At 48.9% G+C, this 70,063-nt stretch overlaps 2 protein-coding genes and 1 long non-coding RNA gene across 4 annotated transcripts; 1 reads left to right on the top strand and 2 right to left on the bottom strand.

Moving 5' to 3' along the window:
- Positions 1-24,827: 24,827 nt before the first annotated feature.
- On the bottom strand, positions 24,828-26,396 carry SST (somatostatin). Its single transcript, XM_058812552.1, has 2 exons — positions 26,179-26,396; positions 24,828-25,321 (listed from the first exon to the last, which is right to left on the bottom strand). Exons 1-2 carry the CDS (start codon positions 26,314-26,316, stop codon positions 25,109-25,111), a joined length of 351 nt encoding a protein of 116 aa, XP_058668535.1. The 5' UTR covers positions 26,317-26,396; the 3' UTR covers positions 24,828-25,108.
- An 8,810-nt stretch (positions 26,397-35,206) lies between these two features.
- On the bottom strand, positions 35,207-53,547 carry BCL6 (BCL6 transcription repressor). Of its 2 annotated transcripts, XM_058811834.1 has the most exons (10): positions 53,314-53,547; positions 44,647-44,685; positions 43,469-43,636; positions 42,183-42,404; positions 41,048-42,031; positions 40,260-40,441; positions 39,125-39,292; positions 37,927-38,057; positions 37,354-37,491; positions 35,207-36,487 (listed from the first exon to the last, which is right to left on the bottom strand). In XM_058811834.1, the coding sequence occupies exons 3-10, from the start codon at positions 43,627-43,629 to the stop codon at positions 36,344-36,346; spliced, it is 2,130 nt and encodes a 709-aa protein (XP_058667817.1). In that variant the 5' UTR covers positions 43,630-43,636; positions 44,647-44,685; positions 53,314-53,547; the 3' UTR covers positions 35,207-36,343. The 2 variants fall into 2 exon arrangements, with proteins under 2 accessions (XP_058667817.1, XP_058667818.1); XM_058811835.1 differs by lacking the exon at positions 53,314-53,547 and having other exon boundaries at positions 44,647-44,845.
- A 37-nt stretch (positions 53,548-53,584) lies between these two features.
- LOC131562245 (uncharacterized) lies at positions 53,585-60,611 on the top strand. The gene is made up of 3 exons (XR_009275146.1): positions 53,585-53,842; positions 54,415-54,473; positions 54,979-60,611. It is a non-coding gene; the product is annotated as an uncharacterized LOC131562245 (long non-coding RNA).
- The last annotated feature ends 9,452 nt before the right edge of the window (positions 60,612-70,063 follow it).

Genomic DNA, 70,063 nt, shown 5'->3' with positions numbered 1-70,063 from the left:
AGCTCTCCCTTCATTTTGGAGATTTCTATCTTACAGACCTATATAAGAGCAGATTAGTAGAGATAAATTGGATAGCAGCTCTGCCTAATGTGTCAGCAAGGCTAGATTACAGCTCTCAGATGCTTTGTAATGCTTGGTGGTGCTGTCAGAGGGGTCTCCTAGGTCCTGAAGGAGGCTTTTGTGAGACTTTGCCCAGAGCACGGGGGCCAGAGGGGAGCAGCCAGTTCCAGTGCTGAGTTTCATGGTGCTGGTTTCAGGCTGTTCTGTACCCAGATGCTGCCTTGTCCTTGTCTGCCTGTACAAGCTGTCTGTTCCCCTAATTACTCCATGGCCACTGGAAAGAGAAAGGGGTCTGTCAGAGCACGAGGACGACTTCAGGCATGGTGCCATCTCCAGATTGCTCCCTGGAGACGTTGTTCCTCCTCCTCTGCTGCCTGCAAAGCAAAGGAAGGACCCCCTGTGAATTTCTCCTGTTTGAAGTCCTGAGAGGCAGCGAGCTGCCTCCAGTGTGGGCGAGCCTGCTGTGGTGCTTCTGCAATTCCCTGTGATCCTCACCCTACCCTCTGATCTTGTCCAGATGCCATCACCACTTGGTAACTACAGCATCTTTGCATCCAGCTGCTCAGCATCACCCGGCTCTGATATGCAGAGATTCACAGCAGAGGGTAGCTGTGAGCACGTTCCTTTCTGCCCATAAATACTGATATTTTTCCTTTTAAATCGTGACTATCTGAACTCCATTCTATTTACTCCATTACCCACAGGCAAATTGTAAAATGATAGCCCTGTACTTCAGCTGGAAGGCTGTGCTTTGAGCAGCTTCTGCAGCTTGGAAACTCTTATTAATGCTGTGCTGTGAAGGGAAGGGCTGGGGACCAGGGAACATGTGATTATTCAAGATAAAAATAATGGGAAACACTCCAAGAGGAATGTACTAAAAAGGCCCCCTAGTCTATCAACCACTGAGACTGGAGGGTGTACTGAAGCTGCTCAGTTTAAACCTTATTTGCCACTCCAGGGGATTTTGCTCACTTTCCTGATTTAATCCACTTACTTTTACAGGCAGACAGGCAGATGGACAGGGACTGACCCCTCTCTTACTCCTCACCCCATTATCTGCTGACTTTCGTCTGTCTGACACCATCATTTTGTGGCTTCTGCCTGCATTTTTTAAAGGTGTTTAAAGTTATTCTTTGAGAGATAAATCCTCCTGCAGTTCAACTGAAAAATCTGAAATAGTCCTGGCTGGAGCAAGGATTAAGCAGCAAACCCTCATTTATTTTCTCCTCAATGCTCAAATCAGACTTTTCCTGCTGTTCCTGTGAGGTGTAGCTCATCCTGCCCCTGCAGACCCATCCTCTGCTGAAGGGCTCTTCTGGCATCAGCCTGCCCTGGGAATTGAGGAGAATCCCCTGACTGAGCAGGGGATGCTCTGGGGGATGTCTGGGGACCACAGGGGACCCAGGAAGCAAAACAGCCCCATCTGCCCACAGAATTTCCCATCATTATGCATTTCATCTGCTTGTCCTAAAAGCACTCACATATCTGGAAGGAAACATCCTTGTGCACATTTACTTTGTTAATATGCTTGTTTTTATCAAAATGCACTAACTCTGAACATTAAATTGTGTTTACTGCCCCTCTGGAGACGTTTTGGAAACTGCCTAGCAGTAATCTGGACTCTAGCTGTAATCAAAATGGGAATCCCCAGAAAAATCTATGAAAGATGATATCTGGGGTCTGAACCGACAGGTAATGGAGCCTTCAGAGCTAATAACTTCATGCCCTTTTGTTGACTGGCAGCTTCAAAATTGAATGTCTCTGGTTGTTGCTCTTGGGAGCAGAGCTTCCTGTGGCTGTTCCTCGGCAAACAGTGATTAAACTGCTTTATGCTGCCAGGAAAAAAAAGAAAAAAGATGGAGAAAAGTAGCTTTGTAAACAAGCTCTGAGGACAAGCCCTCCAGCATGCCCTGATCACCTTGTACTTTCTCAAAGTGAACATAATCTTCCATCTTCAAAGTTCTGGGGTTTACTTAAAAATTGCTAGACTAATTAAAAAAAAATTATTGTTTTTATTACAGTCAATATTGGGAAACTAATTTGTCTTTTTTGTTTTGCCATTGTTCAGGTTCTTGTTTTTTCAGCTTGACTCTAAGCTGCATGGGCAGAGGAGAGCAAGACAGGGACCTTGAGCCCTGGCTGCACAGAATGAAGATGTGGGGATCACTCCTTGTCCAGGCAAAGCTCAGTCCTGCTCTCTTGGCTGCTCAGACACTCTGTACCCCAAATGGGAGCTGCCTTGGACAGGCCTAATAAGGGGCTAAGGAATAGCAGGGCTGTGTGGTTATCCTTCCTGGCACATGGAATTACAGCCTGGACACAGCCAATCCCTGTATTCACCTGCTGAGCAAATTTCTGACAGAACATTTGAAAATTAGACACTCCTAAATGTCATAAATGAGCAATCACTTTTTTTCCCCCCTGTCCTTTGGCTGGTTTTTCCTCTTCATTTTCACTTGTTGGTACTTGGGGTCAGACATGACTGCAGTGGGAGCAGCACAGGAGCCACCTCCCACTGCCCCTTTGCTGTGCCAGGGCTCTGGAGCAGACACTGGCTGTGAGACTCAAGCAGATGCTGATAACAAAAAATACTGAGATTAAACCCAGAAAAATCCATCATTTTCCTTATGCCCTTCAAATAAAACTCTCCTCCTGTTGAACAGGGACTTATTATTGCAGCATCTTGAGAGGAGGGATGTTGCCATATAGCTAATGTGATGATTTCAGGTACAGTTGCTGCTGCCTGATTAAACATCTCTGGGATCAAGCAGACTGCTTGGATTGAACAGGCCATTATTCTATCCTGCTAACAGCAGACTTACAGAAGCAAGTTATAATTAAAATCAGGATAAATGTCATCACTAAATTTTGATGAAAAGAGCTTCTGGGTTTGTGCACATCCAGGCATATTGGGTGAAATGCAGAGGACAGATTCTGCAGCTTCTTCCAATTCCTTTCCCTTCAGCACAAGGGAGCACGTTGAAGTGGTGTATTAGGGATTTTAAGGTATAAAACACAAGATAATTCAGAACTTGAAGGACTAGACTAGATCTGTACCTATTGCCAGCACCAATAACACCTGCTGTGCCCCAGGTTCAAAGGAGCTGTCTCATGAGTTGGGGGCTGAGACCCTGAGTCCAAGCCCTGCTGTGGGTTTGGGGATGCCCTTGAGCACTGTGGACAGCCTTGGTCTTGGGGCTGATGTGGAATATTTAGAGGAGCTAGAGAAAAGACTGAAGTAGTAGAGGAGAGGAGAGACTGCCACGGGAAGAGACAACAACAAAGCTGGGATTCTTAGCAGGGAGAGGAGTAGGCTTGAGAATGATGTAATCATGAAGGTTTTAGGCAAGGTGACTTTTTAACTGCACCCCCCAGCATCCTCACTGAAACTAGCAGGACACCAATCCAGAGCAGGTAGAAGGTGGCAAGGACTTGCACAGAGGCAGAACATGTCCTGAACATGCTGCCTGGAGATTGTGGGCTCTGGCAGCGCCAGCAGGGCTGGTGCAGTTGAGGTGTTATTGAGGCTGTCCTTCAATCCACAGCGTGGGGCAGGAGCAGCAAGGAGCACAGCACCATCCCACTGCTCAGAGCTCAGCAAACTCTCTTGTTTCCCAGTGTAAGATATTGGAGTGAAGGCTGTACAATTCCTGAGGCTGCTTTGCACGTGGGATGTTTGTCATGATCAGCGTGGGGTGTCACTTAAAACCTGATTCATCCAGATCCCCCTGGAATGACATGTTTAATACGAATTATCTTTTTTCCTCCAGCAATTTTCTGACTGCTCCTCTCTATAGATCTGTGAGATATAGAGAATGCCATATAGCTCCTTTCAGGCAGCCAGTGTGGAAATTAAACATCTTACCTCCTCAAGGGACAGATTTTCCCCGAGCAGGAGCCCAGGTAGCAGAGCTGGCAGGCTGCTTTGGTTGCAGAGACACAGCCTTGGTCACAGCCCCTTGGGGACACACGCTGTTTGTGCCCCACAGCCCAGGGAGCACCCCTGCACCAGTGCAACTGGCTTCCACCTCTCTTTCCTGCCAGGAAAAGACAGGAAAGAGACAAAAGCCTGCCAGGAAAGCTCCAGTGCAGTTCTCGCATCATGAGATGCTTTTTGTAAATGTGAATGTTAGAGAAACATTAGAAAGTCTCTTTTCCCAGCCTGGCACTCGAAGAAGGAGTCAGAGCTCTTCAGTTCTCAGTCTCAAGGTTGTTTATTTTATCTTATCTATAAAATTTTTTTCTCCTGTCCAGCTGAGGTCCGTTCAGCAAGACAGACAGAGACACTCTGGCTGTCCCTGGGGCGGTGTTATCTTTATATACTAAAAACTACGTGTTCAATATTTACAATTACTTTCCAATAGCTATCATCTATGTTAGACAGTGAGCTTCTACTCTAAACCAACCTGAAAGTGCCAACATCACCCAGAAGATGGAGGCTAAGAAGGAGAAGGAGAAAGGCTGGACATACCCAGATTCCTCCATCTTGCCTCCTGAACCCCTATTCTAAAAACCCAAAAAAATTCTATTTTTCACCCTGTGATAAATTCACTATCATTGTACTTAAACTTTTGTGGCTTGTAATTCTTCATCTAAAGGTTGGTAATTGTTTTTTCCAAGGGCTAAATCAAAGGCACAGGGATCTTGGGCTCTGTACCAAGGTCTCTGAGCCCCCTGGCCAGGGGCTCAAGTCCTCCAGGGCAGCCAGAGGAATTTCCTGGGTTCTGACAATGGGCCACTCCACTCCAGCAGTGACAGGAGTGTGTGGCAAGTGTCTGTGGGTCTCTGCACGCATCCACTCCTTGTCCTTGCCTCTGCAGGTACATGTGCCTGCGAGCACACGTGTCAGCCCGCATGTCCAGACTCCTAACCCCATTTCTCTGGGAAGGAGCCACTCAAGAGCTCTTTCCAAGTAACAATTCCAATGAGGAAACCTGCGCAAATGGTGCGTAAAGCTTTCATGAATCAAGGCCTTAATCAGGACGTCGGGTTTCCGAGCACATCCTTGAGGCCTTACAGCCCTTTAATGCATTCATCACATTAAGAGTTAATTTACGACACGCGGTTCGAGGCGAGCTCTCGGCCCTTCGCTGAGATCTGCCTCAAGTGTGAGCCCTGCATTAACAACCCAAATGTATTCCTCTCTCAGGGAAAAAAAAATTACCCCGGATATTTTTGCCCTTCAAGGGAGACTCTGGGCCGTGGAACAACATGGCAATGGTGCGACAGGACCACCACTGCGTTCATGAATTTTAGATGCCTGAGAGAAATTACCTATTTTTCTGGACCCTTGCTGGGCTCAATCAGTTCCTCCGTGGTTGGTGACAATTAAAGAACCAATATGATGCAAGAAGGATATTTTAGACACTGCTTGACACCAAGGGTCCCATCTCACAGGCTTTGGCCTCTTCCCTACCTCCCAGGACATGTCCCTTCTATCTCTTGCCCCAAAAAGGATCAGCACATTTAATGTGCTCCTAGGAAAGCTCCAGGAAATGGGCTTTCATCTCCAAAGGTTGTGTATCTCTAGGAAGAAATGACAATTATGTTAGAAGAGGAATTCATTGCCTGATGCCCTCTGCCCATGCAGGATGCTGTGAAGTCTTGGGGCTGAACTGTGGAGCATTGTGCTCCATGCAGTGTGGATATCAGAGAAGCACATCTTCCCCTCCTTCTCTCTTTTCTTCTTCTCTCTGTTTTGAAAGCAGATGACAAATTTCAGGCCATTTTTCTCATTTGAGACAGTGCTATTCTGGAACAAACCACAAATCTGCTGGTGAAATAAAAAGGCCATGCAGGGGCTTTGTTAAGCAGCATGTTTCCTGGGGAGATCTTGCAGAGCTTTGCAAAGCTCTGCAGTTCCAGAAGGTCACAGTTGTTAACAGTGTACCGTTACTGGTACATAGAAACTGGTCAAAAACTGAGACACAGGGGACATGAAAGGAGATTACAAAGCCACACTGCTGGCACTGGGACACTTTCCCCCCTCCTCAATCCCGCTGTCCCCCTCTGCTTTACACCTGCATTGCTGAAAGGCACAGCTCCCTGTCACATCCCAGCTGCAGGTGTGGGTTCCACTGTGTTCAGTAAAGTCATACCCAGAGAAGGGAGATGATAATCAGCTGTGCCCCTAATAGAAATGGCCAGAAAAGCTTTACAGTTTTGGATGAAAAAAAGTCTATTTTGATTTAAATTAAAATCTTTTTCAAAACATATCAATTTCAGCACAATATTGTCTAGGGAAAAGAGGCTCAAATTATCCTGTATTCATATGCTGGCATTGGATGATTTTCATTTTTCATCTGTTTTGAATCAAAAACAAATTCACAGTTTATAATGTGTATACTTCTCATATAGCTTCAAAGGTCAAACAAAAAGCAGCTTGAATTTAATAAAACTAGACACTACAATTAAAACAGTTTTTACAAGCTGATAACATTGGAAGAGTATAAAACTTCATGGTTTTCTACTTCAGAAGTGGGAAAAAAAGGAAGAACAAAGAGAACGATTTGTGGATTTCAATGAAAAAAATATGGGGTTCCCACACTGCTTTTCTACTGATGGACTGCCATGATGGAAGAAGGAAACCAGAGTTCACATCCCTCACATGTGTACTTTGGAGATCTGGATGCCTCTTATATAAAAAAAACCCAAACAAACACTTTATTTTACTGTCATGGGCTTCTGTCATTTTGTTCTATTCAAATTGTTTCACTTTTTTACAAGATAAATAGAACAGACCTGTTAGGCTTTGCCTGTACCCTGCTTGGACCAGCCTCCCTCCATCAGGGTGTTTTCCTCTTCCTTGGCCTGGCCAATTTTAAACAGCCAGAAGATGCCATAGCTTTCATTGGGTGAAATTTGCCCAATCATCCAATTAAAAACCCTCACATTTCCTGGCATGTCTCCAGCCCCTGCTCATTTCTCCTGCTGTGTTTCCCTCAGTGTTCTTTGCTCAGCAGAAAGACTCTGCCTGTGAGCACCTTCCCAACATTTCAAAGCCTGGCCACAGCTGAGGTTGTTTTTCTTTTCTGTTGCACGAGGACCTTGGTCAGGGTAATGCCACTGTGTTTATGATGGATGAGGAAAGTTGGGTGGTGTTACTGAGAAAGCTTCAATTTCCCAGCCCAGGCAAATACTCCACTGACTTTTCCAACAGAGCAGAAACAAGTTCTCTGCTGCACAACAGGCAGACAAATAATCCTCATGGAATTTATCTAAAATCTCTTGATCCAGTCTTTGAATCTAGGAGCTTAAATCATGTAAATACATATGAAAGCCTATTAGCTCCTTTGATCACATTAACCTGCTGCTGTTCACAATTAGTTTGAAGTCTTTGTCTGAAAAGCTCCACATTAGTGTAAGAAGAGACACAGGGGAGGAATTCAGGCTGTCAGAAGAAAATTACTTTTGAGAAGGCGAAAATTTCGTACAGTTATGTGATTCAAACACAATTCTTGCTAGTCTAACATGGAAACCAAATCCAACTGTAGCACAAAAAGCTCCAGGATGCCACTGAGCCCTCTGCAAGGCTTGTCTTGGGACAGGCTCTGGCTGTGGGTGGACCCAGCATATAAAGGGATGACAAGCATGGAGAAAAGGATAAGTTCAAGGTCAGGACATTAAAGAATTTATGATCTAAATAAACAAATATTTTGGGAAAAAAATTAAGGTCTTATCAGGAACTAGTCCAGATGAAATGCTGAGTTTTCAGCCCAGTATCTTGTCTTGTTCATGGGATGAGCCCTTCCTATCTGGAGGGACTTGATTGTGTGTTCTTTGAAAATGTGTTGATCAGGCAGTGGGAGAGAGGATTTTGTATAGTGCAATTTCACCTTGGCTGTAAATTATATCAATTTCATTGCCTGGAATACCCTTGTCTGGAAGGGATGGCCATCCTGTTTCCTCCAAAGACTGCCTGACATCAGTCTTGGGGTAAGCTATTGGAGAAGCTCACTATCCTTGTGAGATCTGAGCTTGGATCCATCTCTTCTGTCCCATTCACCTGACATTTGTTTTGTTTTAACCCCTCCAATTAGGTGAATGGATCAATGACAGCATCGTTCTGCCTATAGAAGGCATGAAAATTAGTGCTTCTGATCTTGGATTTCTGCCTTCATCTGCCACTGTTTGAGGTGGCTGGAGCTGCAGCCTCCCAGAGGAAATGTACAAAGCAGCCACATCTCCACTTGTGCAAGAGCAGCACTGTCTCTTGTCTGCAACGACAATGTAAGTGGTAAAACACTCCATCTGAGCCAGGCACAGCCAGGTTTCCAGTTTAATTAAATGTGAGGATCTGTTGTAGGGGGAAGGGAAGAAATCTAACCCTGTTCAATGAGGGTATTCCAGAGGGAGCTGGTTAAAATAATGCACGAGGCTAATTAGGCATGTTATTTTCTTGTTATTTCTGTGTACCCTGCATGGTATCAAATGTTTATAGCGGCTATACTCCAATCATCAGCAAAAGGAAACAAAGAGCACTCTCTAAACATGATGCTGGAAGAAAGTTCACTCTACCACATCTTAATCTGTGCAAGACTCTGGGAGATCAGCATCTCTACACAGCTCCTTGGTCTGTCAGTGCTAACCAAATACAGTAGCTCTCCCTGTTTCATGTGTCTGGCAGTGCTCACATGCTCTGATATTCCGGGATAAAGCCTACCCCACACTGATAAAAACTCTGCTAAGCTCCTTGCTCTGCAACTCACCCTGCTGCCATCCATGTAGCTGAGAGCCAGTCCACACAGACTTAAGTGCTTTGTTTTTCAAGAGGGAGATGGAGGCAGATGAGAGCTACACATGCCTTGTGTTTGTATTTGCACTCGCCCTGATTTAGCCCTTGCAGAGGTTGAAGTAGAGCAGCAAAGAAGCTCTTTGCTGCTGGTCCACTCTGAAGGACCCTGTTGGCAAAGGCACTTGTGGCCTCTGCTTCACTGAGCCATCAATGAATTGTGGCAGAAGTGCACCAAGGTGGTAAAGGAGAATTAATCCACTTGTAAACCAAAAAGAGTTCGGAAAGCCTTCACCTGAATGTGATAACCTGGTTTGTATCAGACAACAGGGTGTTGGCTTAAAAAACCCCAGCCAAATATTTTGGTAGATAGAGCAGTTCTTCAGCATTCAAAGGAGCTGTGCATACAGGACATCAGTCAGTGGTGCGTGGCACTTTCAGAGGATGTGGGACCTCATCATTGGCAGAAAAGGTGCACAAATTACAAATTAAACTCATTTTCAGACCTGTTCTTGCCCTTCTAGCCACAAACACACTGTCACACCAGACACAGAGCAGCAGCAGGGGATTACTCCTGTTCCTGCAGGCAGAGGAGATGGCTCCCAGTTGCACACACGTCCAGCACAAGCACTGCCACCTCAGGTGGGCTGTGGAAAAGCCACATTCCTTGGACAATTTGATAGGGCATGATACTGGGAATAATAACAACAGCTGAGCATTGCCATGCTTCTCTCCTCACTGAGCCAAGTGACACATGCTTTTCTGGCACTGTGAGGGACTGTTTGCTAAATGACACAGCAGCCAGGCATTTCCAGACTTGTGATAATTTGGGGAAATGTAAAGAAATAAATTGTTTGCCAGCTGGATAGAGAAAGGAGAGGAGCCAGGAATGCAAACACTTGAGGTATCTGTTCTCTGCTCCCCTGCTAGTGATGATACTCTGAGAAATGATAATTCAGGAGCAGCCCTTTACCTGGCAGAGATGATTTTCCAATTAGCCAAACAACCAGGTCACCTCACGTGAGCTCTGTGGAGAACTCACCTATGCATTATGCAGATCTGCTTGTCATTTCTACCCTTTCAATTCACCTTGATTTCTGCTCTTCAAAAACTAGGAGAGTCAGGAACAGGTTCATACCTGGATATGTTCCAAATCCAGGAAAATGCCAGAGATCTGCTTCACAACAGTTGTAGCCATGAGCCATGAAGAAGAAATGAAGGCAAAGGGAGCTCTGCTGCTCTCTCTGGGGTTTGTCCTGAGTGTTGGACTCCTGCAAATGCTACTGGATCAATGCCAGTCCCAGGGACCTCTGAGTAAAAGGGTTTGGCTCAGGGAGAGGATCTGAGCATCCACTGAACTCCATCAGCTCCTGCAGAGCTACAGAGAGACCTGGCTGTCCAGGTGAAATGAAACAAACCCACTGCCTCACAGCAGCAATAATTGCCACAGCCTCATGGGTGGATCTTGCTTTGAGCACACCTGGGCTGTGAGTACCAGCTTATTTAATGCATTTTCTTCTCTGAATCTGCATCTCAGAGGCTTTCATGTGGCCTTTCCAGTACAGCCTGCAGGACATTCTGTGTCTGCCAAAGTACCCTGGTTGAGGGGATTGAAGTCTCCATACAGGCTGTTATGAATTATAATTGAAATTGTAGCAGTGCCAGGACTTTTCAGGTTTGCAGGTGTTCAACAGCCTGGACACTGATGGGAAACCTTCCTGACAATATATGGTCCATTTAGTCAGGAGTGCTCATTGGACATCTGGGTGGAGTTTTCTGAACTGTGTAGTCCACAATGGCAAAATAAAGGGTCAAATTAATATGTCTAAACTTAAGATTTTACTAAAATCCACTGCCTCTCTGTTGTTTGGCTTTCTCTGAACAAAGACCAACATGCAACCAGACTTTCTACTCACTACCTTTAATCTTCCTGGGACTCAGGGAAATAGAATCCCAGGGAATGACTTTCACCTTTTCCTTTACTAAGGACTCAGGCCACCTTTTCCTTGGGATCTGTTGCTCACTCTGCTGACCTGCCTGGGCAGGACAGGAAAACAAATAACCATAACGAAGCAAATATGACCCAATGAAAATTACTGCTAACCTTTAACTTTCCAATGAAGCAGCCATTTCTTGTGCCTGGTGACAGGTGACCCCAGCCTGTGTGGTGGACTCAGGGCTCTGGAGAGGGGATATTCCTTAGATGTGTGATCACAGAGTCAGGACACCTTTCATGTGCCCAGTTTGCAGTTTGCTTTCATCACTGCTGAGTGCTGACAGAGTGGCAGCAGCACTGAGGGGAATGTCTGGGCATTCCTCAGTCATCAGCCCTTGACACAGTCATGCAGAGTGGACTCCCAGCATGAGGCATGTACCTCTAGCTGAAGCATTTTGAAGCAAGCTGAGGTTCTCATTATTTTCTGAGTCTGGCCACAGCTCTGTTACTTCCTCTGAGACTGATCCTTCTGCTTCTGAGGAGCTGGCAGGAGCCCATCCCCTCCCAGCTGGCAGAGAGAGTTTCTGAATGAGCTCCCTGAAGTTGTGTGCGGTGCTCAGGGCCCAGCCTTACAGACCACGACTGTGCTCTCACCACTGACAGGCAGCCAGGTAAGGAGAATCTGGAGAATATCCTGAATATCTGATCCTGGCTAGGTCTGTGCCAAAGACAAGCCCACAGCCCACAGCAGCATTTTTACCCCAGCCAGCCTTTTCTAAATGGATACTGGGAAGCAAATAAAGATGGCAGAGGGTGGTTGGAAGCATGGAGAGATCTCAGCTATAAGATCAGAACTGTCTTGGTAATTCCTTTAGGTATGGAAATGGTAACTTTCCTATTTGTCCCTTGGTGTGTTTTGGTTCAAGCCCTGCAGGTCACTTATGGGGACAGTGCATTATGGACACTGAGAGAGTAACAGACACACAGGCCTCAGAGAGTAAATGGTGTCTCTGATGGACTGTTTGCTGTGGTGGTGTTCAATCACATTTCCCTCACTGTCAAAGCCACAGGGAACCTGTTGTGAAGAACATCACCACACAAATACTGTAAATCCCATTGGCTCCAGCGATGGAGGTTGGAGGGATGAGTGTGTGCTATGGGAAGCCAGAGTTTGGGAAAGATACTGGGAGCCAGGCTGCTGGTGTGCCAAAAGTCCCAGTACTGAAAGTTTTGCCTGAGTTTCTTGGGTGTAATGGCACATTTCCCAGTCATGATCCCTTTTTCCCATGGGCTCCCAGAGTTTTGAGCCATGCCAGATATGTCAAATGCTCTTAGACCTGCACACTGAAGTTTCTCAGAGATGAATTACCACGTGTAATTGCTGTGATGGATAACACAGCAATGTATTGAACAGGGCCCTGGAGTCATTCAGGACCTACATTTGCCCCTTTTGTTCAGATGGAAAATTAAATGATTCTTAAAATAATAAATGTGCACCCTGGAGAGAAATACTCAGCTGCTCCCTCAAGAGGTGCTGTGCTGTTGTGTTGAGCAAGGCATAACGAAGGTAATTGAAAAGTTATTACTTTGGGGGCAAATTTGTCTTGGCTTGTACTGCCTTGCAAATAGATTTAGTTGTGAAGCAACCCATGTACTGCAATGGGGGAACAGATGTGCTTCAGGAAACCAGGCCACCAGATCTGGGGCCAGAGTCTGCTCCTCCTTCTTCTTTGTGCGATCTTGCTTCTTCTTGCTGGAACCAGCCTTTCTTCCTGTAATTTTGTCTTCCATGTAATTTTATCTTCTCTGTGGCTGTAGTCAAATGGTGACTGTGAGAATCTCTGTCTTTGGAGATATTAAAAACTCAGAATGACAAAACCAGCGCAACACAATCTTACTGTAAAGCAGGACCCTTTCTGCAGGGGGGAGGAGCAGAGACCTCCAGAGGTCCCATCCTGCCTCAGTTGTGCTGCTGCTCTGGTGCTGGTTTGAAAAGAAGAAGAGTTAAACCTTGCTAGTTCTGCAGAGGCAAGAAAGCTGTGGGAGATGCACTCTGCCTCACCAGAGAGTTGTGTCCCAGACTGAGGTACAGCTGATAAATACTTTGTTGGTTGTGCTAAACCTCTTGAAGGGTTTTTGTGTCCCTTAGATGAGGTAATGACAGTGACTTTGTCCCCTCCAGCTCAGAGAGGGGTGGGACAATGCACCTTCACCTACAAGAAGGTGCATTGATTCCTTGAGATGTTTTCAGTGATGGTGCAGGAGGGGTTGTGTGAGGACCCAGCGTGCAATTGGTCATCCCTGTCCTGCACACCCTGAAGAGACAAAAGCTAGAGAAAAACAACAGGGAAAATTTGCTCCTCAGTGTCATCCTAGGACTTGGCCTGGCTGCAGGGAATTGGAAAAAAACATTTTGAAAACAGGTTTTCTGTTTATTGATTTGTTTGGTTTTTCCAGCTTCTTTTAAAAAATTAATTCAAGTGAAATTACAGTTTTCACATGTCGATTTTCTGTTTTTAAAAAAGCTCTCAAATAATTAGAGTATTCAAAGTAAACGGTCTGTTATGCTTTATTACCTGATGTGTGCTATGACTCCATTAAAGCCCTGTTGCACTTCTGCCATTTTTCTGTATTTCAAAATGCTTTGAAGATGGAACTCAAATCATCAACATTAATTGCCAACCAAACAGAAATGAACCTTTTAAAAGGGAAACAATTTTATAGCTCTAATTTGATTAAGTAGCAAAGTGTGTTGTTTCCATTTTAAGTGGACAGTATAAACATAAGTAAAGTTAATATTTATTAATCTTAATGTGCATGCCAGGTAATTGCAGGCCCACCACAGCAGTGAGGGCTGTGTGACTCTTGCTCTCTCGATGTATGTTTGCACACCCTTTGGGTAAACAGGAAGGAGAGGAAGGTTTGGTGCTAATGAGATGAAATTCTCTTTCCAAAGGGCTCCTGATTTTAATCGTGTGCTGAGGACCAGGGATGTAGGTAGGTAATCGTGTTTGGTGACCATGGGCAGAATCCAGGAGTGGGTGAGCAGCTCTAGGAGAAGCTGTGAGTTACACACACAGAGGCACACATCTCCTCTCCTGCATGGTAGTCATTTCCCACACAGAAATCCTTCTGTACCTCCAACATTGTTTCTGTAATGTTGTTTTTATAATTGTCCCTTTTCTTGCAGTCTTGAAGCAGATCCAGCTGAGGTGTGGAGCATCCTAACACTGTGAGCAGGACCAGCACTGCGCTGTCACCAGCAGGAGTTGTGGGACATTGCTGGGAGCTGAGTCTTGAGCTCAGGAACTTTTGGGTTGGATTCTGGCCTGCTGTGACTCTCCCTGTGCTGAGGATGACACAGGGCCAGAGTGAAGGCAGGGTCAGGGCAGAGCTGCTCTTGCTGGCTGGCAGAGCAGGGCTTGCAGGGCAGCAGAGCTTCAGCAGACACTGGAGAATTGTCTCTCCTTGGCTGCAAGTTTGAATCCATTTCAGGACAGCCATGTCTGAAAGATTCTCCTCCAACAGTTTTACTTGCCACATGTCTGTAATTCTGCTCCCTCCCACCAGTGCAGTGAACTCCTCAGCACCTTGTCTGGTGGACACAGGGCTTTCTGTAGGAAAGGTGCATCAACAGGGGAGTGGAGATCCATGTGTGGGAGAAAGGCCATGGCAGCTGCCCAGGCAGATCAGACCCATTGTGTTCTTAACTCAGAACCATACCAGGGCAGAGAGCTTTCCTGTCTCTGACTTGCCTATGCCTGAGTTGAGCCCACTGTAACCACGTGGGCTTCACATGGCAAGCTGAGTGTTGCCTTCATCACACCATGGCTGTTTGAATCCCAAGCCTGGCTGGGACCTGCCAAGCCAGGCAAGATTGGCCGCACAGCCCTGCAGATGGGACCAGCTGGTACGAAACCTGTGGGCTCTGGGTCAGTACTGACTCAGATTAACACAAGCTATTTCCAAGACCATTTGTGCTGGGCAGAAGCAGATGTAGAAATTTTCTAACCTCCTCTCAAATTAGTTGGTTGAGGAGAAAAGAACCCCAGAGCATCACAGGTCTAACATTTGATTTCCCCATCAAGCCTGCTCAGCATCTTGCAGGATTTGCCCTCCTGCATCCTGCCTTTTAATTGCTGACTGATTGTAATATAGGATTTTATTTTCCCTATAATGACTCTTGGGGCCCCCAGATGTTCTCCTCAAGTGTGGTTGCGTCAGCACTAGAGATTGAATGACTGATACCAGCAATTTTTACAGCTTGAAAGAAGAGAAATATGTGAAGGGGATTTAATTTAGCTCCAATATTGTGTCTTCATCTTCAAGACTCTACAAGAAAATGACACCAAAAGGTTATTTTACAATGAGAGGAGGGAGAATTAGCCCGAGAGAGGGAGAGATCACCGGGCTGGCTTTCTAATATCAGTTCATTACAGAGAACACATTTGCGCAGCCACTTCACTGCTGCTGTTAATTTAAACTGGGATGATTAAAAGCTGTAATTGCACCATTTTAAATAAATGTCCACTATCTGGATTATTATATTTTTAATTACTGTGTCTCTGTTGAATGTTTTTATCCCTCTGATTGATTTGTTTATACTGTATTTATTTATAATTCCTTGATCTCCCTGACCCTGCTACCTCCCGAGAACACAGTTTGATTGTGATTCCAGCAAATGGAAGAGGACTGAACCAGGAAAGAGCAAAAGGTACAGGTCATCTTTCCCTTATGAGATCTTTGTAGCTCTCCTTCTTTGTCTCGTGACCCAGGTGCTCTTCTGCTCTTTTTTCTTCCCCAGGGCTGTGGGGGAAGATGAACAGCCTGGAGGACTGTCTGGCTGGGCGGCAGGAGGGGGAAATTGAATTGTTATCCAGCACAGCTCAGCCTGTGGAGCTGGCAAGAGCATCATGCTGTGTGTTAGGACCCATTCCTTAACCATTGCTTCACAGGCAGGAACCTGCTGCTGTGGTGTAAGTTCCTATGAGCACCTAGACCCATGGTACCCCATTGCATGTTGTTGTCTGCCAGGGGCAAGGAGCTGCAAGCAAGAATGACTTGCAGAGATCATGATCTGAGTGCTCAGGGCACTCCTGAGAGCTGCTCTGGGGCACCTGAGAGAGCACTGCTGCTGAGAATATTTGAGAGGCTGCTTGCTCCTGTCGGACTCCAGGCATCTCTGCTGATGTGTTTATCTCCCGTCACAGGCAGTATCTGCAGGACAGGGACTGTCACTTGCTCTTTGTTCTGCACCCACTACAGGAGGCTTCTGATGGCTGGCAAGGTCTCTGAGGCACTCTGATAGCATGAATGCACAGTTTGCCTGCCAGGCAAATATTGCAAAGCTTCCAAACACTTCACTTTCCCCTGTTTCCTACAGTCTCTGGAATCCTTAAGGAATGGATCAGGCCTTCCAGCATAATAGAAGAGGGGTCTGCACATGCCCCCTGGATACACATAGTGTGTGGCATCACCATATTAGTTCTGTCAGCTGTTCAATGGCCTTTCCTCGAGCAGTGAGCCAAATGCAGCACTGCAGCTGCTGTGTGGGGCAGGGAGAAGCCTGGTGAGAGCCCATGGCCAGGGAGACTTTTGCAAAGGGAACATTCTTACTGGGCAAATTTCAGTGTGGACTGAGTCAAAGGCAGTGGATGAACAGACTTATCAGGTAACTGTACTGGAATGATGTTTGGGCATCTGTAGAGAGCATTTCCAGGAATGAATGCTTATGGGGCACTTGCTACTAGGAAAAAGTGCCAGCACTGGAGGAAGCCTCCTGGAACAGCACATCCAGTTGCCTGACCTGAGAGTTCAACACGGATATGAATTTGTTCTTAGAGGGCCACATGCAGGGCAGCCAATTATGCTGCATGTAAGTGACACAGCTCCACTCCAGGTATGTCCTTTAGCACAAAAACAGGGGGTGTCACAAGGACAGCAGCAAGGAACAAAAGAACAGAACCTCTGCAGCCATCAGCCATGTCCTCATTGTGAATCCTCCAGCTACACAGCCAGAAAATTAGGCAGAAACCACATATGAGCACCAAAGCATGATTTCATGAGTACTTGAGCAGCCCCTGGGCAGGTACAGCATTGGATGAATGGGATAGGTGAGAGGGTGGCCATGATTTTGTAGCAGCATTAGAGAGAATTACAGTCTGCAGGAAACCAGTCATTTTGGTCATTCAGAAAGGGTAATTACACTTTGAGATCTCTGGGAGGTAATTTTCTTGTTGGCTGGTAATCAGCCTGCGTGTTCCTTTTTTCTTATTTTAATTAAAAATATTGGTTTGCCATGTTCACCAGGCACCTAGCTCGCTCTGCCCGAGCACAAATGCTTAATAGCATTTTGTAATTGACTGAATTGTCTATTAGTAAAAAAGCCATGTAATTTATTGAGCATCATTGAAGTGCTTACTGTTATACCTGACACAAAGGTAAGGACTCCCACCTAAAGAACTTAGAGACAAGAGGGGTGTTAAAGACAAATTAAGGCGATTTTACATGAGAATAGCAGTTTACTCGGAAAAGTGGAGCTGATGGATGGGCAGGGTGAGGCATTGGCATTCTGCAGTCGTCCATAGCAGCTCTGCTCTCTCAAACCCTTTCGGTCTGACAAGTGAAAGTGGGTTTGAAAGTCAATGTATTGATTTTACCTAAGAGAAACACGCAACTTTTACAAATCGCTTTCTCCTATCAGCTTCCTCTTGCAACCTTTGTCTCTGGCAGGGTCCCTGGGCAGCTGGTGGTCAGTGTTCAGGAAGGCAGAGATGCTGTTTGGATGCCCTGATCTCTCCCTCATCTGGGGACCAGCGCACGGTTGGTCTGATACTTTGCTACCTATGAATATTGGAATGCTGGAAGATGCCATGGCAGGGCTCCTGTGAAGGCTGTCCAGGAAGGGTCAGCACACAGCTGGCTCTCTGCTCTGGCCAGATTTGTGTGTTCTGTGCTCAGTTTTCACCCGAGGTATCAATGTCACCCACCTTCCTTTTTTTAAAGGGCAAAAAGAGATAACTCACATGGTTATTCATGCTGGAATTTATTCTTTATTGGTTTGTGGGTCTCACCATCTGCCTGCTGATGTGTGGGGGGGGGAGACCTGGATAATTCTGAGGTCCCAGTGCTTTTCCTGCTAGTGTTCTTCCTGCCCCCAGGGAGAACCATGATATTGGCATCCTTTGAGGGGACCTGACTGGCAGGGAACCTCTTGTGGGCTGTTCAGCTTGCAGGGCTGTGCTGCTTCTGCAGGGTAATGGCTGTTGCTGCAATCTTCCAGGTGGCAGGATGGCATCAACTCCTTCCCTTTCATGGACCCTCCTGTGATCTCTGTGGATCTAAGAAGAGATGTTCCCACCCCAGGGTATTCCCCAAGGGAAGAGAAGGAAGAAATGTCTCTGGTGTCCTGTTCTGTCTGGATGATGGCCAGGCTTTGCTTCAAACAGCTCTGCAAGAACAGGGAGAGGTTTTCGATGAAAACTCCAACTTCCCCAGGCTACTTTTTCTTACATTCATATATATAACTCCTCCAGACCTTTGAACTCTATTTGGAGAAAATTCTTTGTGCTTTGCAATCCTGTGAGCTGCCCTGGGCACCTCCCCTCCTGCTCCTACAGTTGTTTCATTGCCCTGTGCTTGGCAGTAGGACATAGGACTGTCTGTCTTTTGGAGGGAAGCTTCCACCTCAGAGCCAGCTGCACCTGAGTCAGGTTGAGGTGGTCCAGCATCCTCACTTTTGCACAAGTTATGCAATAGTTTCCAGAGTCTGCAGTGGGAGTTTGTTCATGTGCTGCCTCAGTGTTTCCTTTGGAAAATCTTCCTGAGTGTGTGGGCATGCAGCAGGATTGCAACCAGGTTACTGCCGATGGTACCTGGCAGAAGCCACCTGATCTTTCACAGCCACTTGGCCATCAGCTCAGAAAACTTATCTGGCTTGCTCTCAGCAATCAGGCTGCCTTGGAGCACAAAAGATCAGCATGTGGTCAGATTTTTACAGCACCCCCTTCATGAGGACATTAATGGCTGTGTTAGTTTCTGATTTTCCCCTATGTCTCCATTCAGGAATTCTAGCACTAAGGTAAAGAGGTTGTTCATTCCATCCTTAAGCATTTCCAGTAAGGCCTCCTGAGCCAGTTTCTTCTCCTGGAAGACAGAGTTACAGGATGACACAATTACATCGCTGAATGATTTGTTCCTTCCCTCATTTCTTATCTTCTTCCTGCCGCTGGTTGATAAACTTGATTGATTGAAAGCTGGCTACAAGGAACTCATTAATGTGCCCAGACATGGCTTCTACTTTGTTCCTCTGTCTCAGGATCTCCTCAGTTTTTTTCTTTGCCTTGTTGCTGGTGTCAGTATCACCACTGCTAATGTGACAAATAAGGGAATTGATGGTGGAGGTGACGTTATGACATGTGTCATCACTGTCTGAGGAGATAAGCAGAGTTTGGAATTCAGGGTTCATATCTAACTGGATTATATCTTTCAGTCTAAAGAGATTGTTTTCTGCAGAGCAGCCTGCTCACTTGCTTTCTTGCAAGTGGAGGCAATGTCTGGGGAGCCATATCCACAACTGAAATTTCCTCCTTGAGAGCAGGTGGGCTCTGGCTGCAAGGGTGCATCTCTGAATGCTGACAAGAGACTTCAAATCTTGTGTTTGAACCATGCTGAGGTTTCTCATTGAAACACATTGTTGAAGAAACTCTTGACCTGTCAGGTTCCTGTTTTGCAATATGACCCAGCATCCTCATGTGTTCTTCAGGAAGATCCCCAGCTGTTTTGAACAGGCTAATTCCTTCCTCTGCCCCTGCCACTGCTGCTTAGACTGTGACGTTTCAGAAGATCTGAGTGAATAAGGAGAAGACGAAAAACAAAAAATGCCAAGGGAAGAAAATTTACATGGAAGCAGTTTCTTGAAATTTGCCATTAGGACAAAACCCACTGCATTTTACCCTAGGTAGAACGCTTAAGTTATTATCACGTTATTTAACTTAATTCTGGCACATTAAAAACTGGCAGCTGTGGCATTAGAAATGCCCTTTAGAAATGAGAAGCAGGCATTTAGTTTGGGAAAAAAAATCCTTGTCAGTGCAATTGCACTGTCTGCATCCTAACACAGCTCTTGCCCCAAAAAGTTCTGCTCCATGGAAAGGACCTCTGACTGCAGCCCATCTCCCTGTGGCTGTAGCCAGAGGTGGAACAGCTCTTGGCTCAGAGGACCCCCATCCTCAGCATGTGGGCACACACGGACCTCGAGCGGGGCTCTCTGAGCTCTTTGGCTCTCTCTGCTGGCTGCAGAGCCCCCCAATCCTGCACTTGGGCACTGTCCCCCCAAGGGCACCCTCTGGGGAGCATGCTGCTGTGGGGGCCATGCACACAGGGTGAGGAATATCGTGTTTGAGCCTCTGGGAGGAATCACAAACCCTGCCAGGCACAAGCAGTAAAGCAGGAAAAAAGAGCTGCCAGAAAAGAATTACAAAAGAGCTTTGCAAATGTGACAGCCGATTTCCAGAGGGATCCTTTTCCTTCCTCAGTCATGAGCAAAAGGAGAGGTTTTCCTTGAAGGCAGAGTTCAGAGCTCTGTGTAAGGGAGCAAATGATCTACCTGGGGCAGAGCAGCACTGGGCCGATTGCTGGGCTGGGAGGGAATCACTGACTTTGGCTCTGTGCCTGGGACATCTCCTAACAGGGGCTGTGGGATGAGTATGGAGGGCCTGGAGCATCTCTGAGCTCTCCTCCTGGGAATGCTTTTCCAGGGCTGGAGGCCAGAAGCGTTTCATCCTTCTGCACCACAGAGCACAGCAGGCTGCTGCCTGCAAGAGCCAGCTGCGAGGGAGGGGGAGGCAAGCAGGGACGAGCATCAGGAGGGATGCTCTGTTGTTGTATGTGACACCAAGTCACTCTCTCTTCTCCAGCAGCCAGTCTCGGTGATAAACAAAGCCTGGATTTGCATTAGTTCATGTTTTCTCAGAGAATGTCTTTGTAGAAAATACTAGGGACCTTTGTTAAATTAATTTTGCTAATTAAATGACCAGGTGTGTTTCTTTATCAGATGATGCTGGAAGTAATGATTCATGGAACAAACTGACATTTTTACTATATATATATGAAGAAAACTGAACTTGTGGGGGTTTTTTGTTACTTTGTTAATTTTTTTCTTGTATTCTGTATTCTACAAGTTGTTTATGGGGTTAGTTTTCTAAGACTGGGATAGAAAAAGTTTTCTGAGATACCCAGTATCTGGCCAAGCAGCTATTCTCAGAAGTGTAATTGGGTTTTGGGGAAAAAAAACCTAAATAACTCCCTAATAAAATAAAGATAAAGGTGAAGAAAAAAGGAATAAAAGTGTTTTTTATTGCATTATTCTGGTGATAAGCTGACAGAGAGTCAGAAGGTATTCAGTGAGCAAGGAGCACAGTCTGTTCCTTTATCATAATAACTTTTATTGCCTAGGTATATTTTCTCTTACCCTGCTCAATAACCATCCTGCTGCTTTGCTTGCTGAGAATTAGGACTCTGTTGCAGCAGTGAGTGCTTCTCTCCAAGCACCTGGTGCTCACCCATGTGCAGGCTGGGGGCAGATCTGGTGCTACTCAGAGATGCTGGGTGTTGGGTGGGATGAAAAGGAAATTTCCTGTGGTGCAAGCAGAGGTCTGGCAATCAGAGATGCTCCCAGTAGCTGCAATCAGCTGGTGCAATTCTTGTGAGGAGTCCCAGAGGCAGAGTAAAGGCAAAGGCACCACAGAGCATCTTATGGGCTCTTCTGGTGGGAGGGAACTTGTGTCCATGGGTCCACATTCTTGGTCTTTTCTGCAGAGCCAAAAGGAGTTAGATGGTGCCAGAGTGGACTCAGGATAGGAAATCTGGATAGGAAATCTGGGTCCCACAGGTACTTCGTCCTAGCACAGCTAGGACCACTTCAAGCTATTTGTCCCCAACAAGCTTTCTGGACCAAAGAAGACTTCTCTTTTCGATCAGTTAGAACTGCACCTAAAAAATAATCTTGGCCTGCTTGCTAGATCAAGAGACAACCCCGGCATCATTGGAGACTTTGCCTTTTTGGATGGCTGAGAAGCTGCTCACTGACTTCCCAAAAGTCATGTGTGTTTCCAGGCCTTATACAATTTTTCTGGTTTTCATTAAGGGCAGCTCTTCAGGCAGCAGTTTCAAGGCTGTTTATGTTGTTCCTTGAAGACATTTCTCTGCATTGCCTCAGATGAATCACCTGCTGATGAAGGTACCTGCAGGAGGGGCATCACTTGTGTCTGCCCATGGCACCAAGTGCAAGAGGGGAGATGAATCAGCTGAGTGTGGATCACCACAGCCCCTCACTTCCCCCAGACCCATGCTGAGGCTGTCCCTCCATGCAGCCTCCTCTCTGACCTGCAGAGAAAGTGGCTTGAGAACCTTTCCCAGAGACTGCTCTGCTCTTGGGCAGCTCTGGCCTGTGTGCTGTACCTGTGGGCCCATCCAGACTCAGCCTTGCCCAGCAGGAGTGTTCCCAGCATGGAGCACTGTGCCATGGCTCTGTGTCTAGGGATTAAATATACTTATTTAGTCTCTTTAGCCCCTAACTCCCACATGTCAAAGGGGAAAAGAAATCTTTCTTTTTCTTTCTAGTCTTTTTTTAGCTCGGCATGGCAAGACCATCTCCTGCATTGTGCTTGTACAGCTCCCAGCACCTGGGATTGCTGGCACTGCCACAGTGCAATTACATGTGGTGATGCTGCATTCAATGCCTTGGAAGCCAGCTTCCCAGACTCCAGGAACTCCTGAGCTGACACAAGGAGCAGTTTGTCTTTCTGTCTCTGAACTGGGGACATGCCTTCACCAGTAGATCTTCATTAAGCTTCCCAGAAGCTGCCATGGCATGCCATCAGCTGTATTGAAACAGGCTGGTGTAGCTTATGAATCACTCTCTTTAATTCCTGCTTGTGACTGGGGATCATCCTCATTGCTTTTTGGGATGAGTCTCACTCCAGCAATTGGCAGGATTAAACTCCCTTCAGAAGCATGGGTTGAGCATCATGAACGAGGGGAAAAGCCTCAGGTGAGTAGTAGTCTATTTATATCCCATGAAAGATGGACTCTGTGCATAAGAATATTCAAGCCCCTGGCCCCTCCACCCCCCTCCTGTTCCTCTAGCTGCTCTCTTGAGGCTGTCTCAGCACTGAAAAATTAGTTTCTTCTTGAAAGCTAAGAGGAACCTCAGTTAACACAAGAGTGAACAGCCAGGGATGGGGAGGTCTCTGCTTTACTGAATCCCCTAAAATCTGCTCTGTTGATGCTACACAGCAGTGAAGGAATCAGATGTGATCTGGGACAATTACTGTCTCCTCACAGAGTCTGTCTCCACATTTTCAAGCAGGCTTCTATTCTTACCCTGCCTGCTTTTTGAGGCTGATTACTGATCTAAATTACTGGCACTTCTCAAATATCTTTTTAGAGGCTTTTTCCTGCAGTGCAGCCATGTCCATCCCACAACAGTGAGTTAAATCCTGCACCCTCCACAGCTGCACCAGCTGCAGAAATCCAGGGCTCCAAGGCTCTCTCCCTGTCCCCACAAAATGCTGTGAGGACCACTGTGCCCTGCCCAGTCTTCACTGCACCCAGCTATGGTAAAGAGGGCAGAGCCCCTAACCCCAAGGCACTGCATGTGGAGCAAGCATTTCCCCAGACCACACCACAAAACCCATCCCACTCCCAAAGAAGGAGAAGAGAAGCTCCCAGGAGCTGGGGATACACAGGACGGTATCACAGCAAGGCTTCTCCAGCAGGTGCAGGATCCAGCTGGGCCAGCAGCAGACCTTAGCCCTGCCTGCAGCACAGGCTAAGCCACGGCTGCCCTGCTCTAGGGAGGGAGGGCAGAATCCAGCCCTGCCTCTGGCCCCCTCAGAGGGGCTGATACCAGCAGCTCCCCTCCCTGGGCATGTCCCTGCAGCCTTTGCCTGCTGCCTTTAGGGAGTGAGCTCTGTAGCAGGGCTGGCATTTCACACTTGGCAACAACAAGGGATTCACCTTCCCCTCAGCTCGTATCCAACAGCCCCCTGCTTACAGGGAAAGGAGGCACAGACCAAGAATGAAAGCAATGGTCCATGAGCTATCAGGAAGGATGCCCCACAGAGAGCTACGCTCAGCACAGACCAGAGGCAACTTAACAAGCCTTCAGCTGGGGAATCCACCTTCACTGGAGTCCTGCTGAGCCCTGTGCCCATTAATATCTCTGAAATCCCCCATTTTTCACCCTTCTTTCACAGATGATGGCTACAAAATACTTATTTTTAATCCTGAATGATGAATTTCTCATCAAAGTGGCACCTGTCCCCTGTGCGGGATGTTTGCTCTACGGCTCAAATTCACCTGTGAGTGTGTGGCACAAACCAGCACAGACAGAAAGCTGAGACTGTGAAAGCATGAAAAATTTATCTTCCATTGAGAAAATAATGTTTTTCTCACCATGCTATCTCCCACCCTGCTGAACCTTTCAATATTGTCTTTCAAGATGATGAGGTGTGTAGAAAAACTGCTGTGACCAGTTCATTAGATGGAGAGGGGCTGGTGTCATGGGATTAACATCTCAGCTTTACAGGGATGCAAAACTGCCCCCTGCACAGCAGAACAAAGGAGAACTTTCTGAAGGAATCCCAGGAACAGTGTTTGTCAGGAATGCTGCAAGGAGTAAAATATGCCAGGTAGGGAAATCTTTTAGTGCCTGTGGCTGAGGAGGGATGAGATGTGTGGTGTAAACTTGTACCATGAACTACTTTTACCATCCCCATCACTTGAAATACACAGCTGAGATTTTTACTGATCCCTGTGGTGATGGGTGTAAATCCTCCAGACCGACTTGAAGTACCAAGCACTGTGGATTTGATTCAGCCACAACTGCAGGGATTTGATATCTAAAATATTACTGTGGTTCTAGTTCTTTCAGTAAGACCACAGAAAAAATATCCCATTATGATACACTGTGTGTGTGTGCGTATGTGCAGATGTGCACGGTGTTGGCTGCCCTGAGACAGGCAGTGTTCTGAAGATGAGCAGCCTGAGAGGTAACCTCAGTTTTTTCATTGACCACCGAGCCTCAGCATCACCGTTTGAAACATAAATTTTATTGCAACAGAGAATTAAAAACAGTACATTTGAAAGAGTTGCAGAGTGCATGTCATCAAAGAACTAGTCAGAAATCACAACTCAAGCAAATCATGTACAATTGGAACAGAAAGTTTTATTAAAACAAGTGGAAATCAAACTCAAATTTTTCTTGTTTAATTTCACCATAACTGTGGATTGTGTATTTACAGTCTTCGCCTCTTGTGGTGAAGGTTCTGCTCAGGGCAGGGCAGGGATGGATGGGGAGGAGAGGTGGGTTTCAAAAGCTAACAGGATGTGAAAGTTTTCCAGAAGAAGTTCTTGCAGCCTGCTTTGCGTTCCCGGGGTGCCAGAGCGGGATTTGAGTTAGCCGAGCGCTCCAGCTCCAGTCTCACTTCATCCTGCTCAGCCCCTCGGGACAAGTCCTCAGACTCCAGGGCTTCATTTTCTGTCTGACTTGGCTCTGAAAGCAGTTCTGCCAAAAAGTACTTGGCCAGTTCCTTGGGGACAAAAGACAGAAAGGGAGAAAGAGATAGAGAGACCACAATTACTCCTTGGATTTTGGGGGCTCACCACTCTGTTCCTCTAAGACTTCTCGGTGGCCAGATTAGAGACATTCAGGATGCAGGAGGAGAAGAGGAGCCCTGGCTTTCCAAAGAGACCAGCCTGACAGCTGCTATGCAGCAGTTGTGTCTGTAGCATCTACCTGGTGGTGGGGAACAAGCTGCTGTCCTGTGCATGACAGGGAATGAACCTGTCTTTACCTTCTCTTCCCTCGGCTCCAGCACTCAGTGAGGATGCCACGAGCCTGCTGCTAAAGTGACATGGGAAAGGTCTTTGGGGAAGCTGGTAGGGGAGGTTGAATTGGTCACCATCTCACTGGGACTTATTTTTCTCCTAGTCCTTCCAAGCCTCACTGTCACCCAGCATGGATAAGACCATTGTTCTGTGCTCTAGGAAAGCTGTCTTCATTTTGCGACCCGGAGAAACCCTTGGGAGCTTCCCCAGGAGCTCTGCCCTGTGCTCCAGCAGTGCCTGCTCCTTACTGACCACCAGCACCCAGCTGGACTGTCTCACCTCCCAGCACCAGCTGCCCAACCCGTCGATGGCTCAGCCCCGGCGGGGAACCGGGGATCTGCGGGGAAAGAGGGGTCTGCAGAAAGGAACCGCGCGTCTGAAACAGGGACACTGGGGAAGTCTGGCGAGGAACGGGAGGGCTCTGCAGCGGGCTGTGACAGGGAGCGGAGGTTCTGCAGGGGGGAATCGGGGTTTCTGTAGAAGCGGGAGCCTGCAGCGCGGCCGTCGGGGCGCCCGGGGGTACCCGCGGTGTCCGCCCCGTCGCGGGGCTCGCTCTCACCTGCTTCCCGGCGGCGGCGGCCAGCGACTTCTGCAGGAACTGCCGGAGCCGCGGGTCCGACGGGGCGGCCGAGACGGTGCCGAGGGCCAGGGCGATGGAGAGCAGGGCCAGGGCGCACTGGAGGCGGCACGACAGCATCTCGCCGGCGGGTCGGGCGCGGGAGGCGGCGGCGGGAGGCGCTGGCGGCTCCGCTGCGGCTCGGCTCCGGCGTTGGGGATCTCCTCGCCGCCCGCCGCCTTTATAAATCCTTCTCCTGACGTCAAGGCGGGGGCGCCCCCCTCGCCCCACGCCGCCGGGGGTGGGTCTCTGGGACGGGGGGGGAACGGGAGAGGGGATGCTCCGCTCTGCCCGGCGCCGGCCAAGCCTCCGCGGCTCCCCCTGAGCTCCCTTGGCCGCCCCCAGCCCCCGTCCCCAGATCACCGCCCTTCCAGAGCTCCCGACCGTGCCCGTCCGCTCCCTCCTTCCCCCCTCAAGCCCACCGGAGCGGCGCTGGGGGGTCCCGCTCTCACCGCCCACCCGCGGCTCTGACCGAGCGCCGGAGGGTGAAGCCCCCCATCGCAGTCGCGCTGCCAAAGCCCCTCGCCCTGGAACCGGGTCCCGCCCCGTCGGTGCGAAACGGCTCCAGAAGGAGCTGCAAAGGGTCCCCTGAAGGGCGATTGCCTCCGGCTCCTGCAGGGAGTGCGGGTGCTGAGGTGCCCTTGGGGGTCCTTTGGCCTCCCCTGCCCCTGTGGGTCGCTCCGGCACCGGTCCGATCCCAGGCTCCCTCCCGGGGGCAGCTCCGGGGGCAGCGGGAGCCCCCGGGGACAGTGCCCGGCTCCTGCCGCGGCTCTGCCGCTCCGGGAGGCGATCGCAAATCTGTGCCTGGGTCGGGGCGTGCTGGTCCCTGGCTCAGCCTGCGGGGACCCCTTTCTCCATCTCATGGTCACTGGACATGCGGGTCCCTTGGCATGCACCTGTTCCACTGGGATGGTGGGACAGTCTTCCCCACTCCTCCAGCCTCTCCTGTGAGATGGCTGGTGCCCACAGCGGGAAAAGCTGCTTCAACCCCCCTGAAGGATCAGCCTTCTCAGCTGTCTCCCATCTGGCAGGAGCAGAGCAGTGCTGGAAAGGGCCTCTGTTGTCAAAAAAGGAGAATCAGAATCTCTCCCATCTCAGTTTCCAGCTGAGGAAAGTCAAATTCTTGAGGGGACAAGAATTCAAGTACTGCGAAAAAGTCTCCAGAAGCCTTCAAAATGACATTTTGTTTCACGATGAATTAATGTGCATCCCCTGCCCCACTTTCAACCCTGGTGGTCCTGTCTGTGTTTGTTGAAGCTGACCAGGGAGTGTGAAACGTGAAACAAAGTGTTCCTGCTCTGTTTCTCAGTCCAACGTGATGAATCGGTGCTGGTTGCTGGTTCCAGACCAGGCAGAACTTTGGGCTGCACTGCCACTGCCCTCCCTGGACGGTGCCTCCCTTCCTTTGTGCAGTGAGGCTCTGCAGCCTCACATAGCTTTCGTCCTCTTCATCTTTCCCAAATTATGGAGCAAAATTAATGAAAAGCATGAGAGAATAAGCCATCATTCGTAGCCCATGAGACCCTGAGGTTTGGGTTTACTTGTGCTGCATTTATAGCCAGTTTTTCCTCATCTGCCTGATGTGAACAAGGCCAAGCTCTGTGCTCCTGGGACCCTGTCTGTCTTCTAGCACTGGTCTTGCTCTGGGGAAACCAGTAGAGAAGAATCAGCCCCTGCTCTGATTTAGACAATTTCCCTTGCTTTGGACACAGGACACAGCCTCCTACCAAGGCCAAGAGAAATGACTGGACCCAAAAGAAATGATTGGACTGTCCCTAAGGGCTGTGACTGCCAGAGCTTTTCTCTCCACCAAGATCCTGTGCTATCAGCTGGACCAGCATCTCTCTCCTCCTGTGGGCAAAGAAGCAGAGCCAGTTCTCAGCATGGCAAATGGCCAAGGCAGCAGATGCCGGGGCACCAAACCTGTCCTGAATCTCTTGCCTGCCTTCCAGAGAGGTTTCCTAGGAAAGGATTCTCTCAGCAGCAATAATTTTGCCACTTTTCTAGATGTGCCAGTAGCAGCAAGCTGGGCTCTGCTTGGCACAGGAGAGCCTGGGGACTACATGTGCCACGCTGCAGTGCAAGCCTGGGCCAGCTTTGCAGAAGGCTCCAACTCCCCACCAGCTCATCCCAGCTCCCCCAGCCCAGGGCAGTGCAGCCTGCTTGGGTTCCACATTGGAGAGGAGCAGAGATGGGAATGGGAGACAACACTGGGTTATTTCAGATTCCCCTGTGGCTTACTGGAAACTGTTACCTAACATCCCCCGCCACTGCACAGCAGGATGCTCTCCCTTCTGTCACTCAGTGTGTCACCCCAAGGGGATGGGAACACTGGGAACTCCCATCACTCCAGAGCTACCATCCTCCTTTGGCTTCCACAGTGATCTGCCCTGAAGTGCCAGAGGGATCAGTTCAGCACCTGTATTTCTTAGAGCACTGCAATGGGCTGGAGTGCAGCTGTGCTACATTTCATCGCCCTTTGGATCCACCTGGACATGGAGATGAGAGCTGTAGGAGCTGGCAGAGTGCAGGAACAACCTAATTGATGAGTTCCCCTCTTTCTCATTTCCTGGTAACTTCCTGTGGGGCCAACAGGACTTTGACACACCTAGTGGGATATTGCAGAGTTACATAGCTCAGTTGGAGATGGATGGGTCCCTGGTGGGCTGGCAGGGATGGTTTCAGGAAGCTGGTATGGTCCTGCTGCCATGAAATGGGGGAAGATACCAGACTTGATTCCTAAGGGCTTTTGAGAGGCCATTCTTGATGTTCTGACCAAACCACGACTACTCAGCACCTTGCTCTTCCCCAGCTACCTGCAGCACCTCTGTGTGCATGAGCCCAGCTCTATTAAAGATGTTCAGATCAAAACTGTTCCTTCCCTGTCTTCACCCACCCCTTGTTTTTAATTTTTGCATTTACCCAGCCCAATCCTGCCCTGCCAAGCCTCCCTGACCACGTGGCAGTGCAGGGCATCCCGCCATAGAACAATAATGCCCAATGGGACTTTGGGTTGGAGGAATGTTGTTGCAGTTGTTGGACTCCCTAAGTCCAGTTCCAGACGAGCACAGACCATCAGTCACACTGGGAATTCCTGGCTTTGATGTTCACTGACTTTTCCAGGCACATGGGGACAAGGCTTGGAAGATGAGGTTGGCTCTGACTCCATCTCTCTGTGCAGCACTGGAGCTGAGTGGCCGTCCGTCTGTTCCCCCCTCTGCCTGAGGGAGGCTGGAGGAATTCCATCAGTGCTCCCCAGCAACAGGGCAATGGTGGCTGCATGGAAGAGTCTTGCATTTGTCCTATTGAATTTCAGAAGCTCACCTGAGGAAAGTGTGGTTGGTTTCTTCTCTATGGTCATGCCCTCCATCAGGACATGACTAAGCTCCTGAGCCAGAGCAGCCTCAGAAAGGCTCTGACATCCACCTTTTTGGGATTTTACCTTTTTGGGATTCAGCTGAGGTTGTGAGGTTTTTGGGATTCAGCTGAGGTGGTGAGGCAGGACCAAAGACAAAGCTTTGATGGGACTGTTCCCCTAGAAATAACTCAGCCTGTTTAAAGGAGAGAAACTGAACTCCCATGGCACTGAGCCTTGTTCACAGATACAGTGTTGAATGGACCAAAGTTCTCAGGTGATGTTTGTGAGAATCCCTGTGATGTTCTCCTTCTGAAAAAATTTTTCTTTCTTTTCAAGGAAAATCTAAAGGAAAAAAGACCACATGCTTTGGTTCAGAGAAGTGCCTTGTGCTGACCTGAAGGAACCAGCAACAAGGGAGTGGAGAAAGGAAGTCCATTTGCTCCATTCAAGCCTGGACTGTCTCCCATAGAGGACTCCTGGGGAAGGGGTAAGGACAGACCTCCAGATGTCCTCATGGCTGGTGCAGACATAGATCAGCGAGTGAACTGCAGACTGACTTACCAGTTTCCCTTCCCCCAGCTCCTCTATGGGATCAGTGTGCTCTGAATTTTTTTGCATTCATTCTCCAGCCAGATAAATCCATCATCCGCTGGGCTGTGGCAAAGGCAATTCTGTTCCTTTCTTTCTGCCGCAGCGCTGCAGGGCATGTGGCTTTGCAGACGATTGAATTGCTCTGAATTCCTGTGACTGCTTCCTTTCCCCCACGCTTCCAGCTTGCTCCGGGCGCCCAGAGCAGCCCAGCCGTGCCCGGCTCCGGGTGCCCAGGCTGTGTGCTCGCAGCGAAGCGTGCCCTCTGCTGTCACTGCAGCCGCCAGCCCGGCTCCATCGCACCTTATCTCCCTCGCTATCACCTGCGGAGCGCTCTCCACACTCTCAGCTCTGCTTCCACGAGCAGGACAGTTCTGCCCTGGATCACCGCCTTGCCAGCAGGGAATACTGCTTTTCTTTATATTCTAGAGCCAGAGCGGTGGCATTCCCTGCACTGCCTCTGGACGTGCAGCTGGTGATGTGGGGCAGTGAGGAGGCTGCTACAGCCCCACAGCTCTAGCAGCTTGCTGGAAATCTAATAAAGCAGGTTTCTGCCCCGGGAGATCCAGATGAGTGGAGAAAAAGTAGTCAGTCATTGCCTGAGTGATAATAAAAACCAAGAGCTCAATAAGGGAGAGAGCCTCTGGCTGAATGTTACCGTGTACCCCTGGAATGGGGCACAGAGACAGCAGCAATGTTGGGATTGTGCACAGACTTACAACAGCCCCGAGAGGTTCTGTTTTTATAGTAAAACTTGGGCACAGATCCAAAAGAATTTGCCTCTCCATCAGTTACAAGCCTCTGGGATTTCTGCTCCAGTAGTAAAGAGGGAAGGCAGTCAGGCTGTGGAAGTTCACAGAGCTGGAATTCTAGTACCTAATTTTTGAAATGTCTCTCTCTAAGAGCCTGAGCTGTGTTTAGGATTTCTGATGCTGCTACCTGAGATTTATTCCCAGTCTCAGCCACTTAGGATATTGCCATGGCATCCATAGGGCTAATAGCAACTGCCTTGAAGGCAAAAGGGAAAGGGAGAGGGAAGAGAAAGGGGAAAAGAAAGACATGCTAAAGGCAAGGGAAAAACCAGCACAAACACTTGCAGAAACAAAGCTGAATAGGCTGAGCGAAGAGTGATGTACCAGGTATAATATGAGAGTTAAATACCAAGGTATTTATCTGTACTACTGCAGTGGCTGCCAGGATTCAGGGCTGTGTTTGGGACCATACAGAGAGATGCTGGCCTGACCTGTGAGAAATTGTTAGCATAAGAAAAGAGAATATGGGTACAGATGGATGAGCACATAAAATCAAGAAATAATTATCTCTGCATTATTCTATATCTCTCCTCTATTAACACCATCTCTGTTCAGCCTGGAAAAGGCCCTGAGGAGACCTTATAGCACTTTCCAGCACCTAAACAGGATTATAGAAAGTCAGTGATGGACTTTTTACAAGGATATACAGGGACAGGACAAAGAGGAATGGTTTTAAACTGAAATAGGGACAATTTAGGTTAGATATAAGGAAGTAATTCTTTACTGTGAGGAAGGGGTAACCTAGAGAAGCTGCGGATGCTCCACACCTGGAAGAGCAGCCTGGATGAGACTTTGAGGAACCCGATCTTGTGGAAAGATGTCCACGGCTGGAATTGGATGACCTTTAAAATCCCTTCCAACCCAAACGACTCCATAATTCCAGGACTGTGTGCTTAAACTCCGTCTTCCACTGCCCTCTTGTGGAGACTCGGCAGAATGCAGCGGAGCGCCCCGGCCCCGGCCCCGGCCCCGGCCTCGGCCCCGGCCCCGGCCCCGGCCCCGGCCCCGGCCCCGGCCCCGGCCCCGGCCCCGGCCCCGGCCCCGGCCCCGGCCCCGGCCCCGGCCCCGGCCCCGGCCCCGGCCCCGGCCCCGGCCCCGGGGGTCGTCCATCAACGCTGCCAAAAGAAATAAAGCATTCCCCCCTCCAGCCCTGCTCACTCCCCTGGAGTTTGAATCCCCATTTCCATGCTGGGCCTTCCTGGCAAGTAGCCATTCCATAGGCTCGGTGGTGACCTTCCCTCTGAATGCCGGCCTGTCTCTGAAGCTGGGTTTTCCAAGGGCGGACAACCCAGCGGCACGGACACGGGCAGGGCCGAGCAGTTCAGTGTTTGTGGGTATAAAGCAGGCACAAAGCGGGTGTAGGGCAGCTCTGTGTGTGAGGGCTCCCTCGCCTCCCCAAACACCACCCGTGCCAGATGCCTGCAGGCCTGTGAGCGTGGATTGCTATCGCTTCAGCTGAACTGCCCGGAAAAGCCATGACATCACTGTTTAAAAAAAAATAAAATCCGTCGGGAGGAGGAAACCATGCTCCGGGAAAATACAGTATTTATTTTGCAAGTGCAGCTGGGCAAGTCAATAGGAAATAAAGGTCGTGGCTGCACAGCTGCTTTTCTGGGGCAAGTGGAGCTGTCAGTCCAGCCCAGCCGCTTCCAAAAGTGACAACTGCAGTAACCAGAGAGGCGGTGAGCTCAAAGGCAAGCAGGTCCTGACAGGGAGGTGAGAAATCTAAATATGTGTGTCAAATGAGAGCAGTGTGTCAAAACCCTGCTGTGAGGACAGCCAGCTTTACTAAACATTAAAAACCCACCTGAGAAAGGTGGAAAGGGAAAGTAAGAGAGGGAATAAGGTGGGAAAGCAAGATTTTGCTATTGTCAACTCTCACAAATGATCCATTTGTGGTGATTTTTCCAACACCCTGTGTCTAACACGAGTAGGTTGGTGAGGGCTCATGCTGGCCTCAGCCTTCGGGATAAAAGATAGGCTCTTGCTCAGAAGGATGCCTGGGAAGACCTCACTTCATGAAATGCCTGCCCCACAGCAGGCAGGAGCTTGCTGTAGGCTGCCAGGCAGCTGTCCTGCCTGGCCAAACCAAACAGGAGAGGAGAGAGGCTGGCTTTGCTCAGCTCTTGCCTTTTTGTGGGGTTTCTTCACATGCCAGCAGATCTGGGCTGCTGGGAGACAAGCCAGAGGAGCTGGGGGTCACAAAATCATAGAATGGCTTATGTTGGACAGGAAGTTAAAGATCATCTTGTTACAACCCCCTGCCATGGGCAGAGACATCTTCCACTGATTAGAGTTACTCAAGGCCTCATCCAGCCTGGCCTTGAACACTTCATGGATTTGACATCCACAGCTTCTCTGGGCAACCTGTTCCAGTGCCTCACCACCACCGTGGGTAAGAATGTTCTCCTAATAACTAATCTAAATCTACCTTTCTTCAGCTTAAGGCCATTCCCCCTTGTGCCCCCACTACATGTCCTGGCAAGAAGTCCCTCTCCAACTCTCTTGTGGGCTCCCTTTAGGTACTGTAAAGTGCTCTAAGGTCTCCCTGGAACCTTCTCCAAGCTGAACAGCCCCAATTCTCTCAGCATGTCCTCACTGAAGATGTGTTCCAATCCTGCAACCAGCTTAGTGGCTCTCCTCTGGACTCACTCCAATGAGTCTTCCTTGCCCAGAGCTGGACACAGTCCTCAGGGAGGGGCCTCACAAGGCAAGAGTAGAAGTTGAAAAGTTTAACTTTCATCCTGAAACAATGTGTTTATTTAGAGGCAAACGGGAAAAGGCAACTGCATTGCCTTTAGATGAGCGCAAAAAGCAAGAGCTCAAAGATGTCATAAGGAAGAGCAGCAGACCTAAAAGATGAGGACCAGCCACTCTATCCAGCTCAGCAGCCTGTCGAGATCCAGAGGCTATGCTAAGCAAGACGATTCCTCAGGTGAAACTTCTCTAAGAATAGCATTGCTGTTATCAGTCATCATGATCCCACTTATGGGGCCCAAAAGCATCTTCATAGCTCCTGATCCTAAAAATGTTCAGCTGATGTCAGCAATAGTTGTCTCAGCCTGCTGTGACCCTCAGAAGACCAAGTCAGAGCAGCAAGGATGCTGCAACACAGCAAATTGGCTCCCCCTCTTGGCATTTTCTTCCCATGCAAAGCTGCTTTGGTTATCTCACATCCACCCCTGTTCCATGGTGTGTTGAAAATCACATCCTTCTCTTCATCTCCAGCTCCTCCTAAGTGCAGCCCCTCCTGACCCTGCAAACAGCCAGGCCCTCCCCTTCCTGCTGGTGCTTCCAAGTGCCCCCACTGTGAATCATCTGGCAAGCCCCAAGACAAAGTTATCCATGAATTAACTAAACTCAAAATGAAACTCAGACCCCACCCCGGGCTGTGCTGAGCCGTGGCCAGGCTCCACACCAGTGCTGGTTCCAGCCAGTCCTGTCTGTGTAATTCAGAGAAACTTTATGTCTGAGGCTCTTTGGTTTTCTGAAACCAGCAGAGGTGTTGGGCTGCCTGCACAGAGCTCAGGGCCCGGGCACTCAGAGCTTCTCCCAGCACAGCACAGCCATGCAAACAGAGCAAAGTAGCTCCTCTCCCCGCCAGGGTGAGCCCAGCGACTCCCTCAGGCTGGGCTGTCTCAGCTCTGGCCCAAAGCCAGTGTGCAATGGCTGGAAACAGAGATGCTCTTGGCCAGTGAGGTCCTGGATGGGGTTACAGACCCTGCTCCCCTGAATCATCCCACAAGGCAGGCAGAACAGCAGCTCCTCCCCAGACCGGGCTCTGAGAAGAGAGGAGCAGCAGGCAGTCATCTTCCCTGAGCAATTCTGGCAAGTGCACTGGATTCCAGGAAATATAAATAACTACTCAGCCATCTGGAGCTGTCCCTGGGCTGGTTAGCAAAGGTTTCTCCCAGGCTCTGCCCTGTTCCTGCTGCCTACTCACTGCCAATGCAGAAAGCACCCAGGGGGTGGCACAGTCCCCACCAGGATCCAGAGCAAACCTGAGTCTTGCTCCTGCCAGAGACCACCCTCACTCAAGGCTGAAAGGGGCCCTGCCTTCAATACAGGGCCAGAGCCACACCAAGCCAAGAGCTCACACCAGGGCTCGGGATGCTCAGCCCCTTCCCCAGGCACCAGCCAGGCTTCAAGGTACTTAAGGAGAAGGACAGGCAAGAACAGACCTCTCACTCCATCATACATCACTTTTCTTCATTTTATTCTTTTATTTGTACAGCTATATTTTACAGAAACGCATTAATGCAGTTTAGACACAGCCCAAACCCTGTCTCCCGAGATTGTTTATAACACAAGCATGTAAAATAAGACAAAAAAAAATCCAAAACAAACAAAAAAAATAAAACATTCCCCCACTTAAAGAGTTCCACCAAAACTCCTTTTGCAACATCAGGCTGTACCTTGAAGAAACTGAGCTCAATATAGTCCATACACTGAAAACTTCCATTGAAAAGAAAGGCACCGTGCGAAACCACATTTTACATATATACAGACTGAGAACTAGAACAAAAAAATTACACTTTATTATTATTTTAAATTCCTTCTGCAGCTTTGTTGGTTTAATACACACTTTTTTGTAAATTGTAAACCTTCACTTGCAAAAAAATACAAATACACTGATGCATTTAGACAAAATATTTTCTTACTTGTACAGATGCAATACTTTAAAATATCTCCTTAAGTGCTCTATCATAATAAAGATTCTCAGAGTGGCTTCTGCCTGCAGAGTCCAACTGAGCCTTTAATGCATTTTATATATTTTTAATATAGCTTTTTTAAAGGTCTATATATATTTATTTTATATATATATTTATATATTTATATCTATATATATTTACAACTCTGCCATAGATTCCTTCACCTTTGGTTAAAAAAGTTAAAGCCCTCTCTTTAATAGCATACTTTCTCTTTAAAAGAACACACATTTTGCATACAAAAGAAAAAAATCTGTTCCCATAAATCAACATTACATTCCTCATCTTCAAACGGCAAAGGCTGTGAAGGTTAGACTCCAGAGTTTATCAACACTCCACTGCACAGACATTTAAAATGACTATTTTAAATTTTTTTATGTTTTATATACAGTAAGATCTGAATAATTTTATTTTTTCTTTTTGTTTCACATAACTGGGAAAAATAAAACCCGTGTATTTGTAATTTTTTTTTTAATTTCTAATGTTTTTCCACCTATCTGTACTATGGGTTTAGAGGCACTCCATCATGTGATGAATATTTTTTCTCTCCTTTTTTTTTTTTTAAGTGTTGCAAGTATCCTTTGGACAGCTTCTCCCCGCCATGCCCCGCCAGACGAGCTCCTCCTGGGCAATCCGTGCCTTCAGCAGGCCTTGGGGAGCTCCGGGGGCACCTCGCTGGCCGAGATGCGGTACTGCACCTTGGTGTTGGTGATGGCCCCGTGCTTCTGCCGCAGGTGCAGCCGCAGCTGGCTTTTGTGGCGGAAATGCAGGTTGCACTTCTCACACTGTGGGGCGGCAGGCAAAGAGAGAGGGTGTCAAACGCCGTGGTAGGGAACATGTCCTCGGCCCTAGGACACTGCACCCACTATACAGGCGGAGCAGGGGAAAAGTGGGAACATCGTGGGAGGAGCAGCACCTGCAGGCACCCCATCCCAGGCTTGCAGCAGTCTGTATGGATTACGGGATGCACAAAGGGCTAAGTCCCTCAGGAGATGACTCTGGCCCTGACAGACATAGCACCAAGCTCCATATCAAGGTGATCAAACCAGCTACAGGGCTATTTCTAGAGCTGCTTTTGGCCTCTGCTGAGCTGAATGGCTCCAGGATGTTTAGATGACAACCTCTTCTTGGATTCCCTTTCTAACAGATGGTGAAAGCCAGGAAAGCCCCAGCAAAGAGCTGGGAGCCCACAGGGCTGCAGGCAAGGCAGGGCATACTGCTTGCTGGGTGTGATTATCACCATCAGAGGGGAGCTCAGGCCAGGCTGTCTGCTCCTTTCCCCTATCCCCACACACCACAGGCAGCTGTAATTTAAGCCACAGCTATTTGAAGTAGTGTGACCTTCTTCCAGATGGGGTGGAAGAAAAGAGCAACTAAGATGTACCCAGCTTGGGCTGCATGTCAGTGTTTCCAACACAGCCATGCCTGAAAAAATACCACATCAGCATAGCTAATGCCGGGGAGGGAAATGGGGCACAAGAAGCAGGGATGTGACCTTGGTTTGGAGCCTCATGAGGCTGGCAAAGGGCGTTAGGATGCTGCAACCAGCCTGTGCAAATGCCCTTGTGTCTTCACAGCCCCTCAGGCTTGGCAGCATTGTCCCCCAGCCCAAGCTGAGATTCCCCACCACCAAAAAAAGCAAGGCACTCACATGATAGGGTTTCTCTCCTGTGTGGATTCGAAGGTGACTTTTGAGGGTCTGCAGGTGCCGGAAGCGTGTGCCGCAGATCTCGCAGGGGTACGGCTTCTCCCCAGTGTGAATGAGCACGTGAGCACGGAGGTGGGCCACCTGCAGAGAGCAGCTCTGGGTCACAACAGCCCCAGGGAGGATGGCATCCCACTGGGAGCAAGGGAGAATCCCATCCCTGTGGGAATGGGGTTCTGCCCAGACAGCTTTTTTAGTCTATTGGGTTATACTGGGAGTCAGGGACGTGTGTCTGAGCTCTGGTACCTCCAGTCCTTAAGACAAAATGGAGCAGAATAGCCACAACCAGGAGTCAGGCCTCCTTACTAAGCCAAACTGTCCCCCTTGAACCTTAAGGTCCATATTTATCCTACAACACCATGGGAAGAGTGGCCCAAGGTAGCAAGCTGGGCTATCATCACCCTCCTCTCTGCCATGAGGCATCACCAGTGTTGGCAGTGAAGATCTGCCAGTCTTGGGGAGAAGATCCAACCACATCCAACCTCCCCAGGCTCTGTGGGTCCTAGAGGCCACACGCACCTGGACAAATCTGGCGCCACAGGTCTCACACTTGTAGGGTTTCTCCCCAGAGTGGATGCGTGTGTGGGTTTTCAGGTTGGCTGGTCGGTTGAACTGTGCCCCGCAGATGTTGCAGCGGTACGGCTTCTCTCCTGCAGAGCCCAAAAGAAAGGGTGAGGGATTAGCTACATTCAGGTGTGCTCAGCACCCAGGATCCATGGTGCTCCCCAGAGTTCAGTCCCTTCAGCTGCCAGACCCCATGGCATGAAGCACCAGCCCTGACTCCCGTCCCTTTTGGAGATGGCTGTGAACAAGCAGCATTGGGCAGGGTGTCCACAGGGCAGGGTGAGCTCAGGAGGCAGCTTTTCTCTTTTGGATTGGGAGCTGCAGCCTTCAGGGCAAGAGAGGAAGTCAGGCAGTTCTGCCAGCAAGGATTAACAGCATTGTTCCTCCTGACCCTGGGACAGCAGGTGGCACCTACATCTCCCTAGAGCTGTCAGTAAGCACCCTTGAACACTGCCCTGGTACTTGTGTTGTCTCAGTCCCCTGCACAGCCCTACTGGAGCTCAGCTGAGACTGTGGGAATTTGGGTCTAATTCAGTGCAGCAGCACAGTCATCAGCCCAGACTTCCCTTCTCCAGCTTGTGAACTGGCTGTTAACATATTAAGCATTAAAAGCATGAAATAAAATAAGCCCTAGGTTTGTCAGCAAATGACTAAACCCTTAATATCCTCTTCCTTTCTCAGCTTTCATTGTGCTGATTCACAGAGTCCATCCATTCACAGATTTTCTCATCAGCACAGTTTTATGCCAAGCTAGATGTGACCTGGATTTCTAGGATGTAAAAATAAATCTTAGACTTCTCCCTAAATGTTCTTTTGACTATTTTTAATATTTTTTCTTGCTTAAGTCTACCACAAAGTTACCTGGAGGCCATGCATTTGCTCCCAGTTATGAATTTTGCACAACACCTTTAAAAATAGTGCTCAGTGCTTTACAGCAAAGGAGGATGAGTTCTACCCTTGGTGCAAGGGCATCCCCCATTCCCAGGTTTGGTGCTCTGTCCAAGGGCTCCCTGGCAGTGCCAAGTAAAGTACCTTGGTCTTCCCATCAGGGACAGCTTGTGACACAGAGCAGAGGCACAAACCCAGCCATAAGCACCCATGTGCTCACGAAGCCACAGCCTCCCCAAAGCTGTCCCCACAGCCAGCACTGTACCTGTGTGGACGGTTTTGTGGCTGGCGAGATTCCCCTTGTAGCGAAAGGAGGCCTGGCAGCGGTCACACTTGTAGGGCTTGTCACTGTGCACCTGCAGAGAATGTCTCTTGAGAGATGCCTCCTCGGAGAACCGGCAGTCGCACTCATTGCAGAAGAAGGCTCCGTTCTCTGGGAGAGCAGAGAGAGGAGCAATCAGATGGACAGTCCATGGGTCACTTTCTTGGTAGGCTATGGGATGGATTTGGGAAGGAGGAGAGTGGCAGCCAGAGCAAGTGTTGGAACAAGCACCCAGGTGCAGGGGTTCATATTCAGTTGTGCTTGCACTGTGCTGTTACCTCTTCCAGAGAGGTCCATGAAAGCACTCAAGACCAGGCATCCTCTGAAGGATGCTCAGCTCTGGAGCAACTCCTGCAACTTCAGAGGTCTTTTAACCTTTACAGGTACAGAGATCTGCCTTGAGCTTGGGAAGATGACCATGATGAAAATCACAAGGCAGACTCCCCCAGTAGGAGGATGCCCAACTCAAATGTTGTGTTGAGTGTTACCACAGTGATGCTCCCTCCTTGGATCTCTGCCCACACTAGAGGTGGCAATGCTGCATTCCCCCTCCCTGAGCTACAGGCAGATGAGTGCACAGATACCTGTCTTTGGGCTTGTGGGGTTTTGTAACAAGATTGCAAGGCTCATTATCTGCACTTCCCCAGATGTGCACACTGGGCTCCCTGATAATAAAGATATCATGACGGATGCATGAGACATGCCAGCTTGCCCAATCCCCATTATGGGTCATTACATCTGTCAGGCTTGTTCTCCTGTGGTTCTGGTGGGGTGGGGTGCACTTTTTTCCTGTCCTTACCTGCCAGGTTTGCAGCAGGTGACTATCTCCCTGCACAAGGTATCTGAATGGTGCTGGGGAAGGGGAGGAAGGCAGCAATTCCCATGTGCATGCGTCCCTCATATGCATGCACACAGCTGGGCAGACAGTTAAGAGGGGGCTGTAAAGCACTGTGTGTTCCACTAGCATCTGGGACAGGTCTGACTGTGTGTTTGATCACAGGGCACTCAGTGACAGATCCCTACTTTGCACAGCCCCCAGCTGCTGGTTGAAAAAGACGACCAAGGATGCAAGACTCACCGCAGCTGGAGTCGGAGTATTCAGACTGGGTTTCCCCCATCTCTTCTCCAAAGTTTGAGCCAGGGGTATGAAGGCACATCTCAGTATGTTGTGGGGACTGGCAGCCACAGGAGCTGCACTTTGATGAATGCATGTACAGTGGGGACTGCCCTTCGCTGCTCTGAGGGGACCCATCCCGGGACCTGTGGAAGGAGAGCAATGTACAGAGCTGTGAGAAGGCCCTTGCTGTGCTCGAGATACCGAGGGTGTTTGCACCCCTCCCAACACAAGGGACAGGCATGTTTTATGGGGACATCTTTGTGGTGAGCTGCACAGCATAGCCCTGATCAACAACAGATCCTTAAGCTTCAAACCTTCAGATGTCCATCACCAAATGAGCTCATATGTCTTTAGGAACATCCAGGTCGAGAAAATAGCATATTGTTCCCTGATACTTTGGCCATTCCAATGCTTACAGCCAACAAAAACTTAAGGTATAGGAGTCTGGTGGAAACACAGGCTAGGCAAATCCAGGCTCCAAAAATCATCCAGAGCTGCCAAAGTTACCCAGGGATTCACAACCCAACATTTCCAGTTCCTTTGCCAGTCCTCGCTGGCACCACTACAGTGGGGATGGTGGGCACTCAATGTCACTGGCAGCCCTCCACCAAATGCAGGGGATTCCATCTGCTCGTGACTGGACTTCCCAGCCCAATGCTACAGATATTTCACACTTCCAAACCCTCACCAACAATGCAGGAAGTCCTGTTTCTCAGAGGGGAGGGGAATGGGGGTGGAAATCTTCTCACCTGTTAACAATATTGTTGAGTCTGCTCGCTTGTGGGATCGTGGAGTCTTCACCATTCACACTTATCTTGGTGGGGGATTGCACATTGAGATGCTCCGGCTCCATGGACTGCTGGCAAGTGGACATGGGCACATAGGTGCGAGGAGAGAGGGTTCCCATCTCGTTCTGGTCAGCACTGTCTTGCTTGGTGTTCTGGTTGAGAGAGTTGAGGACAATGAACTTGTACTTCTTCCAGTTGCAGGCTTTGGGGTCTGTGGGGCTCTTGGTGAAGAGGGAGCTGGAGTTCTGGCCAATACGGGCATTCTTGCTGCTGCTGGACTCAGTTGGTGAGTTGGGCTGGCAGTCTGACTTCTGCGGGCTCTGAGGGCTGATGAGTCCCTTGCGGTCCAGGGGTGTGTTGGTGGGCTCAAAGTGCTGGCTGATCTCGTCCTCTGAAGAGGTCCGCTCCTCCTCTTTGGCCACTTTGTCGCAGGGGAAGTAGGGATTGTTCCGGACTGAAGGGATGACAGGTTTGGGCCCAGAAGCCACGCTGTAGTGCATGTCACTCCTGGCTTCTTCAGCAGCACCTTCTTTTGGAGCATAGATGGTAGCATGGCACATGTTGGCAGAGATGTCGGTGATGGTTCTCACGTACTCAGTGGGGATTGTCCTGGAGCTGTCGCACGGCAGGATCCTCTCCTTGGGGAAGGCACCTGCCCTTGAGAGTTCAGAGAGAGGCATCCTCATCTCCCGCAACTCATCATCCACCAGGAAGCTATTTAGAGGGAGAGGGCTGTATCCATGGTAGGAAATGGGGGATCCAGACAAACTGTTGATCAAGCCGGGTGCAAAGGCCCTCCCGTTGCAGAGGGACCCGTTTTGGAGAGGCATTCCATTCTCTGAGACATCTCTGCTCCTATAAGCCATCACCTCTGGGTGGCCCAGCATCCGTCCAGGCAGAAACTCTTCCCTTGGGGTCTTCACAGCAGACACCATCTCTGCCTCGCTGGAATTGGGAAAAGCAAAGTAATTGTTTAGGAGGGAGACAAAGTCATTTTCAGCTGTTTAAGATATATTTGCAGATACTTTGTCAGTTTTTCCCCTGCCCACCCAAACACACAGTCCCCAGCTCTTCAAACCTCACCAAGTGCACTCACCTAGACTTGACAAACCTTCGGCAGGTGTCAACCACGTGCTCCATCTGCAGGTAGAGTGCTGTGGCCATCACAGCCATGATATTGTTCTCCCTCAAGTTCAGGCGGGAGGTGTACATGAAGTCCAAGAGGATGCAAAACCCCTCAGGGTTAATTTCAGGATCCAGGTTGATAACATTCAAGTTGCACTTGAGCTGGTCAGTGAAGATGCTGTAGAAGAGGCCACTGCAGAGGGGAGACAGTACAGAGGACAAGTGTTATGACAATTCAAAGGAAAAAAAAGGAGAATTTGTATGAAATCCCTGAGTGCAGAGGGGGTTTGTGAATGGGAAGGGAGGAGGAGGAGGAGGCAATTACTGAATTCCCTGAGCTTCCCCTTTATTATCAAGCTTGGTTTCTCAGCTTAGTAAGCGTCTTCTGCACTGCACTTTTCCCAACTGGAACAGCCTGCTTTTAGATCTCACCTGCTCAACAACTCCCCACTGCCTCCATTTAGTAATTCCCCAGCTTTTTTGTTTTTTTCCATTGCTGTTCTTATCACCATCACCCTTCCACTATGACTCATTTCTTTCAGAAGCCTCTCGGGGCATCCACACAGTTTTAAACCAGAAAAACAAAAAAAAGGAGAAATGTTGGCAAAACATTTTTCAGACATTTTAATAGTCAAAGCTCGGCTTTTTGAAATCTTTACACCATGTCAGCAAGAGAACCTGGAAGGCATTTGCTGTAATTCAGCTGGGCAATGGTGGGATATTAATTAGCATTCACTGGGAAGCAATTCCAGCAATCTTAGGAGGTGGGAAGGGATTTCAGACCACATCAGGCTTTAAAAAAAAAAATTAATCAACTAAGGTGGGTGCAGCCAGCAGTCTGGGAGCCAGGGAGGAATAGCTCTAAAAATAGCAGTGGCAGGGGACACCTCGGTCACAGAAGACTCACTCATCCCAGTGAACATCCAGCCCTCCCTCTCCTCTCCTGTCCTTGTGGCACATTTGTGCTTTGCCTTCAGGGATGTGCCTCACAGCTGCAGTGCTCCTGCTGGTCTCCATGGGCTGTGTGTGGGCAGATGTGGGTACACAAGGAGAAGGGTGAGGGCAGCACACTGGAGGGAAGCAGTCTCAGCTCTAATCCCATTACAGGTGTAAATTTCTTAGCAGCCCCTTCCCATTCTGTTTCTCTGCCTCTGATTCCCTGTGAATCCCACGAGCCCCCACAGGACTGCAGCAGTGCTTCTGGAGGCCAAAGGCTGAAGGAGCAAGGAGGGAGCCAGGGAAGGAGCCTGCTCTCACCTGCAGGCCATCAGGACTGTTTTGTGGGCTCTGAACTGCTCCCGGTTCACGATGATGACAACATCGGTCAAGATGTCCCGGCTTCTAAGGCGGTTGAGGTTGAGGAGGACGTCGCTGGCGTGGCGCGTGAACTGGATGCAGCTGTCTGCCGGCGAGGCCATCTTGAGTCTGGGACACACAAGCATCAGAGGAAGATGAGAAGGGAGAACAACCAGGCAAGTACCCTAAACCTCAGGAAGAGACAGCTGCTGCTCTGGGACATACTCAGATGGCCAACTGCTCCTGGTAGGGGCAGCACCAGCTCCTTGGTCCCAAGGCAAACAGTCCTGTACCACACCAAGCTTTTGTCAGTCTGCCTAGTGATGTCCCATGTCTCCCGATAGTGAGACCTGGCACGTCTCATCCCACCCATCAAGCTGGTGGGTGAATGCAATCAGACCCTCCTGATGATTAGCCAACCATCTCCTCTTTCTCCCTGCCTCACCCATGGCAGCCCCACCCCAGTCCACTCCGCCCACTCAGGTTCATCTCCATAATGTTTCCAACTTTAGAAGCTTCTAGCCTTCCAAACTCCCTCAGGAGCCATCCTCCACACCTGTGTGATGTCTGGCTATAAATCCAGCCACAGGAATCAAAACAAGCCTTAAGGTCCCAACTGAAGTTGAATGATTTCAACATCTGGAAAATCCAGCCCACAGTGGAATACCAGCCCTCATCCAGGAAACTACTTTCCTGCTCCCAAGTCGTGGTCACTCTGGAGAAGACCTGTCCACAGTTTCCCAATTAACTGGTGAGGAGTAGAACTCATCTAACCTGCTGGGCTGCTACCCACACCATGGCCCATGAGCAAGGTTTGGGTTAGTCCAGGAATATGAAGCCTTCTCCCAACACAACACCTGTTGACACATCTCAGAGGTGTCATCCCAAGCAGCACCCAGGATGGCCCATGTCTCCCTGAGGTTTGGGCTGGAATGTGCATCTTTGGTGGTAAATTCTTCGATGCTCAACCCCCTCCCATAATCCTGACTCCTCCTTCCCCAGTGACACATGAACATACAGTAGCTTCTACAGAGCAGCTGCTCTCCCAAAACCAAATTCCAGCTGTGTCTAATGAAACATTGCATTAAGGAAAGGGGAGACAGATTAGGAGGAAAAATACAAGATTTAAATTTACATACCCAATGCCTCAATTCACAGTCCAAAAGTTTCTTTCAAACCTACAAATAAATCACAAGAAAACAAACACCACATTAGCTTATAATTATGAATTGGCATGGCAGGTCACAAGGCTGCTATTTCGCTCAAGTATCAGTTGGATAAAAGCTAGAGATAACAAACCTTCTACTCTCCAGTAAGGTTAACATTTGTTTCTTCCGGTACAGTACGTTCTTATCACAATCACAGCCTTTGAGAATCCAATCATAGCTTCTTCCACACCCTCTAGCCCAAACCATGGGCGGATGCCAAGGAGATTTTCATTTCCATGACTCAGGAACTTAAAGGCAGGTGGGGAAAGGAAGTCAAGCGAGAATTTTCTCACCACTTCTTTTGGAGATAACTCTTCCCCTGCCAAAACTGAATTCCTGTCTGGTGCCACATTCAAGCCATGCCATACTCCCAGCACCTTGTTAACAGGTATGACATACACACAAACATCTGCTGCCACTCTCCTCAGAAACCCACATGCTCCAGCCATTGGTGAAAACGCCCTGGGATGGGATTGCTCAACAGATTTGGGAGGATATAGGTGTCAAGTACACACGTGACTTGGCGAGGACTGCATAGGAAGCCAGTGGTGGAGACAATAAGGATGCAGAACAAATGTCCCTTCCTCTTGCTGCTGCCAAAGCCTTCCCTTAAACCACAAGCTGTGTCTCCAGGCACTGGCTTCACCCAGCAATGTAGCTGGGACAGAACAGCAAGGAAACCCAGGAGTTAATTGCCTTGCAGAACTCATACTAATCCTCCAAAGTTTTCTTAAACCAAACCAAATTGACTTGGCACCAATGCAGGAAGAATGTCCTCAGAGAGTTGCCTTAGCAGGTAGAGGCACAATAAATGAGACAACAAATCCCAAGACCTTCATCACACCATTTTGAGGACCAACCCCTAGATTGTTAAGACTGTAGGAAGCCAAATAATCCTTGAGAAAAGGGACTGTCCAGTGTTGCCTCTCTTCTCCCTTGCAAGAGATGGGCAGGACTGGAGCCCAAGATCTCCTCCCATCCCCAGAGCCACTGGGATGAAAAGAGATTTAAAGCAGGGTATCACACACAAAACCCAGAGGGTGTCTTACAGCTTTATTCCAGCCATCAAACACAAATCTTCAGAGCTGCTCTGAGCCTGGCCAGCTTAAAACTTTATGCACATACAAAAAGTGACTCATTTCCCAAATACTGCAGACTCTGACCTTTCTGTACATGCTCACTGCCAGCCACTCACTACCGTCAATTGCGAGCCAAGGGACTCACAGTGTTCTGCAAGGAGCCCAGCACACATCCTTGTGCCCACATGAGCAGATGTATGTGCTTGGGGCAGCTGGCTGGCACCCCAACCTCAGCCACAGTGGCAGGCATACTCTGCCAGGCTCTGGGGAGTCACCTCAGTGTCACAGAGGTGAGGAGATGACCGACTTGTAAACCAACAAAGTTACCAACAGCCAGATGAACTCTGTACCCCTGAGCATCATGTGAGAAGCTGCTGTCGCCAAATCCCCTTATCCACAGTGAGGGCACAGCACTGCCAGGGGGACACCCAGCTTCTCTCCTGGACCCCAGCACAGCCCCCTCCCCACCTTTCCAAATTATCCCTCCCAGCACAGTGCTGCTCAATGTCCACAGCCCCAAGAGCTGGGCAGGTGCATCCCAAGCAGCTCCTGGCTGCAGGATGTGGGCATGCAAAGGGAAAGGGACTTTCCTTCCTCTCACTGTGCTGAGCTGTATTAACCCTGCCCCTTCCAGTCCCCACACAGCACTAGCTCTGTACCCCAGCACGGGAGGATACTCAGACCAGAGAGAACAGGATGGCAAACAAAGACCAGAGACCAGTGATGGGGAGCAGAAAAACACACTGCAGCCAAGCATGGTCTTTGTCATCTAAATCCCCCTTAAATCCCATGAGGCTCCTCCAGGCTCGGCTGGGGCCAGAGCATCATCCCACCCCACCCCTCCCCTCCCCTCCAGTTTTCCTGTCCAGTACCTTTCAGGTGTGGGCTCTGTGGCAGTGCTCAAGGCCGTGTGCCAGGGCTGGCTGTGCCCATAGAGGAAGGTCTGGAATGGGCACAGGGCCCATTTTGGGGGTGGCCACACGGGACAGTCACTGCTGTTGCCTTCCAGGAAGGCAATGGGTCTGCCCCAGCGGTTCAGGGAACAGCCCTTCCCTGCCGGCACCTCCCCGAGAAAACCCATTCCTGGAAAGGAGCCCAGAGCTGGCCCTGCCTTCCCTGCAGCTCTGTGAGCACAGGGAAGGTGTACCTTCGTGTGGGGGAATCTCTTTCAGCTCAACCCCAGGAAAAGGGGAGACCCTCTTTGCTCACTTACCCTAGGGCAGAGGGGAGAACCAGGGACTTCCAATCCATTTTTCTGCCATGCCTCTCCATTGATCTACTCTCCCAGTTAGAGGCAATCCCTTTTCATTCATCCTCCTCCCGCTCTGTGCACAGGGGGGAATTCCTTGCTCCCCCATCCTTCTTTGCATGGTGATACCCCGTGGTCTTAACCCTTCTCCCGCCCCCAGTCGCATAGGCAGGGAGGAGGGCATCAAACACTCCCCCTCCCTGGGCCCCAATCTCCTACCCCTCCAGAGCCTGCAGCGCCGACTCACTCACATCACCTTGGAGGGATGGCTGGGTGAAGTCTTCCTTCCCCACAGCCTCATCCCACACAGCGTTCTGAAACTGCCCGCCCAGGGGAAGCTCCATCCTGCCCTCCTCCTCCTCCCCAGTCCCTGCACCCTGCAGGGTCCCAGCCCCATGGGAACATCCCTGCTGCCTGCCAGGGCGTGCTGCCAGCTGCCTCTCCACCCTGCCAAGGAATGCCTGGTTTCTCCTGAACAGGGATCAGGGGGACAACCTGAAAACAGGGATCAGGGGGACAACAAGAAAATGAGGTGGGGTGTGGGTGGCTGCCCCAGCAAAGCCATGGGTGCTACATGCCACGGTGAAGAAGATGCTTTTGGCTGTAGGTGTGTGAGTGCCCAGCTCAGCTTTCTGATACCACACAATCCAGGGGCACTAAGTGTCCTTTAGTTGTCACAGCAGTTTTATTAGTTTAGTAGCTGGTGGTTAGTGTCTAGGCCAAAACGTGGCTGGGTTAATAATAACCCAAGAAGAGACAGAGAAGTCCACAGCATCAGCACAGATCAAAAGCAGCATCACCAGTGCAAGCCCTGTCGTATTTTCCACCGCACCCTTCCGAGAGCGGATCGCACTCACTCTATCGAGCAGTCTCAATCTGATCCAATTTCCTGCCAGCAAACAAATGCTTCTAGGAAATGCAATGCATTATCTGGACGGGTTTATTATCAACATTTGGAACCAGGAAAACTGCATATTTTCTCGAGCGCCGCAGGGAACTTTATAGTTCATACTTCAAAAGAGGGTTTAAAGGATTGCCCTTGAAAGCTGGCCCAGCTCAAGTCTCACATTGTTTTGGTCTTTGCAGAAGAAAATGCAGAGGAGGGAGGGGGTAAGCACGCTAAAACTGCCTCCAATGTTTTCCTACTAAAGAGGACTCCCCTGCCCTCTACGGAGCCAAGCTGTGGCTGTGAGGCAGAGGCAGTGCGTGCCCTTGGGAAGCAAGGAGTCGAGCCTTCCTCAGCATTTCAAACGACCCCAAGCAATCTGGCACATTAATTTTTCAAGGGAAGGCAGGAACCATGTGTCCTGGCTGAAATCTAGGGAGCTACTCCAGAGAACAGAAGATGGACTCCGTGCCCTGCCAACACAGCCCTGCACTGAGATGCCAACCCGAGAGCAGGGTGCAGCTGGAGGCGGGTGTCCCCAACAGCTGAGCTGGGTCCCTGGCCCCACTGGGCTCCAAGGAGGTGTCTGATCATCCCTACCCTGCTCTGGGACAGAAAATTATCAGCTGGCACCTGACCCTCCCTGTCTCTGTACTCCTGGGGCTGAGGGTGGCACAGCTCCTTCTGGCAGTAAGGAACTGCTCTGGCATCCCACCTAGATGGGATGAGACATGCACAGCTTGGGGTGCCTTGGCCAGGGCAGAGACACCTCCTTGCCCCTATATTTAGCCAAACAAACAGATTTAAGGAGGCGAATTTCAAAGGGTATCTAGTCCTACAGGACACCTTCTTTAGGAGCCATTCAGAGCCTGTTCTGCAGTGTGCTTGTCTCAAGCTCTCTCCTCCATAAAAAGTGGTACAACATTCCCCATGGGTACCCAGCATACAGCCCCAAAGGCAGCAACTGACCAGGAGAAGGAGGGAAAGGAAAACAATTTAGATCAAAAATTTCCTACCCCTCTCCCAAATGCCCCTAGTTCTGCCTCTGGCTTAGATGGGAAGCTCCACTGAGATTACTGGGGTTTTAAAGCAGTCCTAAAGACTACACACTTGTTCCAGTTTAGGGGCGTGTCTTTTGGCTGCCACCATCCTGCAGTGATGCTAACACATAAGATCTAGCTTGGATTTTAAAAAGAAAAAAAAGGAAAAAGGAGGACTACATTCGCAGTCTAAATTTGCAGTCTGAAGGAGCTCACTGGTCAGATGCTGACTTCTGGATACTGATCTAACCAAACTGCAAACTGTGAACTCCTGAGGTTTGCCAATGCCTGCTGTAAACATGGAAACCAAGTGTCACTTTTTGCCAAACAGAAGAATGGTTTAAAAATAGATCTAGAGAAGAATACAGGCACTCGGCATACAGGCTCCCGTTTATAGACTCCCAGGCTACTATAAAATGGAGCAAGAGGTTATGAGCACACAAGCAACCTTCCACCAAATGTAGATTTTACCAACTTCTCAGAAAAATGAAAACAACATTTCAGGCTCCAGCTGAACGAGTAAAAGCTCTTTGAGTGAAGTTCCCAGCCCAGGTATTACAGAATACAGACTAAGCCAGGCATGAAACAGTTCTTCAACCTTAATACCACAAATATATGAAGGTACATAAATTGCACACTGAGAAATGCATCTACTGATTAGAGCTTCATTTTATTCATCTATAGACTTTGTGAAAAGGTTTTATTTTTCATGGAAAAATAAAGTGAGAGGACAGTCCTACCACATAGGACTGGCACACAGTTTTACCACCTGTATTTGTATGGGGTTTTGAGGATAACATCACTGTTTACTAAGAAAAAAAAATGTGCTCCAAACCCAAATACTATTCCTACAAATTCATATTGGGCTGCTGCAGTTGGACACTGAAAGCTTTCCCCACCCAAGGAAAAAAAAAAAAAAAAAAAAAGAAAACAGAAAAAAATCATAGCTTTACAATACATCCTAAATTAGGCAAAAATTCAAGGGCAGATTAACACCACAACTCAGAAAGATTTTCACATGTGATTTCATGACCAGACCCAGAGAGAACTCCATATGGAAATGTCAGTGACTTTAATAAGCACTCGGTTGTTTCCAATTAGGCTCCTTAAGTAAGTTCAGTGGCATCCAGAGTTTCCTCTGCCACCTTCCTCCAAGCTGGCAAGCATTTTTTTTTCTTTTTTTAACGAGCAGTTAATAAACATGTTCCCACTCTCCCGAGGCCGCCGGCCCCGCGCCGAGCGGCGGGAGGTGACACTAGATGGCACCAGCTCGCTTTGCTGCAGGAGCGATTTTTCCCCTTGGAAAATAAAACACCCCAACCAAACCTGGAAAACATATAATTTTGTCGATGTAATTCTGTTTCTCTTAAAACGCATCTGAGCAACATTATTTTTATGAGCTTTTCCAGCCTTGTTTTGAAAAACTTAATGTTTCTGTTAGGTTTATTTTTGTACCATCCAACAGCCGGCTGAATCCTCCCTGCACTGCAAACAGGGATGTCTAAAAAGTGTCACAAAGCCTTTAGACAGATTTTTTTTTTTTGCTTTGTTTTTGGGGTGGGATTTGTAAGAATCACTTCTCATTCCAACTTCTTCCTTCACAATAATAACTAACCAGTTAACCTCCACTTCCTCTCCCAATATTGACTCAGTCAGAACTGAGGAGGACTGGAAATTGGAATTGAAATGTATCTCAAGAGATCTTTGATCTGTTTTGCCAACCGAAATTGAACACCAAGAGATGAACTTTTTTCTTACTGGAATAATATAATAATCCATTCTTCTGGAAATTTTCTAGATACCCTTTGAATATTTTAATGGTTTGGGGATATGTTTCATGGGGCAAAATGTTTGCCATCTATAATGCAAGTTTTTAAACCTGCAATCCTACCCTTAGGAGAAAATAACAGAATCTTTGGTTCTGCTTCTCTGTGCATATATAAAGAGAGGATTCCCCTAAAATATTTTTAGAGCAATTTTCAAACTGTAACTTACTCAAGGACTGGAAGAAGGAGCCTGCATTTGCTCCTAAAGCTCTTATCCTTCAAATTCTTGAAACAGTATGGCAAATAATAATTTTTAAAGCATTTAAAGGCTCAGGAGAGGAATCAATAAAATTCCCAGATCAAATAAGGGCCAGATCCCAAACCCTGCTGACACTTCCACTGGCACAAGTAGCAATTTGGCCCAAGACAGAGATGTCGGACCAATGTAGCAGCTTCTCACTGAGCCTCATCCGTCTGTCCCCAGCCTCCCTTCGCACTGATCCTGCGCCTACTGAAGTCAGTGGAAAAAACTAACCGGGGATGGGTTTGTTGATTTTGACTCATGATTTTAAGCCCAGATTTGCCTTTTCCCTGGAAATGCAACAGGGGGGTTAAAGGCAGCTTTTCAGGCACATCTGAGAGGCTGCCGCGGATTTTTCTGAGCAAACGCCTTGCTTTCTGTTTCCCTCCTTCCCAAGAGGCGATTTCATAACATTTCATATTGTGACTTTGCAAACTACAGGCGGGGGGAACGGCAGGGGGGAGGGGGGGGGGCGGCCGGGAGAGGTCGCTGCCGTCCGACCACGAAAGTTTTCATAACAAAGTTGGGCTTTTTCGGTTTTGTTTTGCCTTTTATTTTTAAAGGGGGGGAGGGGGAGCTTAAAAAAAAGTAAAAAAAAAAATGCGCACACAAGATCACGCACCTAATAAAAACCACTAAAAAACCCCAACAAACCAAAACAAACAGCGCTCTGTCTTTCCCCTCCCGCTCGCGGCGGTTTCGGGGCCGCAGCGAGCGGCGCGGGGGTTGCGCGGCTCCCCGCGGCCGTTCGCTCCAGGAATAGCGTGTGGCCGGGGGCCAGCCCCGCGGCTGCCGGCGGCAGATTTACGAGCGCCTGTCCCCGCGCCAAGTCCGCCGCGGTAGTAAACACAGGGCAAGGGCTGCGCTGGGGGCAGCGGGGGGCTCCGCACGCATCGCGCCCGGACCCCCTCCCTCGCATCCCTCGCACGGCTGCGCTCCGCTTCCCCACGCCCGCCGCCTTCCTCCCGGCGGGGGACGCCCGCTCCTCCCCACGGCTGGTGTTATTATTATTATTATTATTATTATTATTATTATTATTATTATTATTATTATTATTATTTTCAGCCCTAGCGTGATAGTCAGAGTCGCTTCATACACTTTTGCCCCTTCGCGAGTTTTGCACCGCGGCTGGGTTCCCGGCCGGCAGCCGCCCCGCACGCACCGTTGAGGCGAGCGCGGTCCCCGCCGCCCCGGGCCGGTGCTCCGGGGGCGGGCAGCCGGCGGCGGCCGAGCCTCCCCGCGGGCTCCCCCCTTCCCCGGGCAGGGAAATGCCGCAAGTCTTCTCCATCACCGCCCGCTCTTAGCCCGGGGCTTGACAGATCACGGCGCAGCCCCGCCACAGGTTGCAAAACGCACCAGCCCTTTCGCGGTTGCGCCGGGGACAGAATAACAATAATAATGCTTTAATACAGAAACAGAGAGAAACGGGGGCTAGCGCGGAAAGGCCGGTGCCCGGTGCCGCCGAGCCCCCGCGCTGCCGCCAGCCCCGCTCCGCGGCGGCTTCGTGCGGCGGCGAAACGACAACAGCGACACAACACGCACACACCAAAAAAAAATAAAATAAAAAAACAACAGAGAAAAAATACAAAAAAAAAAAAGAAAAAGAAAAAAAAAAGGGCAAAGAAAAATAACACGCCCCGACCGAAGGATCCAGCCATTGAGAGCGGACCCCGAGTCACGCCACAAGCCCGGCGGCCGCCAGCGCTCGCCGCCGTCCTGCGCCCGCGGAGCGGCTGCAGGTGCAGAGAGCAGCCGCCGCCGTCCCCCCCGTCCCCACCCGGCCGTCACGCGTACGGGAAAGCCAATAATCCCAGATAACCGATAATCCCCGGGAGAGGACGGCGAGGGGAGACACTCCCACCCACCCCGCTCCCCTCCCCTCATACACGCTCCCAGCGTTAAAGACATGCAGGCACCCCTATTTCCCTATTTTTTTTCTCGCCTGACAGCGGGAAAGGGAAAAGGGGGGGATGTGTATGTGAAATAAATAAATAAATAAGACAGGGAAAAAATTAAATTGAGATGATAATAATAATAGTACTAAAAAAAAAAAAAATAAAGGGCACCTGCAGCGGGAAAGGGGGGGGAAGGAATGAGGAGGGAAAGGGAAAAAAAAAAAGGGTAGAAATATATAGAGGCGGCTCCGCGCCAAGCGTCGGAGCGGGGCAGGGAGGGAAAGAGGAGGGAAAAAATGGAGAGAAAAAAAAAAAAAAAAAAAAAAAGCGAGCGAGAGAATTAAAGGGTAAAATCGGCCGCGGCAATAGAAGCAGCAATCACCTGGTCTCCGGGCTTTCCTAGAAACTCCTTGCATCACCACTTCTAAGAACCCCAGTTCTAAGAATCAACAGAGCCCAATTCTCGGAATTTGAGCTGCGGACTCTACCATCGCGCTCGGCATGGGGAGGGCCACGGACCTCCCCCCTCTGCGCCTTCCCCGGCGCTGCGCCCCTCCCGGTGTGCGCGCCCCCCCGGGGCGGCCGCCAGCAGGGTGGGCGAGGTGGGGGCGCGTGTCCCGGGGGGGCCGCGGCGGCGGCGGGGGTCTCACGGTGTCGCCCCCGTTCATCCCCCTCCCCGTTCCCCCCTCCCAGCAGTGGTCGCTCCCGGCCGGCGGGTCACGTGGCGGCGGGTGCTGTCGGTGACGTGGGGGGCGCGCGGGCGCGGAGCAGCGCGCGCGGCGCGGACCGAGCGGCGGCGGCGGCGGCGGCGACGGCGGGAGAGGAAAACGGGGGGTCCCGGGCACGGCTCCGGGCGGTGCAAACACACATCACACCCCCCTGCCACCACCAGCCTCTGCTTCTGGTTTTTTGTGCGTTTTTTATTTTTTTTTTTTCTCCCAAACCTCTCCGAAAACGAGCGAAGAGATCTTGGAAAAAACCGCGCCTTTTATTTTTATATATATTTATATATATATATATGTATTTTTAATTATCATTTATATTTGTTTATTTTTTATTGATTTATTTTGGGGCGGGGGGTCACTTTCGCGTTTCTAAAACACCCTCCCCCCAAAAAAAAATACCCCAAACCAACCAAACAACCCAGCGAGCAAAGCCAGGAGCCAGCAGCATTGTTCTGGATTTTTACTTCTTTCTCTTTAATTATTTTTTCCCTCATTCAGCTTTTTTTTTTAATAATTTTTTGCAAACAGCCGTACTCGGTTCAGGGCCTCCAATGGGATTTACTCTTGGGGAAAGAAGCTTTTTCCTTAAAGACGGTTCCCCATGAACTCCCCATATTCACTTTTGGTTTTATTTTTAATTTTTTTTCTTTTTTATTTCTTTACCAGAATTCTCAAGACAAAAAAAAAAAAAAAACATTTTGATTATTTTTTTCTTCTTTTATTTTTTTTTTCCATCCGTGTTCTCTTTTCCTTTCCAGGACACTCAAGTGGTGGGTTAATTCTGTGTAGCTGTTTTGTTATTGTTGCAAAATAACCTGTAAGTCTATAAATATTCTGCTTGTATAGAATTGTTGTACTGTGCTGGGGATGCAAAATCGCTTTGGCTTTTCTGGAAAGGGATTTTATTTCTGCACTTTTTTGCGTCTTGCTGGGCAAAGGCCTTTGCTGGGAGGTGGGAGGGGGGGATGATGCAAAGCCTTGCAATCAGTGTCTCGGGCGGGTGTCGCAGGGGGTGCCGAGGAGGGGACCTGTCACCCCAACCTTCCCCACTCCCCCGTGCAGATGTAGCACCCTGGATGTAAATCTCTGGGGATTTCTGCGCCTGTCCCCCAGCCTCGCGTGTTTATTTCCTGGGGCCCTGCAGCAAGGCTTGGCTTTAGGGGTGGTTCGCATCGCTCATTTTGCTTTCCCGGACGGGTTTTTTGGGCTGCGAGCTGCCGGTCGGGGTGGTGGGGAGCGGGGGAAGGCACGCTCTGGGCTGTGCAGGCATTCCCGGGCCCTGGTGATTAATAGAAATTTGTTTACGGGAATAACCACCGCAGGTCACGGTGCCCTCGGTCCACCGGTGCAGTTGCTCGGAGCTACTGATTCCAGCCCTGGCGAGCCCACGGAGCGGCCGTCTTGGACGCAAAGTGCCCGGGTGCTGCCTTTATTTTAATTTCTCAGATGAGCTCTTGAACCGAAACATTTTAAAGCAAGGAGGTTGGGCGGCGGGGAGGGGGGGTAATAAATTAGGAAGAAAGCCCTTCTGCTAATACGACTCGTCATTAAAAATAGCCCGGTGGCAAGACAGGGATGGTACTCCCGAGACGCTCGAGGTGGTACAGATATGCTGGAGAGACGGCTTCCCTGTAGTTAAAATGCGGTGTGGGATTCCCAGGGAGCGAGCGCGGCTGGAGCTGTGTGACTTGTGCGACTCCGATCCCGGCCCGGGGCAGGGAGGGGGCTCCCCGCTCTGCAAGTGACCCAAGGAGGGACGGACCCGAGTGGCAACTCTGTTCCCGGATTTTGATTTGGTTTTTTTTTTGTTCTTTTTCCCCAGCAATGAAACCCAAAGGAAGGGGGTTGTTGGGAGCGACAGATCTGTTCTGTTTGTCATTTCTCTGCAGTGCGTGACGCTTTCGCTTTAGCCGGAGCCCAGCGAGCCCAGCGCCCGCGGGACGCTCGGGAGCAGCAGCGGCAGGGCTGCCGCTTGGGGGATTTTTGGTGGAGACCCGAGGTCGAGCACAGCTTCCGTTCAAGTAGCACTCTTACGGGGGAGATTTCTCACTCTGCCCGGCCACGGCCAAGCCGGGCTTGCATCAGAGTTTCCATCCTAACCCGCCTCGTTGCGGGGACATAGGGAGCAGCCAGCAGCATCCCTTTCGGACTGGGAGCTGAGCGGCCTGGGCACCTTTGCTGAGTTTTTGGCCTTTCTGCTCTGGTGTCATACCTTCTCCTACTCCCTCACTGTCACTCACGGCCTGGCTGCAGCTACCCACGGCTCTTGCCACCCGCCTCTGATCCCCACTGCTTCCTGCTGCTCCAAAACCAACAGCGGTCCCTGTGCTGCCTTGCTGGGGACTTGAGGGAGCTGGGGATGGAGTCATTTTCCTGGGAGCCCTCTCCCACCATTAGCCAGAGGAATCCTTGCTGAGTGCGGCCTTGACATCCGCTTCCCTTGCCTGTCCCAGCTCTGGGGACCTGCACGGCTGCCGCTGGCGGTGGTGGTGGCTGCCAGGGTGGCAGTGTCCCGGTGGGACAGCTTGCCCTGCCTCCACAAGCAACAGCAAGCGTTTTCTCTTTGGGGGACAACGGCGGCCCCGTGGTGGGGAGGGTGGCTGGTGGGAGTGTGCAAAGCCACGGCAGCCCCATGTCGGCTGTGGGACGTTTCTCAGCGGCTCCAGGCTCAGCATGGCTCCTGCACACCCACGAGGCGCCTGTGTGGCACGTGGAGGAGCAGCAGCTCGGCCCTGCCTGTGGGAGGCTGTGGCAGCCCCGCTGGGGGGGGTCAGCCCCATGCACCCCTCTCTCAAAAAGACCCTCTACGCTGCAGAGAGCTCCTCACCCAGGCAAGGGTTTGAACCCCCCGGTGCCACCCCTCAAAGTGGTGGCAGTGCTGGCACAGGGGTGATGCTGCTGGGAAATGGTCCCCCTTGGAGCTGGCAGGGGTATTTCTGGTGGTGCTGGAGCCGCTCCAAGGACCAGGAGCAGAGGCAGGAGCAGTGCTGGGCATTGCCGCAGGTGCCTCACACCCTCCCATGGACTGTCCCTCTCCAGCTTCTTCATGTCCTCCCCTGGCAAAGCTCCTGGGATGAAAAACAACCCCTCTGCCTGTGTGCTGGTGTGCAGGGCACAGAGCAGTGTGAAATTATTCAGCCATCCCTGGGAGCTGCCCTTGGGTGCTGAAGGGCCTCGGAGCTGGAGGTGCTACTTGGCAGTGAGGGGAGTCCCCGGGCTCGGGTTGTTTCCCTCCAGGGGACACAGATCAGGTTTTTATGGTATATCGAGGCCAGTGCGTATTTTTCCCAGGTGAACCGCACCCTTGGAAAGAAGTGCCTTGTCTTCTACAAAACGCTGCTTAAATAAACAGTACCCCACTATAATTTTTTCTTTTGAAATTAACTCCTTCAGGCCATAAGGCTTCCCCATCTTCACACAAAAATAACTGCCAGGACTTTTAAAGGGAAAAAAAAAATGCGTCTAAGAGAGAAAAGTTTAGCCTGACAGAAGAGAGCCCGTGAACCTTTCTCTTTCCCCGTGGCCCTCGAGGATGGGTTTCAGGGACAGCCTGCCTGTTTTGAAGCTGGGTGGCACTGCATGAGGATGGGTTTAAGGGACAGCCTGCTCATTTTGGAGCTGGATGCCACTGCATGAGCATTACTTAAAAGGAGTTTTGTGCATATTAATGCGAATGCAGCGAGGCCAGGCTGCGCAGGGACAGCCGAGTCCCTGCCTGAATTCAGCTATCTTGTTTTCTAATCTAACCTACTTTTTTTCTTTTGCCTTTTTTTTTTTATTTTTGTCAGAGGCCGGTGCTTTGCAGGAACCTGTTCTCAGTGCAATCTCAGAGCTTTTTGTGGGTGTCTGATTTCTGTAACGCGTTTTGGTTTCCAGTATGAATGTAATGTACAGAGAACATCATGACACTGCTCTAGGTGTATGTGATCTTATCTACCTGACATTTAAGGTTTTTTTAAACCGTCCAATTCATCTGATTTGCATAAAAATCACATGATTTTACTTTTTTCCTCCTTTTTTTTCATGCATCATCATAACAAACTACTAAGGTTTACCAGGCTGTTTTATGTCTGTCAGCATGAACACGGGGCCCGTTTCTCTCGTCTTCATTCCTCCCCGATGGATGTTGGGGATGTAAAAGGTGGCACTTGGAGGGGACTTGTGATTGCAGCCCGCCATTGAAATCCTTAATAAGCAATTATGTACAGTTTAACTTCCCAGAAAACAAAGCAGCTAAGCATGCCATGCAGTTGTTAATTTAAATAGTTGAGACTTCTTTTTATTGATAAGGAAACTCCTCTGGAACAGCCCCCCGGATCCCAGCAGGCTCCCCCTGCTGCAGCCGTCCTCATTACAAAACAAGGCCGCAATTAAAATAAACTCCAAGAGCTAAATAAACTGCTGCCTCTCGCTGGTCATGTGTTAGCTTTAGCCTTTAACGCAGAACAAAATGTTTTCCTGGGTATGGGAAGAGGCATGGGCTCCGACCAGGAGGAGAAGAGGGAGCAGCAGCTGGGCCTATGGGAATGGCAGGCAGTGGGGTGCTGCAATGCTCATCGGGGCTCCTTTCCCTTGCTTTCTTTTTATTTTTTTCTCGTTGTAAATTTGAGTGTTTGCATTCTAACTTGGTCTTTACTGCAAGGGAGAGGGCTGGAAGTGGAAAAACTTGAATGTTGTGGTAAAACCTGGTTGTCCCAGCATGCCCTGGGCACACCTGAGTGTACCTCTCCCTCGCCCGGCCTGGCTCCCACCGAGCCCACCGGCCACAAGCCCCCGGCCCAGTCTGTGTCACTCCCTTTGCAGAGGCTTTAGGTGGCTGCAGATACCCCTTGGCAAATGCCAGCATCTGGATGGGTACTGGGAAGGGAAGCACAGGGTGCCCTGGAGGACAGGACCAGTGGGATGAGGTTTGGATGGAGGGAGGGACAGCCAGGGCCTGTGGAGGGGAGTGTGGCAGGCCGGCCCTCAGTGCCTCCATGCCATGCCATGGCTCCCCTCACGGCCTGAGAACATGTTTTAACCCCTGTGCCGTGTCCAGGTGTCCTGTTTGGGATGCTGAATCACCCTCAGATGAATACTCTGCAAGAAGAACTGCTCTGATGATGGAGGGGTGTACATCCATGCTGTGCGCACGTCAACCCCCAGGATAATATTCTGGCAAAATTGCCCAAATAACTGGCGTATCTGCTTGGTGCCAGGAGACAGTGTAGACTCGCCTGTCAAAAATTACTTTCTTGCCACATAGGAGCAAGATATCTGCCTGTCTCCTGCCTGATTTCCCAAACTGGCTGAGCATAAACAGCAGTTCTCGGAAGGTGGGTAAGGACTGTCCTCATTCCACTGAGCACTCACAGCCCCACATCAGTTCTGCCCCATCTCTCCCACCCTGGACCCAGTCGATTTTTAACCAGTTATGGACCAAAGCCTGTCCGTGCCTCAGCGGGGCTGTGCCGAGTAAGGAGCCTCCTGGCAGGGGATGTGGTGGGGCAAGCCCAATTCCTTGCTTGTCCCCAAATCTTGTCATCCTGGCACCCACCAAACTGAAGTGTGTGACCAGCGGAAGCTGAAAATCCCTGTCCCATGGCTGAGCAGCACTACTGACCTCTTTTCTTTTCAGCAGATCTGTCAGAGTTCAGACATTACAATGAAAAAAACCTCGCTAACCCCTACAGATACTTCTCTGATTAGGAGTTGTGCTGAGGTAGTTCAAACCAAATGTGTAAGTTGCTTTGTTGGGGAAAAAAGTAATAAAAAGAATAAAAGGCAGTGCTTGCTTTGAATGGTTTATAATATTATTTATTACTCCTACGTCTCAGACAATCTTGCAGATACCTGATATTAAAAATCAGCAGAGAGACTAAGAAGAAGGACAGTGCCTCAAACTTTTAGAGGCACAAGCACATTGTAATTAAGAGAGGGATTTGCATTGACCCTGATCGTTTTGAAACAGGCCTCTAAAGTTCAGGCTAAACTAGCCTGGTTTATTTCTGTTTTTCCTTTAATAACTCCCCGGACTCTCAGCCAGTAGAGTACTGTGTGAATTTCAATTTCTCTCTTCAAATAAAACGTCGACGTAATTTTTATATTCTTTGAAATGATCTGTGCAATTTTGTTCACGGAAACTCTTTGATTTAGACTTAAAGGATTTAGTGACTGGATAGGAGGGTATCTGGAAGTAATGGTGAAAATGGTGATTATTTGTTTTACTGCCTTCTGGAATTCTTTTATTTCTCCGTACTATCTCTAAAAGCATGTCTGGCAGTAACAAGCTGTCTCTAAAAAGAATTCAATTAAATGTATTGCCAACAGAATATTTTATAATTTTTTATACCAGTAGTTAGAGTGTTAAATAATATATTAGTAGATTTATAGACTACATTTAGGTATGACTATGAATAGCTACAGTAAAACTCAGAATATTCATGTAAAAAGGGAGGGGAGGAAGTTTGGTTTCTGGGGTTTAAGACTTTTTTCTCCTCGTCCTTATTTGAGTTTCAGTTTTGGGACTTAAAAAGAATTAGATTTTCACATCTTTTTTTTCTGTTATTCTCAAATGACAAGAAAAAGTCAGCTATTTTTTGAGACAAAAATTCCTGTGAGATTTCTCCTTGTTTTAAATAATTAAATATTAAAGGAGTAAGAAAGAAACAGGCAGATCCTACGATATGGAAATGAATCAAATGGGATATTTATTTGCATAGGTACATGGCAAACAGGAAAAAATCGATCCCGAAGCTGTATGAAATTGCCAGTTACTCCATTACAGTGTTACAAGTAGATTATTGCCCATAAGAATGTAACTCTTAATGTACTAAAAATAATTTAATGCTAGGATTATATTTATTTAATTTGGTAAATGACAAATATATTTTTGATTCCTATAAAGCAGAAATAAACCATCTCCCAGGAACTGGGAACTAAACCAACTGCTCCCCCCACCCCTCCTAATTTTTTATTGACTTTTTTTCCTTTTTTTTGGTTTTTCTTCTTGTTTTCTTTTTTCTTTGCAAAGTCTCATCGGCTCTTCTGAATTTTGCAGTTCTTTTCTCATTCCTTCTCCCTCAATAAAAATACTTTTCATCAGAAAACTCGATACTTTTTCCTTCCGAGCCTCCCTGCGAATTGCCTCTCTCCCTGCAGACAAGTTTCGAGGATCAACAAGTTAACCTTCCCAAAGATTCAAAGGTACAAGTGGGCTGCTGAAGAGGTGAATCATTAAACGTAAGGTGAAGTATACGACTGCAGAAGGTTTCAATTAAAGTGACAGTCGAGGCAGCCTTTGCCTGCCCGGGAAGGTTTGCTTTTATTGTCCGAGCCATGCTGGGAGCTGCGTCCATCCCAGGCAGGGAGGTTTGGTTCCCAGTGTCTGCATTCTGCATTCCCAGGTCTGCTGCTGCCCCAGTCCTCACTCCTGAAACAACTCCACCGGTTTCAGAGTGATAAATTTGACTGTGACAGCATTAAAATTTGGGAAAGGAGCCAGATCTTCTTTATGTCCCAGTCAGGCTGGAATCAAGGAGCCCACCTTGGAACTGCCTTCACCCAATGCTCCTCATTACCACGTCCTGAGGAAGAGCCCAAAACCTTCCCCATTCCTTCCCCAAATCCTGCTTGCTCCTACTTATTTTTATGTTTTTAAAGTAGTTTTGGTTTAATATCACAGTATATTTAAGGAGCAGCCCCAGGGTGGAGGGAGAAATGTGAGATCCTTGCCTGGCGATGGAAATCCTGCCCTGCTGCTGCCTTGTCCCCACATCCCTGCGTCTGCTCGGCATGGGGCACCCTTAGTCCTCCTACCAAATGTCTCATGGGTGCTCAGGGGCTGTTTGCCCTGACACAGAGCCTGTGTCCATGCACAGAGGGTAATGCACAGACAGCCAGTCCACGGGCAACTGCCCCGCATGGAGGTCCCGTGTGCTTGGAAGCAGTACGTGCAATGCTGGGCTTTTTCTTCCTGGCTTTTTGGAGTACAGGCAGCACGGTGGCGAGGTAGGAGGTAGAAAGGGGACAGGCTAGATATTGTCCTGACATGGAGCAATGTTGTGACATTTTTTGGCACTTTGGTGATTCAAATTTTAAGTATTTCTGAGTTTTACATTTTGCTCTGACATGTTCCCATGTTGCAGCCCCGAGTGTGGATGATATCCTTGCCACAAGGACGCTCCAGCGATTGGGTTAATTCCCTCCTACTAATTCCTTACATAATCATGTGGGCTCAGATCCTCAAAAGTATTTTTGTGCCTGCCTCCCTTGGAAATCAGAGAGTTTAATTGTCTGCTAAAATTATTGTGTTTTGTTTTGAAAGCAGAGCAGGAAATAAACTTGGATTTTATGAGATTTGTTTTGCCTCTCTGTGGCCACAGAACACTTTTTTTACCTTTGCAAATGAATTTCCTGTTAAATAATGTAGTGCCCAGATTACAGATAGGTTTTACACAGTGACCAACAGGAACTTGAGTGCCAGCATAAGTTAGGGAAGCTGGGTCTTGGCCTTTTGGTACTTCTGGTCCTGGTTAGTAAAATGTGTGTAGGACAATGGCAGAGTCTTGAAGAAATGCTGGAGGGAGAATCCATTAAAGCCTGTGAGATGCTGAGATAGGAGGATAATAAAGATCACGTCAGTGAGAGATGCCATCTATTACAGATAAGGATTGCACAGCTGACTGCATCTCCCCCTCTGGAAATGGCTCCTTTCTTAGTTTCATTTTTGGTTGTACAACCCAAAAGAATTCTTGTCACTCCTTGGCATTTGTCCCCTTCAGATATTTTATGCAATACGGAAGAGGGAGGAATCAAAATTCCATGACATTGAAGTTCATTGCCGATTCTGCTCATGTCAGTTGAAATCAGTCACTAAAACCTCAGCCTGCAGGACCCCGTGCTCTGTATTTTTCTAGTCTAGGTAATCGCGATGGCAGCAGGGGGAGGTAAGTAGAAGGAAAAATGAACTGATTTCATTAGGTGTTAGAAGAGCTTATTAGAAAACAGGAGAAAAAAAAGCAATAAAATTATGAAGACGGGAATTAAAACAAGTGATGAAATCCAGTCTCTGCTGACTGCAAGGGGACACTTCTCACGCACCCTTTCTTGGTTTGGAAGATGCCCAGGCATTGATAAACATTTTACGAGAATTCAACTCCACAGCAGCAAGCGGCGGCGAATACCAAGAGAAAATATACTCGTGTGCCAGGATCAGCCCAGCAGCTTCAGAGGCAGCATTTAACCTGCTGCCTCACAGCCTCTGGGCCCTGTTTGGGTTTGTTGTCAGCCAGCAATCTGGATCTGCACTATACCTGGGTTATATTTAGGACAATTAAATTAATTGCTGGAACAGACAACCCTTTTTAGACCCAAGGCACTTTGCCCCCCTTCTCGATACCGTAGGGCTGATGTAGTGATTCTGGGGCTTTGGCTTGGCAGTCAGAGCATGTGTGTGTTTTATGTAAGAAGCAGCAGTGGGGATGGATGCTGCTAGACAAATATTTGGTTAATTTTTGTAATTATTAGTAATAACAATACTCTGCTTTCTCAAGCACCTTTTATGTCTGGGTGCTTTTGAAACACTGGTAAAGCCAAGTGATGCAGCTCCATTCTAGGGGCTGTAATTAGCTTTAGCTCCACTTTGTAGATGTGGAAAATGAGGTGGAGGGAGGCGGGAGGATTCGAGGTACAGCAGAGCTGGGGGGCGGTGCCCTGAGCAGCAGCCAGCAAGAGCTACCAGAAGTAAAGCTCAGGCCTCTGCCAGCCTCTTGGTTGAGCTGTTCTGAGAGACAAGCTCATCTCACCACGCTGTGCTGATATTTGGGCCAGCGCCTGAGCAAGGAGTCTGAACTTTTCCTCCTAGGAGGTTCAAATACACCCTGTCCAGGGTATCCCTTGGCCATCTGCCCCACCTGCCCATGTCAGCTCCCCTCATTGTCAGAAGTGATGGAACAAGATGGTTTCATGTAGTTTCTCTTCCCAACCCTCCTCCTGACCGGGCTCCGCATGCCCATGGGATGAGAAGGGTCCCTCAGTGACCAAGAACAGGAGGAACCTGCTGGGCTTTGCATCCTGGTCCCCACAGGCCTGGGTTACCACATCCAGGTTGGCTTTTTGCCTCTGCCTGCCTGTCACAAGATCTCTTTCCCCACATGGTTAGGGTGTTTCTTCCACTTTCCTCCCAATGCTGGTTCACAGACCATTGGTCCCCCACCATGCTTAGGTCAGGTCTGTACCAGCTCTGCCCTTTTGCTCTGGTCTGCTCTAGATCTCTTGGACATCTGTGTCCAGGCTGTGTTTTTCTTGGTAACAAATGATAACAAACTCAAGAATTTGCCATTATCCCTTAGGAAACTCAGTATTTCATTCCAAAATGAGCCCTCTGAGATTTCAAGGCATGGATTGTGATTTGCATGGGCTCTTCCAGTCCGCACCTTCCTTCAGTAGGGTCATGTCACGTTAGCTGGGATCTAGGCCTAAAACAAGGATGGGTAAGTTCTAAATCTAATGTTAAGTAAAAAAAAAAAAAAAAAAAAAAAAAAAAAAAAAAAAAAAAAAAAACAAAACAAAACCAAAACCAAACAACAAAGAATGAATAATCTATTATTTCTATTCTATTTTTTTCTCTTCTGTTTCATTCTCATCCATCCTGAATGTGTCTTCCCAGCAAGTTCACTGGCTTAGGCCCTCAGTGCCAGCACAGATTCTGGCTGCAATGCTGGAATTAGTTAAGCCCAGCAGATTGTCAAAGCTTCAACTCAACACAAGGATTCAATCACCTAAGTATATTTTCAGCTCCCAACTGACCTGGTGCTTCTCTCTGTTATTATCCGTGCACAATCTCTCCTGCTGTGCCAAGATTCCTGTGCTCTTCATTTCTCTTCCGTCTCTGATGCCACAAAGTCAAGTGAATGTCTTCAAGGAAATCTCGGTAATAAAACCTATTTCCTCTTCCCAGCTGCAAAGAGAAAACAGAGTAATAGTTTCTTTATCCATCAGGGACCGGTTAATGCCTCACTCCTCATCATCACCAAATGCAACTAATAAAGGAGATTTGGCAGTTTAATGCAGCAGCTAATTTTGTGCCTGCTGCCCTGCCAGAAAGTATTTTCACTTTTGGGTGATGCCAGACCAGCAGAGCTGATTAATTAGCCTTCTCTTGAGCAGGAAGAGCTCAGCTAAGATGCCTGAAGCCCCCAGACATCCCAGGCATTGGCCAACCTTGTTAGTAGCCGGCGTTCCCAGTATCTCAGGGGTTCATCGGTCTGCCTGTCTGGGTAAGGCAAAAAGACGACAGTGCAGAGCTTTCCCTCGGGAGGGAGCAGATCTGTTACACACATCAGGTCTAACTCTGAGACAGAAAGAGCTGGCTGGAGAATGCTCAGAGCATGGAGGAGCTGGCACAGCACCACTGATGTGTGGCTCACAGCGGGTCCCTGCAGAGCCCAGTGCTGCCTGGGAGGGACACAGTGCACACACTTCCCAGTCCCTCTGCAGATGTGGCTTTGGAGGGGTCAGCACTGCAGCTGTTGCACACAGGCGTGGAGATCCATGGAAAACAGTGCTTGAGAATAGTAAATATGTTTGTTAGATGAGCAGAAATGCAAAACAAGGAAACTCCAGCCTTGATAGGGAGTCTCTCAGCAGAGACATTCAGACTCCTTCCTTGACTGAGAACAAAGACACAGAAAACACAATCCACGTGTGAGGACACCCTCCAGAACAGCAGGAGCTCCACAAGACCACAACAAGCAGAGCTCCTGTGTCAGCTAAGTAGTGCTCTCCATGGGTCATTAACACCTCCTGAGCTCTCCCTGTCCTGCCTTCATCTTCCAGGAGGTGTTTCTGAACAGCTTAAGCCATGGACAGATTAATTAAACTTGAGGACAGGACCAGGCAGTTTCTACAGGGCCTGGTCATTTTCCTTCCCATGTAATTTCTCAGAGGTTTTATGGTAATGCCTGTAAGAGTTTGCAAGACCAGGAACTCGATCAGTGTGTTCAGACAGAGAAACTTCCTTCAAGCACATGAGATGTGTAGGATCCAGCAAAACAAGTCCTTTGTTCTTGGTTGGGTCCTCTTTAGATGCTATAACAGTAATGATAATACTGAGAATTTCAGTCTGGAGACTTGGACAGCCTTTGCTGTCTGGGAGGTGGTGAGGGGACAAGTGGCTGCAAAGAGGGGGGCACGTGAGTGGTGTGGGGTGCTTCTCCTCTGGACCTGCCTCTGGGCTGCAGTGTGAACCTGGGCAGGTACACCAGTGAGAACACCTTCACAGGGGCCGATAGCTCTGCTGCTTTTGTAATGGGTGCAGAAAAAGAAATGCTCCAAAGAGGCCCTTCAACTAAAGGAGCAGTCAATGGCAGGCTGGCTGTGCCCTTTACAGACCACCCGGATGACTGCCTCAAGTGTGAACACCAGCCTTGCAGGTGTTCATATACACACCCTGTTTGGGTTTCTTCTGGCTATTCCTGCCTCCTTGGGCTTTCAGAGCATCACTTCTGCCAGCCCCATGTGTCAGGCTGAATTTCCCCACTTGGTTGCCTATTCCTACATCTTTAGTAGGAAGCATGGGCTTATACCCTGCTGCAGGTAGGTGAGGTTTAAGCCAGTCTGTAAAGAAATCCTGTTGGAGGGAAGCATAGTGTGTCTTGGACAGAAACACAGAGCAGCTGGTGATAGTTGAAACTTGCCGTTTTTACATGCCAGACTGCTAAACTGCAACACACACAGAGGAGACCTTGATCCAGCCAAGGAGATAAGGTGTTTCAACTGGTACAAAGTAGCCAGTACAGAACTAGACTGAAAACGCAGAGGAAGTTGAAACTCTCAGGTGGTGGTGCAGCCTGGTGATGGGGCACAGCCTTCAGGCACAGCATGCTGTGATGTGTTACGGAGATAAGGGACAACAAGAACAAAGCCAGAGAATGGAAGGAGTACCAGTTTTGCATTTTTCTGGAGTGAAACACTTTTCCTTGTTAAATGTGTAGTACTGGTGTTTCCCTCACATTGTAACCAACTTCACGATGAGGGGAAATAAATTGCTTTTCTTGCACAATCCAGCTTTGATATGGTTAATCCAGCTGGCATAAGACCCTTGGGGTTGCTTGTAGGATGCAATGACGGCGCTGTTAGGAAGGATGGCCTTGGTACTTCCTGGGCATGGTGGTGTGTGTGCAGTATGAGAGCCTGGCGAGGCTGAAGGCTCCCCTGACCTTGCAGGGCAGCCCCTGTGTCCAGGTGAAGCTGCCCAGGGCTGGGTGGGCTCGGCACAGCCGGCGCTGCCGGGGCCATGCGCTGCCTGCGTGCTCGGCAGAGTCTGACAAATCAACTCGCCTGGATTTATCTTGCTCTCCCAGATGATATCTTGCAATGTCTCAATCCTATTGCTCCAGCCCAGGCTGGCAGATAAGAGGCAGCTCGTGCCTCGCTGGGGCAGGGTTTAGCAGCCCGTGAGTCCAGCTGGCAGGAAGCTCATTGCCTGACTGCAAGGGGACGGAGCTCTCTGCTGTGGCAGTCACGAGACCAAGAAATGCTTTTTCTTCAGAAGAACTTGTTGATTTTAAAAATAAAGCAGCCGTGGCCTATGCTCCAAGGAATGTCTGGGATCAGGAAAAATGGAAAGGCATTTTTCTGTTCCTAGAGTGATTTGCACTGTAAAACCTAAACAATGTTTGTTCCTCTGGACCTCCCCAGCTCCACACTTCTGTGGTATTTATCAACACAGTGTTTTAGTGAATGATCTTCCTCCAGTTAACTAACATGACTTAAGTAGCATGGTGATATTGCCAAATTCTTGATATCTGACAGCTTCCCTCTTCCTACCCACAGAGCCAAGTGGATCCAGGGAGTGCTTCATTCATGGACCTAACAGGCTGACCTGAAAGTATCTTTGGACCAAGCCAAGGCCTAAACCTGTGAAAACTTATGTACTTGCTCAGATTTTATAGCATGAGTAATCTCGGAGACTGAACATATTATTGCTATCATTTACTCATACGTGCTATCTCTATTCCTCTCTCCCACTATTATCTGAGTATCTTGTAAACATTAATGAATGACTTTCAGGTCCCTGCACACTGCTTCATTGTTTGGGCAGCAGGTCACAGGGAATGATTAAATTGATGGGAAAAAATGGCAGGTTGGATTAAAAAATGTCTGGTTTATTAACATTCCTTTGCCTAGCTTCTGCAACATAGGAAATTCAAGGTATCCTAATGTGTTTTTTGAGACTTGAAACTAGGAACCATTTCCCAAGCTGCTTTGTTCCATTCCCATCTGAAGGGTTCATGAAAATCATTAGAGATGTCTGCAAACCTTGCTGCCACTAAAAAGTTAATGTACACAGCTACAAACCAGATTATTGAGTCATTTTGGATTATTTCCTCTTATTTAACTTACCTCTTAGAAAAATAGTGCTCCTAACCTTTGTTACCTTCTTTTATTGACCACCGCCGTTTTCAGTGGGACCTCCGAAGGACAGGACTGGCCAAGGTCCAGCCAGGCTGGTGTGTGACCAACTGCCTTCATCCCCTGGAGGATGCTCATCCCCTCCAGCCCTGGGTGCTGGTGCAGGGAAGTGCCCTCTGTGTCCCCCACCAGGAAAAGGAATTTCACCATTGTGCAAAGCCTGAAGGGTTGGTTTTCTGCAGCCATGCGTGTGAGATGGGGACCTCATGCTGAGGGTTTGGGGGTGACATTTTTGTCTCTGGACCCATCACCTGGGTGCTGTGGGGCTGGAACAGGTTGTGAGATATGACTTGGGGTGAGTTCCTTGACCTTCCCCAGGGAACAGCCTTGTTCCTTCTGCCATTGTGGGGAGGAGAGTGACCCACATGAACTCAGCCAAGATCTCCAGCTGCCCCTTGAGCTCTCTCTATGTGACACCACACTGGGGGGAAACCTTGCCAAATGTTAAAAGGACAGAGCTGCCCAAACACAATATTGAGAATCTGGTCTGGAGATGGATCCTCAGCAGTGAGAGGTTTGGTATGAGTGTCCAGTTGAGTTAGTTCACACAATGGCAAAGGGCTGGGAGATGTCCTCAATTCCCAGGCTCAGAGCTGGGGATGGGTGCAATTATTTCACCTGAAACTTCCCTTGTGTGAAAAATGCAAATTTGGTGACAAATAGTTTTGAGCATTAGTGCTGGTTGAACTAAATTGTTTGTCCTGAGAAAAAAAATTCCAAGAAAGTACATTTGCAATGTTTATTTCAGTTTAAAATTCCCCTCCATTTTACTTGTAAATAGCTCCAAATCAAAGCACAGCATTTTCTCCTCACCTTTCACATTTTCTGTAATTTAAATTAATAGTCCTAGTTGCAATCTGAACTAATTCCCTCCTTCCTGACTTTTCACAACTGCTCATGGAACAAAACAACTCCAAATTCATTTTTTCAGACATCTCTCCTCAGAATCATTAGACACATTAACATCCACCACATAAATGAAACCACAGGCTATCAATGTTTTGAGACAGCTGTATTTCCCACCAGAAATTTGCATAGCACCTTTGTAGCACTCTGAATTACTCTACCAATATTTTTTTTGGGAAAAATGCAACTTACTGGTACTGAATCTAGAATTAGAAGACTAAAAGTCCCCAGGCAAAACCCCAGCCATGCTCTTAGCCACCAGTCCCAGGTCTCTCTTCCTGCCTGTGTCTAGCACTGGGCAACCTTCACTCCTTCCCCACCTTTCCTCATTCTGTCTGTCCCTAGGGAAGTGGTGTCATCCTGTTTTCCTAACCCATGTCTCCCCTTGCAAAGCCATCCTGCTGAGAGTCGTGGTGTAAAAAAAAGGTTTTTAAATTCTTTTTCATCACCAAAGCATGACCTTTCAGAGGGTTCCAGCAGCTATCTCTGCAAAATTTCCATTTTTGCCACCACTTAAGCTTTTCATCAAACTCTCATCTAACAAAGTGTAGTTCTCAGCAACTGGAAGCAGAAGCAATTCAGCCTTCTGGGAAGTGATATTTGTCTGCATCAAGAAAATTCTTGCGATTAGACAGAAAATGGATATTTCTTCCCCTGTAATATATACTTTTAGAGAAATCCCCCAGCTCAATTCCCCTCCCCCCTCCAAAAAATAATAAGAGCAGAAACAGAAAATAATGAAAAAAAAGCTTTTCCTGCAGAAAGCACCGTTTCCTGGTGAGGTCTGCCAACAGAGCTCCCACTGTGTCTCTTGGGAGGTATGGGCTGAGAAGGTGCAGGAAGGCAGCAGCTCACCCTGGTCGTTGTGTGCCTCCCACACCCCCAGGAAAGTGCAAGGTTTGGTTTCCCACAGTCAAGTGGGGGACAGTGGTGGGGCTGATACTTTTCTCTGCTCTCTGCTGAGCCGTGTCTCCTCATCAGGGATGCTGATGGAAACAACCAAGCTCCCTCCATCCAGTGCCATGCTGGGAATGTGCAGCTGAGGGC

Source organism: Ammospiza caudacuta, chromosome 11 (genome assembly GCF_027887145.1).
Source record: "Ammospiza caudacuta isolate bAmmCau1 chromosome 11, bAmmCau1.pri, whole genome shotgun sequence".
Lineage (NCBI taxonomy): Eukaryota > Metazoa > Chordata > Aves > Passeriformes > Passerellidae > Ammospiza > Ammospiza caudacuta.
This window is presented reverse-complemented; position numbering and strand designations above follow the sequence as displayed.

What these genes read in the sequence shown, in the direction of transcription:
- SST (XM_058812552.1), bottom strand. Translation starts at nt 26,316, where the DNA reads ATGCTGTCGTGCCGCCTCCAGTGCGCCCTGGCCCTGCTCTCCATCGCC. An exon ending in CCGCCGCCGCCGGGAAGCAG is followed by an intron (nt 25,322 to 26,178) that starts GTGAGAGCGAGC and finishes TTTGTCCCCAAG; the next exon opens with GAACTGGCCAAGTACTTTTT.
- BCL6 (XM_058811834.1), bottom strand. Translation starts at nt 43,629, where the DNA reads ATGGCCTCGCCGGCAGACAGCTGCATCCAGTTCACGCGCCACGCCAGC. An exon ending in CTCAACAATATTGTTAACAG is followed by an intron (nt 40,442 to 41,047) that starts GTGAGAAGATTT and finishes CTCCTTCCACAG; the next exon opens with GTCCCGGGATGGGTCCCCTC. An exon ending in CCACAAAACCGTCCACACAG is followed by an intron (nt 38,058 to 39,124) that starts GTACAGTGCTGG and finishes TGGGCTCTGCAG; the next exon opens with GAGAGAAGCCGTACCGCTGC.